The sequence below is a fragment of the Cornus florida genome, unplaced genomic scaffold (genome assembly GCF_030987335.1).
Source record: "Cornus florida cultivar Cherokee Brave unplaced genomic scaffold, ASM3098733v1 CherokeeBrave_3.0.0_Hap2_Chr10, whole genome shotgun sequence".
NCBI classification, from domain to species: Eukaryota; Viridiplantae; Streptophyta; class Magnoliopsida; order Cornales; family Cornaceae; genus Cornus; species Cornus florida.
The window spans coordinates 6,598,364-6,670,452 of record NW_026775580.1 but is presented as its reverse complement, the minus strand read 5'-3'; the positions used below and the strand labels follow the sequence as shown (position 1 = coordinate 6,670,452).

Here is a 72,089-nt window from a genome sequence, read left to right as displayed (position 1 = left end):
ATAATGACAAATTTATGAACTTCTGTTCATACTCAGCCACAGTCATATCTTCCTGTTGCAGATCCAGAAATTCGGTCTTCATCGCTGATCTTACTGACATAGGAAAATACTTGCCGTCAAAGCGAGTCTGAAATTCAGCATACGTCAATCTGGTCCTCTCATCGACAGTAGTAATAGACTCCCACCACTGCAATGCATTGCCTATCAGCATAAACGTAGCCAGCATCTGTTTCTGCACTTCGGTACAGATTACCATCCGAAGATGACGCTCGCTCTCCTGTTTCCACTGATATGCTAACAGGACATCTGTGGACCCCGCAAACGTTGGTGGATTTCCCCGGATGAACGAGTGACGAACTTTGTCCCATGACATTGGCTGTGCCACTGGTTCAGGAACAGGTACTATCGGAGGAGGTTGCTGGTTTCGTAGAGCAGATGCTACTCCTGCTGCCACCGCTCGTGCAATGATATCAGCAACTTGAGGAGAAAATTCCTGATTCTCATTTTGAGTTGGGGAATTACTGCGATGACGGTTCGCATTTCTTGTCCCACGCCGAGACATCCTTCTATTAAATTCAGAAAAATCTAACGTCAGTACATTATAATGGACCGACTAAAAGAATACAAAGAACCCTAATACTTAGGCTCTAATTATCAGAATACACAACGCGGAAGTATAGTAATCACAGATCCCTAAGACACTCGAACCTGGAATGCTCTGATACCAACTGTAACACCCCCACATTTTCCACGCATAAGTTGATCAGGCTTATACACGAAAAACGAGGGATATCAAAAAACAATTGGCAATATACAAGCATGGAATACAAAATGATGGAAATAAAAGAATTTAGACAGGAAAGAAACATTAAATAATACAACATCCATCCATCCTTTATTTAATACAGTACTTCATTACAACTTGGAAATCCTACGTCAGGGATCCCTAAATATAACCCTGAGAGTTCAACGTCAAAAGTAAATAAAAACTGAAACTGAAATACTACATAAAACTTCTACCCTGCACTGGATCGTAGGAGTAGATGAGTTCGGATGATGGTCCCACACTGCTAACCTCAGCCTTGAAACGGATACTGACCGTATCCTGAAATAACAACAATGGTGGGTCAACCCCACGAGCAAGTCCTCTCTACTATGACCCAAATCAGAGAATCCAATAAATTAATCATTATGAATCGGATGAGTACTATATCTGTATACATCCTATGGGAACTATCCGATGTATGACATGACCTCAACCAGAATAGACGGTGATCACTTAGACTCACACTAGGTGGTTAAGTGTCGCCTTTCCCTACCCGGGAAATCAGCTATTATACATGGTGCACGGTACTGACAACACAGACTATAACGAACTACACAGTGATAACACCTCGCAAAGTACTGATGAATATACTGAGCATATAAATTAGGCAACACATGCCAACAATATTAAGAAATATACCGAGTATGTCAATTAGGCAACACATGCCAATAATATTAATAAATATACCGAGTATGTCAATTAGGCAACACATGCCAATAATATTAAACCACATACCCCGACAGCCACACATCTGTCTATCGCAACGAATGCATAAGGTATAAATGAGTCTAAACTTATTAGTCAGCTCACATGGTTCTATATGGCAACACATCCATATAATATAAATGCGACATAATAAACAGTCCATTTATTCCCTGAAATGCACACAGCATAATAATCATGGTTTGTATACGATTAACAGTATAAATATTCCATAATATATAATGGGTTATTTATATGAAGAAAACCAAGCACTAATTAATTTAACATTAATGGTTATTACAGTTTAATAAAATAATACCATTAATAGTCGTTAAATCAATTACATATGTTTACTAGCGATTCGCACTTTAACTGATACAATTAATATTTAGAAATATTAATCGGACATTTATAATAATTAACGAGAAATAAAATAATAATATAATGTCCCGTTAATTCCAAAAATGCCAACCCGAGGCCCCAAAATGTATAGTGAAGGTCCTGGTAATGACAAAACAGTCCCTAGGGGTATTCTGGACTTTTCCAGCAGCCGTAGAGGCCCTTCACGCGCCCCCACGCGCCTCCCAGAGTTCCCCACACGCGCCGCCAAGCTTTCCCACTCTCCCACGCGCCTCCACGCGCGTCTGGCGTCAGCCACGCGCGCACACGCGCTCCCACGCGCGTTTGGAGAGTCCCACGCGCGCGCACGCGCTGCCACGCGCGCGTTGATGGCTTCCTGCTGACGTGGCGTTCTCCGGTTGGTTGGCTGCATCATCCTTCCTACATGCGCGCCACACCGGATCATCTCACCCTATCTTCCCTCCATCCAACGCCCACAGATCCGGGTGTACCGCGGTATCATGGACCGCGATGCACCGGATCAATCAGACTCCACTAATGGCTAGGATGCGCGCGTACACCCTCCTATGGTGCGCCGCGTTGCACCGGATCACTCCGGTCGTCTCCCCCACTGCCGGCGACCGGAAAACTCGCCGGAAGGTCGCCGGAAATTGCAGAAAATGCCCGGAAAAATCTAGAAAATTCTAGAAAAATCCCTAAAGTCTTATTTAATTATTTTAGCCATTATTAATTTCATAGGACATTAAATAAATATATACCATCCTATATAATTAAAATTCCATTAATTGAATAAAATAAAATTAATAATTTATTAACCTCTAAACCTTGGCTCTATGCATAAAACTAAGCTAAACAATTAATTTATTAATTCAAAGGGGAAAAGTAGATAATAACTTGCCTTTTTGGATTTAAAATAAATCCGCCGGTCTGCGCGTAGTCGGGTAAAATTGCCTACACCGGTCCAAGCTTCTTTCTCTTTCTCTTTTCCTTTCACTCTTATAAAATAGCTCTCTAGAATTTATACTTTGCTTCTAACTCCCTTTATTTTTTTCTAAGGCAAGCTAGTTAATTTATATACAAAATATATAATATAAATATTACAAATATCTTATTTTTTCATCAACTAACCATCCTCCCAACCATATGGCTTCAATTCCAACCATAACCATTGATGCAATCCTATCCTAATCTCTAATTTCATCATGACAATGGTTTAATACTATTATTATTATTTATAACTATTATTATTATTTATTACTAATATTATTATTAATAAACTTTTATAATTATTATTATTATATTATTATTATTATTATTATTATTAAACTAATATAATTATTATTATTGTTTTTACAAAATAATATATTATATTATCATAATACTTTATAACACAAATATAATATTCTAATTAACTAATATTGCTTAATTAAACATAATTAACAAATAAACAATTAAATGAATAAATTTACTATTTCAACATACACATTTAATTTACATGCACCATTAAATGAACTTAATGAAGCATGCACAATAATAGGTACAGGAATCCACACATAATCGAATTTAAATACACTGAACTATTTAATTAATTACGGGGTATTACAGAAAATACCTCAATCAAAGTACCTACTATGTCACTAGACATTTATAATGTATAAAGATTAAATCTTTAAAAGAAAATGAGAGTTTTGAGTTAAACTGATTCGAATTCCTTTTAAAGTCACGAAGAGTGTTCTAAGGAGTAAAGATTGAATCTTTGAATTCCCTTTGACGTCACGATGAGTGTTTTAATGAGTAAAATATTGCATCTTTGAATGAAAATACCTTAATAAAGATACCCATTTTGCACTAGAGCTTTTTTAATGTATAAAGATTAAATCTTTGGAAGAAAATTAGTGTTTTCTGTTGAACTTATTCGAGTTCCCTTTGACATCACGAAGAGTGTTTTATTGCGTAAAGATTGAATCTTGGAATGAAATTACCTAATTCACGGTAACGATTGTGTCACTAGACCTTTTTAATGTATAAAATTGAATATACGAAAGAAAATGAGAGTTTTGAGTTTAACTTATTCAAGTTCCCAATGAAATCCCGAAGAGTGTTTTAATGACTAAATATTGCATCTTTGAATGAAAATACCACAATAAAGATACCCTTTATGTCACTAGACCTTTTTTAATGTATAAATATTGAATCGTTGGAAGAAAATTAGTGTTTTGTGTGCAACTTATTCGAGTTAATTTCATAATGGGTATCTTGATTCAGGTAATTTCATTCAAAGTTTGAATCTTTACTCATTAAAGTACTCTTCGTGACGTCAAAGGGAACTCGAATAAGTTTAACTCAAAACTCTAACTTTCTTTCAAAGATACAATCTTTATACATTAAAAACGTCTACTGCTGTAATCTTTATCTTCGTGATTCAATCTTTATCCATTAAAACACGCTACGCGACTTCGTAGGGAACTCGAATAAGTTAAACTCAGAACTCTCATTTTCTTTAAAAGATTCAATCTTTATGCATTAAAAATGTCAAGTGACTTAATAGGTACCGGGATTGAGGTAATTTCATTCCAAAATTCAATCTTTACTCATTAAAACACTCTTCGTGACGTCAAAGGGAACTCGAAGAAGTTTAACTCAAAACTCTAATTTTCTTTCAATGTTTTAATCGTTATACATACTTTGATTGAGGTATTTTCGTTCAAAGATTCAATCTTTAGTCATTAAAACATTCTATGCGACTTCATAGGAAACTCAAAATGGTTAAACTCAAAACTATCATTTTCTTTCAAAGATTTAATCTTTATATATTAAAACCATCTAGTGAAATAGTAGGTACCTTGATTGAGATAATTTCATTCAAAGATTCAATTTTACTAATTGAAACACTCTTCGTGACGTCAGAGGGAACTCGAATAGGTTTCACTCAAAACTCTCAATTTCTACTAAAGATTCAATCTTTTTACATTAAAATATTAATTTAATTTCACTCAAATATTCAGTCCTTTGTCATTAAAACACTCAACGCGACTTCATAGGGAATTCGAATAGGTTAAACAGAAAACTATCATTTTCTTTCAAAGATTTAATCTTGATATATTAAAACGGTCTTGAGACATAGTGGGTACCTTGATTAAGATAATTTCATTCAAAGATTCAATTTTACGAATTGAAACACTCTTCGTGACGTCAGTGGGAACTTGAATAAGTTTAACTCAAAACTCTCAATTTCTATCAAAGATTTAATCTTTTTACATTAAAATGCTCTACTGACAAGATAGGTACCTTAATTGAGGCATTTTCATCCAATGATTCAATCTTTACTCATTAAAACACCCTTCGGGATGTCAAATGGAATTTGAATAAGTTTAAGTTAAAACTCTCATTTTATTTCAAAGATTCAATCTTTATACATTAAAAACGTATAGTGACATATTGGGTACCTTGATTGAAGTATTTTCATTCAAAGATTCAATCCCTAGTCATTAAAACACTCTTCGACACTTCATTGGGAACTCGAATAAGTTAAACTCAAAACCCTTATTTTCTTTCAAAGATTCAATCTTTATACATTAAATAGGTTTATTAACATAATAGGTACCTTAATTGAGGTAATTTCATTCAAAGATTCAATCTTTACTCATTAGAACACTCATCGTGATGTCTAAGAGAACTCGAATGAGTTTAACTCAAAACACTCATTTTCTTTCAACGATTTAATCGTTATACATTAAAATGGTCTAGTGACATAATAGGTACCTTTATTGAGTTAATTTCATTCAAAGATTCAATCTTACTCATTAACATACTCTTCAGGACGTCAAAGGGAACTCGAATAAGTTTAACTCAAAACTCTCATTTTCTTTCAAAGATTCAATCTTTATACATTAAAAAGGTCTAGTGACACAATCGATACCTTTATTGAGGAGATTTCATTCAAGGATTCTATCTTTACTCCTTAAAACACTCTTCGTGATGTGAAAGGTAACTCGAATAAGTTTAACTCAAAACTCTCATTGTATTTTAAAGATTGAATCTTTATACGTTTAAAAGGTCTAGTGACATAATAGATACCATGATTGAGGTATTTTCATTCAAAGATTCAATCTTTATCCATTAAAACACGGTACACAACTTCTTAGGGAACTCGAATAAGTTAAACTCAAAACTCACATTAAAGTATCTTTAGTCATTAAAAAACTCTTCGCGACTGCAGAGGGAACTCGAATAAGTTAAACTCAAAACTCACATTTTCTTTCAAAGATGCAATCTTTATAAATTAAAAAGGCCAAGTGACATAATGGGTATCTTGATTCAGGTAATTTCATTCAAAGTTTTAATCTTTACTCATTAAAGTACTCTTCGTGACGTCAAAGGGAGCTCGAATAAGTTTAACTCAAAACTCTAATTTTCTTTCAAAGATACAATCTTTATACATTAAAAACGTCTACTGCCGCAACGGGTACCTTGATAGAGGTATTTTTATTCAAAGATTCAATCTTTAGTCATTAAAACACTCTTCGGGACTTCATAGGGAACTCGAATAAGTTAAACTCAAAACTCTCATTTTCTCAATCTTTATACATTAAAAAGGTCTAGTGAGATAACAGGTATCGTGAATGAGGTAATTTCATTCAAAGATTCATCTTTACTCATTAGAACACTCTTCGTGATGTCAAAGGAAACTCGGATAAGTAGATACCGTGATTGAGGTATTTTCATTCAAAGATTCAATCTTTATCCATTAAAACACATTACGCGACTTCGTAGGGAACTCGAATACGTTAAACTCAAAACTCTCATTTTCTTTAAAAGATTCAATCTTTATGCATTAAAAAGGTCAAGTGACTTAATAGGTACCTGGATTAAGGTAATTTCATTCCAAAATTCAATCTTTACTCATTAAAACACTCTTCGTGACGTCAAAAGGAACTCGAAGAAGTTTAACCCAAAACTCTAATTCCCTTTCAAATATTTAATCTTTATACATACTTTGATTGAGGTATTTTCGTTCAAAGATTCATTCTTTAGTCATTAAAACACTCTACGCGACTTCATAGGAAACTCGAATAGGTTAAACTCAAAACTATCATTTTCTTTCAAAGATTTAATCTTTATATATTAAAACCGTCTAGTGACATAGTAGGTATCTTGATTGAGATAATTTTATTCAAAGATTCAATTTCACTAATTGAAGCACTCTTCGTGACGTCGGGGGGAACTCGAATAGGTTTAACTCAAAACTCTCAATTTCTATCAAAGATTCATTCTTTTTACATTAAAATATTAATTTAATTTCATTCAAATATTTAATCCTTAGTCATTAAAACACTCTACGTGACTCCATAGGGAATTCGAATAGGTTAAACTGAAAACTATCATTTTCTTTCAAAGATTTAATCTTTATATATTAAAACGGTCTAGAGACATAGTAAGTACCTTGATTAAGATAATTTCATTCAAAGATTCAATTTTACGAATTGAAACACTCTTCGTGAGGTCAGTGGGAACTCGAATAAGTTTAATTCAAAACTCTCAATTTCTATCAAAGATTTAATTTTTTACATTAAAATGCTCTACTGACAAGATAGGTACCTTAATTGAGCCATTTTCATCCAAGGATTCACCCTTCGGGATGTCAAATGGAACTTGAATAAGTTTAAGTTGAAACTCTCATTTTATTTCAAAGATTCAGTCTTTATACATTAAAAACATATAGTGACATAATGGGTACCTTGATTGAAGTATTTTCATTCGAAGATTCAATCCCTAGTCATTAAAACACTCTTCGACACTTCACTGGGAACTCGAATAAGTTAAACTCAAAACTCTTTTTCTTTCAAAGATTCAATCTTTATACATTAAATAGATTTATTAACATAATAGGTACCTTGATTGAGGTAATTTCATTCAAAGATTCAATCTTTACTCATTAGAACACTCATCGTGATGTCTAAGGGAACTCGAATGAGTTTAACTCAAAACACTCATTTTATTTCAAAGATTTAATCTTTATACATTAAAATGGTCTAGCGACATAATAGGTACCTTCATTGAGTTAATTTCATTCAAAGATTCAATCTTACTCATTAACATACTATTCGGGATGTCAAAGGGAACTCGAATAAGTTTAACTCAAAACTCTCATTTTCTTTCAAAGATTCAATCTTTATACATTAAAAAGGTCTTGTGACACAATCGATACCTTTATTGAGGAGATTTCATTCAAGGATTCTATCTTTACTCCTTAAAACACTCTTCGTGATGTGAAAGGTAACTCAAATAAGTTTAACTTAAAACTCTCATTTTATTTTAAAGATTAAATCTTTATACGTTTAAAAGGTCTAGTGACATAATAGATACCATGATTGAAGTATTTTCATTTAAAGATTCAACCTTTATCCATTAAAACACGGTACGCGACTTCGTAAGGAACTCGAATAAGTTAAACTCAAAACTCACATTAAAGTATCTTTAGTCATTAAAATACTCTTCGCGACTGCAGAGGGAACTCGAATAAGTTAAACTCAAAACTCACATTTTCTTTCAAAGATGCAATCTTTATAAATTAAAAAGGCCAAGTAACATAATGGGTATCTTGATTCAGGTAATTTCATTCAAAGTTTCAATCTTTACTCATTAAAGTACTCTTCGTGACGTCAAAGAGAGCTCGAATAAGTTTAACTCAAAACTCTAATTTTCTTTCAAAGATACAACCTTTATACATTAAAAACGTCTACTGCCGTAATGGGTACCTTGATAAAGGTATTTTTATTCAAAGATTCAATCTTTAGTCGTTAAAACACTCTTCGGGACTTCATAGGGAACTCGAATAAGTTAAACTCAAAACTCTCATTTTCTCAATCTTTATACATTAAAAAGGTCTAGCGACATAACAGGTACCGTGAATGAGGTAATTTCATTCAAAGTTTCATCTTTACTCATTAAAACACTCTTCGTGATGTCAAAGGAAACTCGGATAAGTAGATACCGTGATTGAGGTATTTTCATTCAAAGATTCAATCTTTATCCATTAAAACACGCTACGCGACTTCGTAGGGAACTCGAATAAGTTAAACTCAAAACTCTCATTTTCTTTAAAAGATTCAATCTTTATGCATTAAAAAGGTCAAGTGACTTAATAGGTACCTGGGTTGAGGTAATTTCATTCCAAAATTCAATCTTTACTCATTAAAACACTTTTCGTGACGTCGAAGGGAACTCGAATAGGTTTAACTCAAAACTCTCAATTTCTATCAAAAATTCATTCTTTTTACATTAAAATATTAATTTAATTTCATTCAAATATTCAATCCTTAGTCATTAAAACACTCTATGCGACTCCATAGGGAATTCGAATAGGTTAAACTGAAAACTATCATTTTCTTTCAAAGATTTAATCTTTATATATTAAAATGGTCTAGAGACATAGTAGGTACCTTGATTGAGATAATTTCATTCAAAGATTCAATTTTACGAATTGAAACATTCTTTGTGACTTCAGTGGGAACTCGAATAATTTTAACTCAAAACTCTAAATTTCTATCAAAGATTCAATCTTTTTACATTAAAATGCTCTACTGAAAAGATAGGTACCTTAATTGAGGCATTTTCATCCAATGATTCAATCTTTACTCATTGAAACACCCTTCGGGATGTCAAATGGAACTTGAATAAGTTTAAGTTGAAACTCTCATTTTATTTCAAAGATTCAATCTTTATACATTAAAAACATATAATGACATAATGGGTACCTTGATTGAAGTATTTTCATTCGAAGATTCAATCCCTAGTCATTAAAACACTCTTCGACACTTCACTGGGAACTCGAATAAGTTAAACTCAGAACTCTTATTTTCTTTCAAGGATTCAATCTTTATATATTAAATAGGTTTATTAACATAATAGGTATTTTGATTGAGGTAATTTCATTCAGAAATTCAATCTTTACTCATTAGAACACTCATCGTGATGTCTAAGGGAACTCGAATGAGTTTAACTCAAAACACTCATTTTCTTTCAAAGATTTAATCTTTATACATTAAAATGGTCTAGCGACATAATAGGTACCTTTATTGAGTTAATTTGATTCAAAGATTCAATCTTACTCATTAACATACTCTTCGGGACGTCAAAGGGAACTAGAATAAGTTTAAATCAAAACTCTCATTTTCTTTCAAAGATTCAATCTTTATACATTAAAAAGGTCTAGTGACACAATCGATACCTTTATTGAGGAGATTTCATTCAAGGATTCTGTCTTTACTCCTTAAAACACTCTTCGTGATGTGAAAGGTAACTCGAATAAGTTTAACTCAAAACTCTCATTTTATTTTAAAGATTGAATCTTTATACGTTTAAAAGGTCAAATGACATAATAGATACCATGATTGAGGTATTTTCATTCAAAGATTCAACCTTTATCCATTAAAACACGCTACGCGACTTCTTAGGGAACTCGAATAAGTTAAACTCAAAACTCATATTAAAGTATATTTAGTCATTAAAAAACTCTTCGTGACTGCAGAGGGAACTCGAATAAGTTAAACTCAAAACTCACATTTTCTTTCAAAGATGCAATCTTTATAAATTAAAAAGGCCAAGTGATATAATGGGTATCTTGATTCAGGTAATTTCATTCAAAGTTTCAATCTTTACTCATTAAAGTACTCTTCGTGACGTCAAAGGGAGCTCGAATAAGCTTAACTCAAAATTCTAATTTTCTTTCAAAAATACAATCTTTATACCTTAAAAAGGTCTACTGCCATAACGGGTACCTTGATAGAGGTATTTTTATTCAAAGATTCAATCTTTAGTCATTAAAACACTCTTCGGGACTTCATAGGGAACTCGAATAAGTTAAACTCAAAACTTTCATTTTTTCAATCTTTATACATTAAAAAGGTCTAGTGACAAAATAGGTATCGTGAATGAGGTAATTTCATTCAAAGATTCATCTTTACTCATTAAAACACTCTTCGTGATGTCAAAGGAAACTCGGATAAGTAGATACCGTGATTGAGGTATTTTCATTCAAAGATTCAATCTTTATCCATTAAAACACGCTACGCGACTTCGTAGGGAATTCGAATAAGTTAAACTCAAAACTCTCATATTCTTTAAAAGATTCAATCTTTATGCATTAAAAAGGTCAAGTGACTTAATAGGTACCTGGATTGAGGTAATTTCATTCCAAAATTCAATCTTTACTCATTAAAACACTCTTCGTGACGTCAAAGGGAACTCGAAGAAGTTTAACCCAAAACCCTAATTCTCTTTCAAAGATTTAATCTTTATACATACTTTGATTGAGGTATTTTCGTTTAAAGATTCAATCTTTAGTCATTAAAACACTCTACGCGACTTCATAGGAAACTCTAATAGGTTAAACTCAAAACTATCATTTTCTTTCAAAGATTTAATCTTTATATATTAAAACCGTCTAGTGACATAGTAGGTATCTTGATTGAGATAATTTCATTCAAAGATTCAATTTTACTAATTGAAACACTCTTCGTGACGTCAGAGGGAACTCGAATAAGTTTAACTCAAAACTCTCAATTTCTACCAAAGATTCATTCTTTTTACATTAAAATATTAATTTAATTTCATTCAAATATTCAATCCTTAGTCATTAAAACACTCTACGCGACTCCATAGGGAATTCGAATAGGTTAAACTGAAAACTATCATTTTCTTTCAAAGATTTAATCTTTATATATTAAAACGGTCTAGAGACATAGTAGGTACCTTGATTGAGATAATTTCATTCAAAGATTCAATTTTACGAATTGAAACACTCTTCGTGACGTCAGTGGGAACTCGAATAAGTTTAACTCAAAACTCTCAATTTCTATCAAAGATTTAATCTTTTTACATTAAAATGCTCTACTGACAAGATAGGTGCCTTAATTGAGGCATTTTCATCCAAGGATTCAATCTTTACTCATTAAAACACCCTTCAGGATGTCAAATGGAACTTGAATAAGTTTAAGTTGAAACTTTCATTTTATATCAAAGATTCAATCTTTATACATTAAAAACATATAGTGACATAATGGGTACCTTGATTGAAATATTTTCATTCGAAGATTCAATCCCTAGTCATTAAAACACTCTTCAACACTTCACTGGGAACTCGAATAAGTTAAACTCAAAACTCTTATTTTCTTTTAAAGATTCAATCTTTATACATTAAATAGGTTTATTAACATAATAGGTACCTTGATTGAGGTAATTTCATTCAAAGATTCAATCTTTACTCATTAGAACACTCATCGTGATGTCTAAGGGAACTCGAATGAGTTTAACTCAAAACACTCATTTTCTTTCAAAGATTTAATCTTTATACATTAAAATGGTCTAGTGACATAATAGGTACCTTTATTGAGTTAATTTCATTCAAAGATTCAATCTTAGTCATTAATATACTCTTCGGGACGTCAAAGGGAACTCGAATAAGTTTAACTCAAAACTCTCATTTTCTTTCAAAGATTCAATCTTTATACATTAAAAAGGTCTTGTGACACAATCGATACTTTATTGAGGAGATTTCATTCAAGGACTCTATCTTTACTCCTTAAAACACTCTTCGTGATGTGAAAGGTAACACGAATAAGTTTAACTCAAAACTCTCATTTTATTGTAAAGATTGAATCTTTATACGTTTAAAAGTCTGCTGACATAATAGATACCATGATTGAGGTATTTTCATTCAAAGATTCAACCTTTATCCATTAAAACACGCTACGCGACTTCGTATGGAACTCGAATAAGTTAAACTCAAAACTCACATTAAAGTATCTTTAGTCATTAAAAAACTCTTCGCGACTGCAGAGGGAACTCGAATAAGTTAAACTCAAAACTCACATTTTCTTTCAAAGATGCAATCTTTATAAATTAAAAAGGCCAAGTGACATAATGGGTATCTTGATTCAGGTAATTTCATTCAAAGTTTCAATCTTTACTCATTAAAGTACTCTTCGTGACGTCAAAGGGAGCTCGAATAAGTTTAACTCAAAAGTCTAATTTTCTTTCAAAGATACAATCTTTATACATTAAAAACGTCTACTGCCGTAATGGGTAAATTGATAGAGGTATTTTTATTCAAAGATTCAATCTTTAGTTATTAAAGCACTCTTCGGGACTTCATAGGGAACTCGAATAAGTTAAACTCAAAACTCTCATTTTCTCAATCTTTATACATTAAAAAGGTCTAGCGACATAGCAGGTATCGTGAATGAGGTAATTTCATTCAAAGATTCATCTTTACTCATTAAAACACTCTTTGTGATGTCAAAGGAAACTCGGATAAGTAGATACCGTGATTGAGGTATTTTCATTCAAAGATTCAATCTTTATCCATTAAAACACGCTACGCGACTTCGCAGGGAACTCGAATAAGTTAAACTCAAAACTCTCATTTTCTTTAAAAGATTCAATCTTTATGCATTAAAAAGGTCAAGTGACTTAATAGGTACCTGGATTGAGGTAATTTCATTCCAAAATTCAATCTGCACTCATGAAAACACTCTTCGTGACATCAAAGGGAACTCGAAGATGTTTAACCCAAAACTCTAATTCTCTTTCAAAGATTTAATCTTTATACATACTTTGATTAAGGTATTTTCGTTCAAAGATTCAATGTTTAGTCATTAAAACACTTAAAAACAACTACTGCTGTAATGGGTACCTTGATAGAGGTATTTTTATTCAAAGATCCAATCCTTAGTCATTAAATCACTCTTCGGGCATAGGGAACTCGAATAAGTTAAACTCAAAACTCTCATTTTCTCAGTCTTTATATATTAAAAAGGTCCTAGTGACATAACAGGTATCGTGAATGAGGTAATTTCATTCAAAGATTCATCTTTACTCATATTAAAACACTCTTCGTGATGTCAAAGGAAACTCGAATAAGTCGATACCATGATTGAGGTATTTTAAATCAAAGATTCAATCTTTATCCATTAAAACACGCTACGCGACTTCGTAGGGAACTCGAATAAGTTAAACTCAAAACTCTAATTTTCTTTAAAAGATTCAATCTTTATACGTTAAAAAGGTCAAGTGACTTAATAGGTACTTGGATTGAGGTAATTTCATTCCAAAATTCAATCTTTACTCAATAAAACACTCTTCATGGGTTCAAAGGAAACTCGAATAGTTGAACTCAAAACTCTCATCTTCTTTCAAAGATTCAATCTTTATGTATTAAAAAGGTCAAGTGACATAATTTGTACCTAGATTGAGGTATTTTGGTTCAAAGATTCATTCTTTAGTCATTAAGACACTCTTCACGACTTCACATTGAAACACCCTTAGGTACCATTATTGAGGCATTTTCATCCAAGGATTCAATCTTTACTCATTGAAACACCCTTCGGAACGTCAAAGGGAACTTGAATAAGTATAAGTCGAAACTCTCATCTTATTTCAAAGATTCAATCTTTATACATTAAAAACGTCTAGTGACATAATGGGTACCTTGATTGAAGTATTTTCGTTCAAAGATTCAATCTTTAGTTGTTAAAACACTCTTCGGCACTTCATTGGGAACTCGAATAAGTTAAACTCAAAAACTCTCATTTTGATTCAAAGATTCAATCTTTATAGATTAAAAAGGTCTATTAACATAATATGTATATTGATTAAGATAATTTCATTCAAAGATTCAATCTTTACTCATTAAAACACTCATCGTGATGTCCAAGGGAACTCGAATAAGTTTAACTCAAAACACTCATTTTCTTTCAAAGATTTAGTCTTTATACAATAAAATGGTCTACTGACATAATAGGTACCCTTATTAAGTTAATTTCAATCAAAGATTCAATCTTACTCATTAACTTACTCTTCGGGACGTCAAAGGGAACTCTAATAAGTTTACCTAAAAACTCTCATTTTCTTTCAAAGATTCAATCCTTAGTCAAAAAAACACTCTTCGACACTTCATTGGGAAGTCGGATAAGTTAAACTCAAAACTCACATTTTCTTTCAAAGATTCAATCTTTAAACTTTAAAAAGGTCTATTGACATATAATAGCTACCTTGATTGAGGTAATTTCATTCAAAGATTCAATCTTTACTCATTAAAACACTCGTCGTGATGTCCAATGGAACTCGAATAAGTTTAAATCAAAACACTCATTTTCTTTCAAACATTTAATCTTTATACATTAAAATGGTCAAGTGACATAGTAGGTACCTTTATTAAGTTAATTTCATTCAAATATTCAATCTTTAGTCATTAAAACACTCTACGCGACTTCATAGGGAATTCGAATAGGTTAAACTCAAAACGATCATTTTCTTTCAAAGATTTAATCTTTATATATTAAAACGGTCAAGTGACATAGTATGTACCTTGATTGAGATAATTTCATTCAAAGATTCAATTTTACTAACTGAAACACACTTCGTGACGTCAATGGGAACTCGAATAAGTTTAACTCAAAACTCTCAATTTCTATCAAAAATTTAATCTTTTTATAGTAAAATGCACTAGTGACAAAATAGGTACCTTAATTGAGACATTTTCATCCAATGATTCAATCTTTACTCATTAAAACACCTTTCGGGTTGTCAAATGGAACTTGAATAAGTTTAAGTCGAAACTCTCATTTTATTTCAAAGATTCAATCTTTATACATTAAAAACGTATAGTGACATAATGGGTACCTTGATTGAAGTATTTTCATTCAAAGATTCAATCCTGAGTCATTAAAACACTCTTCGACACTTCATTCGGAACTCGAATAAGTTAAACTCAAAACTCTTATTTTCTTCCAAAGATTCAATCTTTTTACATTCAAAATGTTTATTAACATAATAGGTACCTTGATTGAGGTAATTTCATTCAAAGATTCAATCTTTACTCATTAGAACACTCATCGTGATGTCTAAGGGAACTCGAATAAGTTTAACTCAAAACACTCATTTTATTTCAAAGATTTAATCTTTATACATTAAAATGGTCTAGTGACATAATAGGTACCTTTATTGAGTTAATTTCATTCAAAGATTCAATCTTACTCATTAACATACTCTTCGGGATGTCAAAGGGAACTTGAATAAGTTTAACTCAAAACTCTCATTTTCTTTCAAAGATTCAATCTTTATACATTAAAAAGGTCTAGTGACACAATCGATACCTTTATTGAGGAGATTTCATTCAAGGATTCTATCTTTAGTCCTTAAAACACTCTTCGTGATGTGAAAGGTAACTCGATAAGTTTAACTCAAAACTCTCATTTTATTTTAAAGTTTAAATCTTTATATGTATAAAAGGTCTAGTGACATAATAGATACCATGATTGAGATATTTTCATTCAAAGATTCAATCTTTATCCATTAAAACACGCTACGCGACTTCGCAGGGAACTCGAATAAGTTAAACTCAAAACTCACATTAAAGTATCTTTAGTCATTAAAAAACTCTTCGCGACTGCAGAGTGAACTCGAATAAATTAAACTCAAAACTCACATATTCTTTCAAAGATGTAAACTTTATAAATTAAAAAGGCCAAGTGACATAATGGGTATCTTGATTCAGGTAATTTCATTCAAAGTTTCAATCTTTACTCATTAAAGTACTCTTTGTGACGTCAACGGGAACTCGAATAAGTTTAACTCAAGACTCGACTTTTCTTTCAAAGATACAATCTTTATACATTAAAAACATCTACTGCTGTAATGGGTACCTTGATAGAGGTATTTTTATTCAAAGATTCAATCTTTAGTCATTAAAACACTCTTCGGGACTTCAAAGGGAACTCGAATAAGTTAAACTCAAAACTCTCATTTTCTCAATCTTTATACATTAAAAAGGTCTAGTGACATAACAGGTATCGTGAATGAGGTAATTTCATTCAAAGATTCATCTTTACTCATATTAAAACACTCTTCGTGATGTCCAAGGAAACTCGAATAAGTAGATACCATGATTGAGGTATTTTCGTTCAAAGATTCAATCTTTATCCATTAAAACACGCTACGCGACTTCGTAGGGAACTCGAATAGGTTAAACTCAAAACTCTAATTTTCTTTAAAAGATTCAAACTTTATACGTTAAAAAGGTCAAGTGACTTAATAGGTACCTGGATTGGGGTAATTTCATTCCAAAATTCAATCTTTACTTATTAAAACACTCTTCGTGTCGTCAAAGGGAACTCGAATAAGTTTAACTCAAAACTCTCATTTTCTTTCAGAGATTTGATATTTATACATTAAAATGGTCTTGTGACCTAATCGGTACTTTGATTGAGGTATTTTCGTTCAAAGATTCAATCTTTAGTCATTAAAATACTCTTCGCGACTGCATAGGGAACTCAAATAAGTTAAATACAAAACTTATATTTTCTTTCAAAGATGCAATCTTTATAAATTAAAAAAGGCCAAGTGGCATAATAGGTATCTTGATTCAGGTAATTTCATTCAAAGATTCAATCGTTACTCATTAAAGTATTCTTCGTGACGTCAAAGGAAACACGAATCAGTTTAACGCAAAACTCTTATTTTCTTTCAAAGATTCAATATTTATACATTAAAAACGTCTACTGATGTAATGGGTACCTTGATTGAGGTATTTTCATTTAAAGATTCAATCTTTAGTCATTAAAACACTCTTCGGGACTTCATAGGGAACTGGCATAAGTTAAACTCAAAACACTCATTTTCTTTCGTCGATTCAAACTTTAAACATTAAAAAGGTCTAGTGACATAATAGGTACCGTGAATGAGGTAATTTTATTCAAAGATTCATCTTTACTCATTAAAACACTCTTCGTGATGTCAAAGGGAACCCGAATAAGTTGAACCCAAAACACTAATTTTCCTCCAAAGATTCAATCTTTATACATTAAAAAAGGTCTAGTGACATAATGCGTACCTAGATTGAGGTATTTTCATTCAAAGATACAATATTTTACTCATTAAAACACGCATCGTGACGTCAAAGGGAACTCGAATAGGTTTAATTCAAAACTCTCATTTTCTTTCAAAAATTTAATCTTTATACGTTAAAATGGTCTTGTGACATAGGTACCTTTATTAAGTTAATTTCATTCAAAGATTCAATCTTACTCATTAGCATACTCTTCGGGACGTCAAAGGGAACTCGAATAAGTTGAACTCAAAACTCTTATTTTCTTTCAAAGATTTAATCTTTATACATTAAAAAGGCCAACTGACACAATCGGTACCTTTATTGAGGAGATTTCACTCAAAGATTGTATCTTTACTCCTTAAAACACTCTTCGTGATGTCAAAGATAACTCGAATTAGTTTAACTTAAAACTTTCATTTTATTTGAAAGATTTAATGTTTATACATTAAAAAGGTCTAGTGAAATAATACATACAATGATTGAGGTATTTTCATTCAGAGATTCAATCTTTATCCATTAAAACACGCTACGCGACTTCGTAGGGAACTCGAATAAGTTAAACTCAAAACTCTCATTTTCTTTAAAAGACTCAATCTTTATACATTAAAAAGGTCAAGTGACTTAATAGGTACCTGGATTGTGGTAATTTCATTCCAAAATTCAATCTTTACTTATTAAAACACTCTTCGTGACGTCAAAGGGAACTCGAATAAGTTTAACTCAAAACTCCCATTTTCTTTTAGAGATTTGATCTTTATACATTAAAATGGTCTTGTGACCTAATCGGTACTTTGATTGAGGTATTTTCGTTCAAAGATTCAATCTTTAGTCATTAAAATACTCTTCACGAATGCATAGGGAACTCAAATAAGTTAAATACAAAACTCATATTTTCTTTCGAAGATGCAATCTTTATATATTAAAAAAGGCCAAGTGACATAATAGGTATCTTGATTCAGGTAATTTCTTTCAAAGATTCAATCTTTACTCATTAAAGTATTCATCGTGATGTCAAAGGAAACACGAATCAGTTGAACGCAAAACTCTTATTTTCTTTTAAAGATTCAATACTTATACATTAAAAACGTCTACTGATGTAATGGGTACCTTGATTGAGGTATTTTCATTCAAAGATTCAATCTTTAGTCATTAAAACACTCTTCGGGACTTCATAGGGAACTGGCATAAGTTAAACTCAGAACACTCATTTTCTTTCGTAGATTCAGACTTTAAACATTAAAAAGGTCTAGTGTCATAATAGGTACCGTGAATGAGGTAATTTCATTCAAAGATTCATCTTTACTCATTAAAACACTCTTCGTGATGTCAAAGGGAACTCGAATAGTTGAACCCAAAACACTAATTTTCCTCTAAAGATTCAATCTTTATACATTAAAAAAGGTCTAGTGACATAATGCGTACTTAGATTGAGGTATTTTCATTCAAAGATGCAATATTTTACTCATTAAAACACTCATCGTGACGTCAAAGGGAACTTGAATAGGTTTAACTCAAAACTATCATTTTCTTTCAAAAATTTAATCTTTTTACATTAAAATGGTCTAGTGACATAATAGGTACCTTTATTAAGTTAATTTCATTCAAAGATTCAGTCTTACTCATTAGCATACTCTTCGGGACGTCAAAGGGAACTCGAATAAGTTGAACTCAAAACTCTAATTTTCTCTCAAAGATTTAATCTTTATACATTAAAAAGGCCAACTGACACAATCGGTACCTTTATTGAGGAGATTTCACTCAAAGATTGTATCTTTACTCCTTAAAACACTCTTCATAATGTCAAAGATAACTCGAATTAGTTTAACTTAAAACTCTTATTTTAATTGAAAGATTTAATCTTTATACGTTAAAAAGGTCTAGTGAAATAATACATACCATGATTGAGGTATTTTCATTCAAAGATTCAATCTTTATCCATTAAAACATGCTACGCGACTTCGTAGGGAACTCGAATAAGTTAAACTCAAAACTCTCATTTTCTTTAAAAGACTCAATCTTTATACATTAAAAAGGTCAAGTGACTTAATAGGTACCTGGATTGGGGTAATTTCATTCCAAAATTCAATCTTTACTTATTAAAACACTATTCGTGACGTCAAAGGGAACTCGAATAAGTTTAACTCAAAACTCTCATTTTCTTTCAGAGATTTAATCTTTATACATTAAAATGGTCTTGTGACATAATCGGTACTTTGATTGAGGTATTTTCGTTCAAAGATTCAATCTTTAGTCATTAAAATACTCTTCGCGACTGCATAGGGAACTCAAATAAGTTAAATACAAAACTCATATTTTCTTTCAAAGATGCAATCTTTATAAATTAAAAAAGGCCAAGTGACATAATAGGTATCTTGATTCAGGTAATTTCATTCAAAGATTCAATCTTTACTCATTAAAGTATTCTTCGTGACGTCAAAGGAAACACGAATCAGTTTAACGCAAAACTCTTATTTTCTTACAAAGATTCAATATTTATACATTAAAAACGTCTACTGATGTAATGGGTACCTTGATTGAGGTATTTTCATTCAAAGATTCAATCTTTAGTCATTAAAACACTCTTCGGGTCTTCATAGGGAACTCGAATAAGTTAAACTCAATACCATAAATTCTTTCATAGATTAAATCTTTATACATTAAAAAGTTCAAGGGAGATAATAGGTACATTGAATGAGGTAATCTCTTTCAAAGATTCATCTTTACTCTTTAAAACACAGTTCGTGATGTCAAAGGAAACTCGAATAAGTTGAACACAAAACACTAATGTTCTTCCAAACATTCAATCTTTATAACTTAAAAAAGGTCTAGTGACATAATGGGTACCTTGATTGAGGTATTTTCATTCAAATATGCAATATTTTACTCATTAAAACATTCATCGTGACGTCAAAGGGAACTCGAATAGGTTTAACTCAAAACTCGTATTTTCTTTTAAAGATTTAATCTTGATACATGAAAATGGTCTAGAGACATAATACGTACCTTGATTGATGTATTTTAATTCAAAGATTCAATAGTTTACTCATTAAAACACTCATCGTGACGTCAAAGGGAACTCGAATTGGTTTAACTCAAAACTCTCATTTTCTTTCAAAGATTTAATCTTTATGCGTTAAAATGGTCTGGTGACATAATAGGCACCTTTATTGAGGTATTTTTATTCAAATTTTCAATCGTTACTCATTAAAACACTCTTCGTAACGTCAAAGGGAACTCGAATAAGTTTAACTAAAAACTCTTAAAAAGATCTAGTGACATAATAGGCACCTTTATTGTGCTAATTTCATTCAAAGATTCAATCTTTACTCCTTAGAACACTCTTTGTGACTTTAAAGTGAATTCGAATAAGTTTAACTCAAAACTCTCATTATCTTTCAAAGATTTAATCTTTATACATTACCTTGATTGAGGTATTTTCATTCAAAGATTCAATCTTTAGTCATTAAAACACTCTACGCGACTTCATAGGGAACTCGAATAGGTTAAACTCAAAACTATCATTTTCTTTCAAAGATTTAATCTTTATATAATAAAACGGTCTAGTGACATAGTAGGTACCTTTATTGAGATAATTTCATTCAAAGATTCAATTTTACTCATTGAAACACTCCCCGTGACGTCAGGGCGAACTCGAATAAGTTTAACTAAAAACTCTCATTTTCTATCAAAGATTAAATCTTTATACATTAAAATGGTCTAATGACAAAATAGGTACCTTAATTGAGGCATTTTCATCCAAGGATTCAATCTTTACTCATTGAAACACCCTTCGGAACGTTAAAGGGAACTTGAATAAGTATAAGTCGAAACCCTCATTTTATTTCAAAGATTCAATCTTTATATATTAAAAATGTCTAGTGACATAATGGGTACCTTGATTGAAGTATTTTCGTTCAAAGATTCAATCTTCAGTTGTTAAAACACTCTTCGGCACTTCATTAGGAACTCGAATAAGTTAAACTCAAAAACTCTCATTTTGATTCAAAGATTCAATCTTTATAGATTAAAAAGGTCTATTAACATAATATGTACATTGATTGAGATAATTTTATTCAAATATTCAATCTTTACTCATTAAAACACTCATCGTGATGTCCAAGGGAACTCGAATAAGTTTAACTCAAAACACTCATTTTCTTTCAAAGATTTAATCTTTATACATTAAAATGGTCTAGTGACATAATAGGTACCCTTATTAAGTTAATTTCAATCAAAGATTCAATCTTACTCATTAACATACTCTTCGGGATGTCAAAGGGAACTCTAATAAGTTTACCTAAAAACTCTCATTTTCTTTCAAAGATTCAATTCTTAGTCATTAAAACACTCTTCGACACTTCATTGGGAAGTCGGATAAGTTAAACTCAAAACTCACATTTTCTTTCAAAGATTCAATCTTTAAACTTTAAAAAGGTCTATTGACATATAATAGGTACCTTGATTGAGGTAATTTCATTCAAAGATTCAATCTTTACTCATTAAAACACTCGTCGTGATGTCCAATAGAACTCGAATAAGTTTAACTCAAAACGCTCATTTTCTTTCAAAGATTTAATCTTTATACATTAAAATGGTCAAGTGACATAGTAGGTACCTTTATTAAGTTAATTTCATTCAAATATTCAATCTTTAGTCATTAAAACACTCTACGCGACTTCATAGGGAATTCGAATAGGTTAAACTCAGAACTATCATTTTCTTTCAAAGATTTAATCTTTATATATTAAAACGGTCTAGTGACATAGTAGGTACCTTGATTGAGATAATTTCATTCAAAGATTCAATTTTACTAACTGAAACACTCTTCGTGACGTCAATGGGAACTCGAATAAGTTTAACTCAAAACTCTCAATTTCTATCAAAGATTTAATCTTTTTACAGTAAAATGCTCTAGTGACAAAATAGGTACCTTAATTGAGACATTTTCATCCAATGATTCAATCTTTACTCATTAAAACACCCTTCGGGTTGTCAAATGGAACTTGAATAAGTTTAAGTCGAAACTCTCATTTTATTTCAAAGATTCAATCTTTATATATTAAAAACGTATAGTGACATAATGGGTACCTTGATTGAAGTATTTTCATTCAAAGATTCAATCCTTAGTCATTAAAACAATCTTCGACACTTCATTCGGAACTCGAATAAGTTAAACTCAAAACTCTTATTTTCTTCCAAAGATTCAATCTTTTTACATTAAAAAGGTTTATTAACATAATAGGTACCTTGATTGAGGTAATTTCATTCAAAGATTCAATCTTTACTCATTAGAACACTCATCGTGATGTCTAAGGGAACTCGAATAAGTTTAACTCAAAAAACTCATTTTATTTCAAAGATTTAATCTTTATACATTAAAATGGTCTAGTGACATAATAGGTACCTTTATTGAGTTAATTTCATTGAAAGATTCAATCTTACTCATTAACATACTCTTCGGGACGTCAAAGGGAACTCGAATAAGTTTAACTCAAAACTCTCATTTTCTTTCAAAGATTCAATCTTTATAAATTAAAAAGGTCTAGTGACACAATCGATACCTTTATTGAGGAGATTTCATTAAAGGATTCTATCTTTACTCCTTAAAACACTCTTTGTGATGTGAAAGGTAACTCGAATAAGTTTAACTCAAAACTCTCATTTTATTTTAAAGTTTAAATCTTTATATGTTTAAAAGGTCTAGTGACATAATAGATACCATGATTGCGGTATTTTCATTCAAAGATTCAATCTTTATCCATTAAAACACGCTACGCGACTTCGTAGGGAACTCGAATAAGTTAAACTCAAAACTCACATTAAAGTATCTTTAGTCATTAAAAAACTCTTCGCGACTACAGAGGGAACTCGAATAAATTAAACTCAAAACTCAAATTTTCTTTCAAAGATGCAATCTTTATAAATTAAAAAGGCCAAGTGACATAATGGGTATCTTGATTCAGGTAATTTCATTCAAAGTTTCAATCTTTACTCATTAAAGTACTCTTCGTGACGTCAACGTGAACTCGAATAAGTTTAACTCAAGACTCGAATTTTCTTTCAAAGATACAATCTTTATACATTAAAAACATCTACTGCTGTAATGGGTACCTTGATAGAGGTATTTTTATTCAAAGATTCAATCTTTAGTCATTAAAACACTCTTCGGGACTTCAAAGGGAACTCGAATAAGTTAAACTCAAAACTCTCATTTTCTCAATCTTTATACATTAAAAAGGTCTAGTGACATAACAGGTATCGTGAATGAGGTAATTTCATTCAAAGATTCATCTTTACTCATATTAAAACACTCTTCGTGATGTCAAAGGAAACTCGAATAAGTAGATACCATGATTGAGGTATTTTCATTCAAAGATTCAATCTTTATCCATTAAAACACGCTACGCGACTTCGTATGGAATTCGAATAAGTTAAACTCAAAACTCTAATTTTCTTTAAAAGATTCAAACTTTATACTTTAAAAAGGTCAAGTGACTTAATAGGTACCTGGATTGGGGTAATTTCATTCCAAAATTCAATCTTTACTTATTAAAACACTCTTCGTGACGTCAAAGGGAACTCAAATAAGTTTATCTCAAAACTCTCATTTTCTTTGAAAGATTTGATCTTTATACATTAAAATGGTCTTGTGACCTAATCGGCACTTTAATTCAGGTATTTTCGTTCAAAGATTCAATCTTTAGTCATTAAAATACTCTTCGCGACTGCATAGGGAACTCAAATAAGTTAAATACAAAACTTATATTTTCTTTCAACGATGCAATCTTTATAAATTAAAAAAGGCCAAGTGGCATAATAGGTATCTTCATTCAGGTAATTTCATTCAAAGATTCAACCTTTACTCGTTAAAATATTCTTCGTGACGTCAAAGGATACACGAATCAGTTTAACGTAAAACTCTTATTTTCTTTCAAAGATTCAATATTTATACATTAAAAACATCTACTGATGTAATGGGTACCTTGATTGAGGTATTTTCGTTTAAAGATTCAATCTTTAGTCATTAAAATACTCTTCGGGACTTCATAGGGAACTGGCATAAGTTAAACTCAAAACACTCATTTTCTTTCGTAGATTCAAACTTTAAACATTAAAAAGGTCTAGTGACATAATAGGTATCGTGAATGAGGTAATTTCATTCAAAGATTCATCTTTACTCATTAAACCGCTCTTCTTGATGTCAAAGGGAACTTGAATAAGTTGAATCCAAAACACTAATTTTCCTCCAAAGATTCAATCTTTATACATTAAAAAAGGTCTAGTGACATAATGCGTACCTAGATTGAGGTATTTTCATTCAAAGATACAATATTTTACTCATTAAAATACTGATCGTGACGTCAAAGGGAACTCGAATAGGTTTAATTCAAAACTCTCATTTTCTTTCAAAAATTTAATCTTTATACATTAAAATGGTCTAGTGATATAATAGGTACCTTTATTAAGTTAATTTCATTCAAAGATTCAATCTTACTCATTAGCATACTCTTCGGGACGTCAAAGGGAACTCGAATAAGTTGAACTCAAAACTCTTATTTTCTTTCAAAGATTTAATCTTTATACATTAAAAAGGCCAACTGACACAATCGGTACCTTTATTGAGGAGATTTCACTCAAAGATTGTATCTTTACTCCTTAAAACACTCTTCGTGATGTCAAAGATAACTCGAATTAGTTTAACTTAAAACTCTCATTTTATTTGAAAGATTTAATGTTTACACGTTAAAAAGGTCTAGTGAAATAATACATACCATGATTGAGGTATTTTCATTCTAAGATTCAATCTTTATCCATTAAAACACGCTACGCGACTTCGTAGGGAACTCGAATAAGTTAAACTCAAAACTCTCATTTTCTTTAAAAGACTCAATCTTTATACATTAAAAAGGTCAAGTGACTTAATAGGTACCTGGATTGTGGTAATTTCATTCCAAAATTCAATCTTTACTTATTAAAATACTCTTCGTGACGTCAAAGGGAACTCGAATAAGTTTAACTCAAAATTCCCATTTTGTTTCAGAGATTTGATCTTTATACATTAAAATGGTCTTGTGACCTAATCGGTACTTTGATTGAGGTATTTTCGTTCAAAGATTCAATCTTTAGTCATTAAAATACTCTTCGCGACTGCATAGGGAACTCAAATAAGTTAAATACAAAACTCATATTTTCTTTCAAAGATGCAATCTTTATAAATTAAAAAAGGCCAAGTGACATAATAGGTATTAATTCAGGTAATTTTTTTCAAAGATTCAATCTTTACTCATTAAAGTATTTATCGTGACGTCAAAGGAAACACGAATCAGTTTACCACAAAACTCTTATTTTCTTTCAAAGATTCAATATTTATACATTAAAAACACTTTGCTACAAATTCTGCAATTTCACGCTTCATATTGTTCCACCAATAGTATTCTTTCAAATCCCTGTACATTTTAGTACTCCCCGGATGCATAGCATATATAGAACTGTGGGCTTCATCTAAAATATCTTTCTTCAAGGAAACATCATTTGGAACACAAATTCGACTTTTAAAATACAAAATCCCATCATCCCTAACTATAAATTCAGTTTGCATACCCTCTTGAGCTTCTTTTCTTTTCTTATCCAGGAATACGTCATGTATTTGCAGCTCTTTAATTCTATCCAGCAACAAAGGTCTCACCGTAACATGTGCAAACAATGCTCCTTTGTTAGTAACTGTCAATTCAACTCCCATCAGTCTCAATTCCATAATATTTGCCACCCGTGCACACTGTACACAAGATAGTCTCCCTGAAGACTTCCTACTCAAGGCATCTGCTACTACATTGGCTTTTCCAGGATGATGGTGGATATTACAATCATAATCTTTGATTAACTCCATCCAACGCCTCTGTCTCAAATTTAAATCCTTCTGTGTAAACAAATACTTCAAACTCTGATGATCTGTAAATATTTCACAAAGTTCACCATACAGATAATGCCTCCACAATTTTAAAGCAAAAACAATAGCAGCTAACTCCAAGTCATGTGTAGGATAATTCAATTCATGATTCTTCAATTGTCTAGAAGCATATGCAATTACTTTACCATTTTGCATCAAAACACATCCCAGACCCTGATGTGAAGCATCAGTGTAAATCACAAAACCTTCACCACCACACGGAATAGTTAACACTGGGGCTGACGTTAACTTTTTCTTCAATTCTTCAAAACTTCTTTGGCATTCCTCACCCCACACAAACTTTACTTCTTTCCGGGTCAACTTTGTCAATGGCAATGCGATACTAGAAAACCCTTGGATGAACCTCCGGTAATAACCTGCTAATCCCAAAAAACTTCTAACTTCTGTCACATTGGTAGGCCTTTCCCATTTCACCACTGCTTCCACTTTTGATGGGTCAACATAAATACCATCCCCAGATACTACATGCCCCAAAAAGACAACTTTATCAAGCCAAAACTCACATTTGCTGAACTTACCAAAGAGTTGTTTCATCTGTACCACAATTCTTAAATGCTTTTCATGTTCATCCACACTCCGAGAATATATCAAAATATCATCGATGAAGACAATAACAAAAGAATCAACATACGGATGAAATACTCGATTCATTAAATCCATAAACACCGCTGGAGCATTGGTTAACCCAAAAGGCATTACCAAAAACTCATAATGACCATATCGAGTTCGAAAAGCAGTTTTCGAAATATCACTATCCTTTACCTTCAACTGGTGATATCCTGACCTCAAATCAATCTTAGAAAACACCTTTCCCCCTTACAACTGATCAAACAGATCATCAATTCGTGGCAATGGATACTTGTTTCTGATGGTCACTTTATTTAACTGTCTGTAGTCAATACACAACCGCATAGTACAATCCTTCTTCTTAACAAATAACACCGGTGCACCCCACGGTGAAATACTAGGTCGAATGAAGCCTTTATCTAGTAAATCTTACAACTGTATCTTCAACTCTTTCAATTCTGTCGGTGCCATTCGATACGGAGCAATAGAAATTGGAGTTGTTCCTGGTACCAACTCAATGGTAAAATCTACCTCCCTGTCTACTGGCAACCCTGGTAATTCTTCTGGAAACACATCTGTGAATTCCCTTACCACTGGTACATTTTCAAGTGTCATATCTTTATTTTCAGTATCAATCACATAAGCCAAGTAACCCTGACACCCTTTCTTCAACAACTTTCTGGTTTGTATAGCTAAAATGAGACAGTTTGGAATAACATTTCTTTCCCCAGTAAATCTAAATTCTGGCTCCCCTGGTATCTGAAATACAACTTCTTTCCGAAAACGGTCTATTGAAGCATGATACACAGACAGCCAATTCATACCCAAAATGATATCAAAATCTGGTATACCCAACGGTATCAAATTTACCTTTAACTGTCTATCTCCCAATTGTAACACACAATCCCGGTATTCATTTGCAACCACTACCACTTCTCCCATTGGTGTAGAAATAAACAATTTACTATCTAATGATGAAAGTGGTCTACCCAAATGCATAGCAATAGATGATGCAACAAATGAATGGGTTTCGCCAAGATCAATAAGCACAGTAACATTTCTATCCAAAATAGAAAGTGTACCTGTCACCACTTCTGGTGTTGCTTGAGCATCCTGAAGTGTCATAGCAAACACTCTTCCCTGGGCTTGCGAACCACTTGTAACACCCTTACCTCCTCTTGACGAGTTCCCCTGTGCAAAACCTCTACCAGAACCAGCAACACTGCCCACTGATGTCATTCCTGTCAACATAGGACAATCTCTCTTCCGATGACCCGGTTGATGGCAATGATAACACTCTTCTGCTTTCAAGATAGGACAATCCTTCTTCTGGTGACCTTCCCTTCCGCACTGAAAACACCCCCTGCCAGTACCACGTCCTCCAAAACTACCTTGTTGTACAGATTGTTGTTCGAAAAGCCCTTGACCTCTTCCAATACTTGATGTCTGGCCTTGAGATTCACCACCCCTTCCCCTTCCATACCGCGACCTTTGACTTTTCTGACTTGCAATTCCTTCACCTCCTCTTGACTGTGACGGCTCAGATCTATTTCTTTTGTATTGTTTCCTTCTTTCTTGCAATTCTTTCACATCCCTTTTGGCAATCATGGCTTTATTCACAAGTCTGTTATAATATGTTTCCTCAAACACTGAAACTCTAGACTTAATAGCCGCCTCTAAACCATCCTGGAATATTATACATTTATCTTCTTCATTCTGTATAAACTTGGGTGCAAACCTCGATAAAGCTGTAAACTTAACTTCATAATCAACCACAGACATTCTATCTTGTTTTAGGAGAATAAACTCCCGTTCCTTCTCTTTTCTGTAAATTGGAGGGAAATATTTCTCATAAAAAGCTTTAACAAATGGATTCCAGAATATCACCTCTTTCTCTCCTGGACTGAGCAACAAATGTTTTGTCGTGTCCCACCAATAACTAGTTTCATTTTTGAACATAAATGTAGCTAAGTTTACCTTCCGGTCTTCTGCTGCACCCATCACTGCAAATATCGATTCCATTCTTCTTACCCACCCCTCTGCTTCTTCTAGTTTGGTAGTACTTGAAAATTCTGGGGGTGTTAACTTGATAAACCTCTCATAATCAGAGCCTTTCTTCCATTTCTGTTGTCTTTCCAGCCTTTCTTGTATCATCATTTGACTCGCCACAAATAGTTTGTTTTGTTCTGCCAAGTCTATTATAGCCTTTTCCATTTTTTGCATACCAGTTAAGCACTCATGTTCTCTTCTCATACCACCCTGCATAGGTTGTTCTACTTCAGCCTCAACAGGAACATAAGTGGCTTCACCCTCAGTTCTATGATAACCACTTTCCCTTTCCATTTCTTTTTATCTGCAATGAATCTCAAATATAACAACATATATATGATACATAATCACCACTTATATTTGTTAGTATAAAATTAAGTCAAATAAATGACTCTACTACACACTTCTTACTGCCACTGCCAGTCTAGACTCTTATGACCTCCAGAACCTAGAAAACCTAGGCTCTGATACCAAAAGTTGTCACATCCCAACCCAATTTACATTTTTAAATAAATTGAACAACTTGGGATGCATCTAACCATCTGCATTAACCTCATTCAAACATAACATCATCCTACATCAATATACCTGTTTAATAGTTTACAATAAAAACATAAACTATAAATCCACCTTTTAAGTTCTAAAAACTAAACAAGTAACTACAAGTCACAGTATTAAGGTCTACTACAATATTTACATTTTACACAAAAGATGTTCCATTGTTCTTTTCCCCATTTACACATAAGATTCTAGACTTGGCAGTAGCAACCCAAACTGATACCTGAAAAATATAAATATGGAAGGAGTGAGCTTAAAGCCCAGTGAATGCAACACTACTACATCAGAGTAATATAAACAGATATTATCTGATTGCTTCAATTACACTTCATTAACATATTACATACTTTAAAATATAGTACTCTCCTTCTAGGCCAGAGTATGGACCTTATATAATATAGTACCCTCTTTCTAGGCCAGAGTATGGACCTTATTTAAATATAGTACTCTCCTTCGTGGCCAGAGTATGGACCTTATTTAATATAGTACTCTCCTTCCAGGCCAGAGTATGGACCTTATATAATATAATCAAGTTATATATATTCATCTTCATTTCACATAAACAGTTTCAATACTTCAATTAAATACATCCAAGTATAAACTTCCAGTAAGTACACTCACCTTGATTACTTTTCCAATTATTTATTTTTCCTTCGGCACCGTCGATGTGGTCCGTTCCGTCTCATTGCCTGAACAATATTATAACCATGTTATATTCATTTCTAAAGAGAAATAAATAATTATTGTCACCTTCCTATAAATCTCAACTTTTCTATACAATTGTAATGGAAATTTCCAATTTTAACCATTTGGATTAAATTCCCACACAATACTTACTACCCAGCATGGTATATATAACTTAAAAGAAATTTACAACTCAATTGAACTAGAACAATTGAACAATTAGAATTTCCTCAAGAACAGCTTATAATATCAACTATAGAAAATTCCGATAATAAACCTTTACTCACCAACTTCACAATTACACTAAAATAATCATGATAACAATTCACATAAGGCAGCCTTTCACAATTAAGAGATGGTGTCTACGCTGCCACAGTTAATTGAATTAAGTACTAAAAGATTAAATAACAAACTTTCAATATATAATTTAAACTCTACAACCCCTCACCTATCTTTGAGTTTACTAACACTTTAGAGAGGAAAATCCTTCTCTTTCTATACTCCTTTCTTCTTACACTTCCTTTTTCCTTTGTTCTTCTATGGCGAAAACTCTCCTTCTTGCTTCGGTTCAAAAGGCCCCTTAAAGGCTCTTTGCAACGTGTTAAGTGTATAGACACTGATGGTTTGTGCTGGCAACACCTAAAAATAAAATAATGGCTTCCTTTTTATTTTTATTTTAATCAACCCACATAGATAAGTAGGGTGTTCCAGCGGTCCACAACAAACCTCCACACGAAATATATGTACACCTGAACAATGACCATGTGTGTGTGATTAAGTGAGTAGTCTTGGATATAAATATACACTGGCAGCTAGTACACCTTTTTAATTAAGCTTTTATCTATGCACTACTTAAGGATATACATAGGCATGGTTTTCAATTGGGCCCACCAATTTACCTTACCAACTTTAAAGCTTGTAACTAATATAATTCAATGTATATGGGCTACTAGCAGAAACTTCTAGCACAAACACACCCACGACATAACACATTGACTTCAATATACACACCTTGTTCATTTAATATATATATATTTTTTTCTTTCCTTCCCACTACCTGCCACCACTTCAAAAATTTGTAATTGACACCATACACATAAATATATAACAAACATGTGCAAACACTTCTAGGTACCATATACCATGCATTGGTGAACAATTTTTATACTTGAAATTAATTGTTTATAAAAATGAAATTTCTTATCTTGTTTTCCAACGCAATTAAATATAAATATTTAAACTCAAACACATATTAACAAGCTCGGTAATTAAAGAGTTAATAAAATTCTGGATATGACAATCTACCCCTCTTAAAATAAATTTCGTCCTCGAAATTAAAATGCATGAAACATACCGAACAAGTGAGGATATTACATTCGCATAACTTCTTCACTTTCCCAAGTCGATTCTTCAATTGTATGACCCCTCCACAATACCTTTACCAGTGATATAGTTTTATTTTGTAGCACTTGCTCCCGGCCATCCAAAATCTGTACCGGTTCCTCTACATAAGTCAAATCTTCCTTCAACTTTATCGGTTCTGCAACTAAAACATGAGATGGATCCGATATATACTTCCGAAGCATAGACACATGGAAAACATCATGCAATCTTGATAATTCTTTTGGTAATTCCAACCGATACGCCACTACTCCTATTCGTTCCAGAAACTTGTAAGGTCCAATGCGTCTGGGACTTAACTTACCTTTCTTTCCAAACCTCATAATACCTTTCCAAGGAGAAATACGAAGAAAAACAAAATCACCAACTTCAAATTCCAAATCTCTTCTTTTTCGCACATCTACATAACTTTTCTGTCTATCCTGTGCCACTTTCATACGCTGCTGAATTATTTTCACTTTTTCTGTTGTAAGTTCAATCAATTCTGGACCCAATAACTTTCTTTCCCCCACCTCATCCCAACACAATGGAGTTCTACATTTTCTCCCATACAAAGCTTCATACGGTGCCATTCCAATAGTAGACTGATAACTATTATTATAGGCAAATTCAATCAACGGTAAATAATCATCCCAATTACCTTTGAAGTTCAACGCACAAGCTCTCAACATATCTTCCAAAATCTGAATTGTTCGTTCTGACTGCCCATCTGTCTGCGGGTGAAAAGCTATACTGAACTTCAGAGAAGTTTTCATGGCTTCATGCAAACTATACCAAAATCTCGAAGTGAACTTCGGATCCCTGTCACAAACAATAGAAACTGGAGCCCCATGCAAACATATGATCACATCAACATACAAACGAGCATATTCCTTTGTAGAATAAGTGTTTTCACTGCCAGAAAGTGAGCTGATTTCGTCAATCGATCAACTATCACCCAAATAGAGTCATGTCCTCGTTTTGATCTTGGAAGTCCCATCACAAAATCTATGGTTACATGCTCCCATTTCCACTGTGGAACTGGTAACGGGTGCAACAACCCTGCTGGTTTCTGATGTTCAGCTTTCACTCGTTGACATATCAAACACTTTGCTACAAATTCTGCAATTTCACGCTTCATATTGTTCCACCAATAGTATTCTTTCAAATCCCTGTACATTTTAGTACTCCCCGGATGCATAGCATATATAGAACTGTGGGCTTCATCTAAAATATCTTTCTTCAAGGAAACATCATTTGGAACACAAATTCGACTTTTAAAATACAAAATCCCATCATCCCTAACTATAAATTCAGTTTGCATACCCTCTTGAGCTTCTTTTCTTTTCTTATCCAGGAATACGTCATGTATTTGCAGCTCTTTAATTCTATCCAGCAACAAAGGTCTCACCGTAACATGTGCAAACAATGCTCCTTTGTTAGTAACTGTCAATTCAACTCCCATCAGTCTCAATTCCATAATATTTGCCACCCGTGCACACTGTACACAAGATAATTTCCCTGAAGACTTCCTACTCAAGGCATCTGCTACTACATTGGCTTTTCCAGGATGATGGTGGATATTACAATCATAATCTTTGATTAACTCCATCCAATGCCTCTGTCTCAAATTTAAATCCTTCTGTGTAAACAAATACTTCAAACTCTGATGATCTGTAAATATTTCACAAAGTTCACCATACAGATAATGCCTCCACAATTTTAAAGCAAAAACAATAGCAGCTAACTCCAAGTCATGTGTAGTATAATTCAATTCATGATTCTTCAATTGTCTAGAAGCATATGCAATTACTTTACCATTTTGCATCAAAACACATCCCAGACCCTGATGTGAAGCATCAGTGTAAATCACAAAACCTTCACCACCACACGGAATAGTTAACACTGGGGCTGACGTTAACTTTTTCTTCAATTCTTCAAAACTTCTTTGGCATTCCTCACCCCACACAAACTTTACTTCTTTCCGGGTCAACTTTGTCAATGGCAATGCGATACTAGAAAACCCTTGGATGAACCTCCGGTAATAACCTGCTAATCCCAAAAAACTTCTAACTTCTGTCATATTGGTAGGCATTTCCCATTTCGCCACTGCTTCAACTTTTGATGGGTCAACATAAATACCATCCCCAGATACTACATGCCCCAAAAAGACAACTTTATCAAGCCAAAACTCACATTTGCTGAACTTACCAAAGAGTTGTTTCATCTGTACCACAATTCTTAAATGCTTTTCATGTTCATCCACACTCCGAGAATATATCAAAATATCATCGATGAAGACAATAACAAAAGAATCAACATACGGATGAAATACTCGATTCATTAAATCCATAAACACCGCTGGAGCATTGGTTAACCCAAAAGGCATTACCAAAAACTCATAATGACCATATCGAGTTCGAAAAGCAGTTTTCGAAATATCACTATTCTTTACCTTCAACTGGTGATATCCTGACCTCAAATCAATCTTAGAAAACACCTTTCCCCCTTACAACTGATCAAACAGATCATCAATTCGTGGCAATGGATACTTGTTTCTGATGGTCACTTTATTTAACTGTCTGTAGTCAATACACAACCGCATAGTACAATCCTTCTTCTTAACAAATAACACCGGTGCACCCCACGGTGAAATACTAGGTCGAATGAAGCCTTTATCTAGTAAATCTTACAACTGTATCTTCAACTCTTTCAATTCTGTCGGTGCCATTCGATACGGAGCAATAGAAATTGGAGTTGTTCCTGGTACCAACTCAATGGTAAAATCTACCTCCCTGTCTACTGGCAACCCTGGTAATTCTTCTGGAAACACATCTGTGAATTCCCTTACCACTGGTACATTTTCAAGTGTCATATCTTTATTTTCAGTATCAATCACATAAGCCAAGTAACCCTGACACCCTTTCTTCAACAACTTTATGGTTTGTATAGCTGAAATGAGACAGTTTGGAATAACATTTCTTTCTCCGGTAAATCTAAATTCTGGCTCCCCTGGTATCTGAAATACAACTTCTTTCCGAAAACGGTCTATTGAAGCATGATACGCAGACAGCCAATTCATACCCAAAATGATATCAAAATCTGGTATACCCAACGGTATCAAATTTACCTTTAACTGTCTATCTCCCAATTGTAACACACAATCCCGGTATTCATTTGCAACCACTACCACTTCTCCCATTGGTGTAGAAATAAACAATTTACTATCTAATGATGAAAGTGGTCTACCCAAATGCATAGCAATAGATGATGCAACAAATGAATGGGTTTCGCCAAGATCAATAAGCACAGTAACATTTCTATCCAAAATAGAAAGTGTACCTGTCACCACTTCTGGTGTTGCTTGAGCATCCTGAAGTGTCTAGCAAACACTCTTCCCTGGGCTTGCGAACCACTTGTAACACCCTTACCTCCTCTTGACGAGTTCCCCTGTGCAAAACCTCTACCAGAACCAGCAACACTGCCCACTGATGTCATTCCTGTCAACATAGGACAATCTCTCTTCCGATGACCCGGCTGATGGCAATGATAGCACTCTTCTGCTTTCAAGATAGGACAATCCTTCTTCTGGTGACCTTCCCTTCCGCACTGAAAACACCCCCCGCCAGTACCACGTCCTCCAAAACTACCTTGTTGTACAGATTATTGTTCGGAAAGCCCTTGACCTCTTCCAATACTTGATGTCTGGCCTTGAGATTCACCACCCCTTCCCCTTCCATACCGCGACCTTTGACTTTTCTGACTTGCAATTCCTTCACCTCCTCTTGACTATGACGGCTCAGATCTATTTCTTTTGTATTGTTTCCTTCTTTCTTGCAATTCTTTCACATCCCTTTCGGCAATCATGGCTTTATTCACAAGTCTGTTATAATATGTTTCCTCAAACACTGAAACTCTAGACTTAATAGCCGCCTCTAAACCATCCTGGAATTTTGTACATTTATCTTCTTCATTCTGTACAAACTTGGGTGCGAACCTCGATAAAGCTGTAAACTTAACTTCATAATCAACCATAGACATTCTATCTTGTTTTAGGAGAATAAACTCCCGTTCCTTCTCTTTTCGGTAAATTGGAGGGAAATATTTCTCATAAAAAGCTTTAACAAATGGATTCCAGAATATCACCTCTTTCTCTCCTGGAGTGAGCAACAAATGTTTTGTCGTGTCCCACCAATAACTAGCTTCATTTTTGAACATAAATGTAGCTAAGTTTACCTTCCGGTCTTCTGCTGCACCCATCACTGCAAATATCGATTCCATTCTTCTTACCCACCCCTCTGCTTCTTCTGGTTTGGTAGTACCTGAAAATTCTGGGGGTGTTAACTTGATAAACCTCTCATAATCAGAACCTTTATTCTATTTCTGTTGTCTTTCCAGCCTTTCTTGTATCATCATTTGACTCGCCATAAATAGTTTGTTTTGTTCTGCCAAGTCTATTATAGCCTTTTCCATTTTTTGCATACCAGTTAAGCACTCCTGTTCTCTTCTCATACCACCCTGCATAGGTTGTTCTACTTCAGCCTCAACAGGAACATAAGTGGCTTCACCCTCAGTTCTATGATAACCATTTTCCCTTTCCATTTCTTTTTATCTGCAATGAATCTCAAATATAACAACATATATATGATACATAATCACCACTTATATTTGTTAGTATAAAATTAAGTCAAATAAATGACTCTACTACACACTTCTTACTGCCACTGCCAGTCTAGACTCTTATGACCTCCAGAACCTAGAAAACCTAGGCTCTGATACCAAAAGTTGTCACATCCCAACCCAATTTACATTTTTAAATAAATTGAACAACTTGGGATGCATCTAACCATCTGCATTAACCTCTTTCAAACATAACATCATCCTACATCAATATACCTGTTTAATAGTTTACAATAAAAACATAAACTATAAATCCACCTTTTAAGTTCTAAAAACTAAACAAGTAACTACAAGTCACAGTATTAAGGTCTACTACAATATTTACATTTTACACAAAAGACATTCCATTGTTCTTTTCCCCATTTACATATAAGATTCTAGACTTGGCAGTAGCAACCCAAACTGATACCTGAAAAATATAAATATGGAAGGAGTGAGCTTAAAGCCCAGTGAATGCAACACTACTACATCAGAGTAATATAAACAGATATTATCTGATTGCTTCAATTACACTTCATTAACATATTACATACTTTAAAATATAGTACTCTCCTTCTAGGCCAGAGTATGGACCTTATATAATATAGTACCCTCTTTCTAGGCCAGAGTATGGACCTTATTTAAATATAGTACTCTCCTTCGTGGCCAGAGTATGGACCTTATTTAATATAGTACTCTCCTTCCAGGCCAGAGTATGGACCTTATATAATATAATCAAGTTATATATATTCATCTTCATTTCACATAAACAGTTTCAATACTTCAATTAAATACATCCAAGTATAAACTTCCAGTAAGTACACTCACCTTGATTACTTTTCCAATTATTTATTTTTCCTTCGGCATCGTCGATGTGGTCCGTTCCGTCTCGTTGCCTGAACAATATTATAACCATGTTATATTCATTTCTAAAGAGAAATAAATAATTATTGTCACCTTCCTATAAATCTCAACTTTTCTATACAATTGTAATGGAAATTTCCAATTTTAACCATTTGGATTAAATTCCCACACAATACTTACTACCCAGCATGGTATATATAACTTAAAAGAAATTTACAACTCAATTGAACTAGAACAATTGAACAATTAGAATTTCCTCAAGAACAGCTTATAATATCAACTATAGAAAATTCCGATAATAAACCTTTACTCACCAACTTCACAATTACACTAAAATAATCATGATAACAATTCACATAAGGCAGCCTTTCACAATTAAGAGATGGTGTCTACGCTGCCACAGTTAATTGAATTAAGTACTAAAAGATTAAATAACAAACTTTCAATATATAATTTAAACTCTACAACCCCTCACCTATCTTTGAGTTTACTAACACTTTAGAGAGGAAAATCCTTCTCTTTCTATACTCCTTTCTTCTTACACTTCCTTTTTCCTTTGTTCTTCTATGGCGAAAACTCTCCTTCTTGCTTCGGTTCAAAAGGCCCCTTAAAGGCTCTTTGCAACGTGTTAAGTGTATAGACACTGATGGTTTGTGCTGGCAACACCTAAAAATAAAATAATGGCTTCCTTTTTATTTTTATTTTAATCAACCCACATAGATAAGTAGGGTGTTCCAGCGGTCCACAACAAACCTCCACACGAAATATATGTACACCTGAACAATGACCATGTGTGTGTGATTAAGTGAGTAGTCTTGGATATAAATATACACTGGCAGCTAGTACACCTTTTTAATTAAGCTTTTATCTATGCACTACTTAAGGATATACATAGGCATGGTTTTCAATTGGGCCCACCAATTTACCTTACCAACTTTAAAGCTTGTAACTAATATAATTCAATGTATATGGGCTACTAGCAGAAACTTCTAGCACAAACACACCCACGACATAACACATTGACTTCAATATACACACCTTGTTCATTTAATATATATATATTTTTTTCTTTCCTTCCCACTACCTGCCACCACTTCAAAAATTTGTAATTGACACCATACACATAAATATATAACAAACATGTGCAAACACTTCTAGGTACCATATACCATGCATTGGTGAACAATTTTTATACTTGAAATTAATTGTTTATAAAAATGAAATTTCTTATCTTGTTTTCCAACGCAATTAAATATAAATATTTAAACTCAAACACATATTAACAAGCTCGGTAATTAAAGAGTTAATAAAATTCTGGATATGACAATCTACCCCTCTTAAAATAAATTTCGTCCTCGAAATTAAAATGCATGAAACATACCGAACAAGTGAGGATATTACATTCGCATAACTTCTTCACTTTCCCAAGTCGATTCTTCAATTGTATGACCCCTCCACAATACCTTTACCAGTGATATAGTTTTATTCTGTAGCACTTGCTCCCGGCCATCCAAAATCTGTACCGGTTCCTCTACATAAGTCAAATCTTCCTTCAACTTTATCGGTTCTGCAACTAAAACATGAGATGGATCCGATATATACTTCCGAAGCATAGACACATGGAAAACATCATGCAATCTTGATAATTCTTTTGGTAATTCCAACCGATACGCCACTGCTCCTATTCGTTCCAGAAACTTGTAAGGTCCAATGCGTCTGGGACTTAACTTACCTTTCTTTCCAAACCTCATAATACCTTTCCAAGGAGAAATACGAAGAAAAACAAAATCACCAACTTCAAATTCCAAATCTCTTCTTTTTCGCACATCTACATAACTTTTCTGTCTATCCTGTGCCACTTTCATACGCTGCTGAATTATTTTCACTTTTTCTGTTGTAAGTTCAATCAATTCTGGACCCAATAACTTTCTTTCCCCCACCTCATCCCAACACAATGGAGTTCTACATTTTCTCCCATACAAAGCTTCATACGGTGCCATTCCAATAGTAGACTGATAACTATTATTATAGGCAAATTCAATCAACGGTAAATAATCATCCCAATTACCTTTGAAGTCCAACGCACAAGCTCTCAACATATCTTCCAAAATCTGAATTGTTCGTTCTGACTGCCCATCTGTCTGCGGGTGAAAAGCTATACTGAACTTCAGAGAAGTTTTCATGGCTTCATGCAAACTATACCAAAATCTCGAAGTGAACTTCGGATCCCTGTCACAAACAATAGAAACTGGAGCCCCATGCAAACATATGATCACATCAACATACAAACGAGCATATTCCTTTGTAGAATAAGTGTTTTCACTGCCAGAAAGTGAGCTGATTTCGTCAATCGATCAACTATCACCCAAATAGAGTCATGTCCTCGTTTTGATCTTGGAAGTCCCGTCACAAAATCCATGGTTACATGCTCCCATTTCCACTGTGGAACTGGTAACGGGTGCAACAACCCTGCTGGTTTCTGATGTTCAGCTTTCACTCGTTGACATATCAAACACTTTGCTACAAATTCTGCAATTTCACGCTTCATATTGTTCCACTAATAGTATTCTTTCAAATCCCTGTACATTTTAGTACTCCCCGGATGCATAGCATATATAGAACTGTGGGCTTCATCTAAAATATCTTTCTTTAAGGAAACATCATTTGGAACACAAATTCGACTTTTAAAATACCAAATCCCATCATCCCTAACTATAAATTCAGTTTGCATACCCTCTTGAGCTTCTTTTCTTTTCTTATCCAGGAATACGTCATGTATTTGCAGCTCTTTAATTCTATCCAGCAACAAAGGTCTCACCGTAACATGTGCAAACAATGCTCCTTTGTTAGTAACTGTCAATTCAACTCCCATCAGTCTCAATTCCATAATATTTGCCACCCGTGCACACTGTACACAAGATAGTCTCCCTGAAGACTTCCTACTCAAGGCATCTGCTACTACATTGGCTTTTCCAGGATGATGGTGGATATTACAATCATAATCTTTGATTAACTCCATCCAACGCCTCTGTCTCAAATTTAAATCCTTCTGTGTAAACAAATACTTCAAACTCTGATGATCTGTAAATATTTCACAAAGTTCACCATACAGATAATGCCTCCACAATTTTAAAGCAAAAACAATAGCAGCTAACTCCAAGTCATGTGTAGGATAATTCAATTCATGATTCTTCAATTGTCTAGAAGCATATGCAATTACTTTACCATTTTGCATCAAAACACATCCCAGACCCTGATGTGAAGCATCAGTGTAAATCACAAAACCTTCACCACCACACGGAATAGTTAACACTGGGGCTGACGTTAACTTTTTCTTCAATTCTTCAAAACTTCTTTGGCATTCCTCACCCCACACAAACTTTACTTCTTTCCGGGTCAACTTTGTCAATGGCAATGCGATACTAGAAAACCCTTGGATGAACCTCCGGTAATAACTTGCTAATCCCAAAAAACTTCTAACTTCTGTCACATTGGTAGGCCTTTCCCATTTCACCACTGCTTCCACTTTTGATGGGTCAACATAAATACCATCCCCAGATACGACATGCCCCAAAAAGACAACTTTATCAAGCCAAAACTCACATTTGCTGAACTTACCAAAGAGTTGTTTCATCTGTACCACAATTCTTAAATGTTTTTCATGTTCATCCACACTCCGAGAATATATCAAAATATCATCGATGAAGACAATAACAAAAGAATCAACATACGGATGAAATACTCGATTCATTAAATCCATAAACACCGCTGGAGCATTGGTTAACCCAAAAGGCATTACCAAAAACTCATAATGACCATATCGAGTTCGAAAAGCAGTTTTCGAAATATCACTATCCTTTACCTTCAACTGGTGATATCCTGACCTCAAATCAATCTTAGAAAACACCTTTCCCCCTTACAACTGATCAAACAGATCATCAATTCGTGGCAATGGATACTTGTTTCTGATGGTCACTTTATTTAACTGTCTGTAGTCAATACACAACCGCATAGTACAATCCTTCTTCTTAACAAATAACACCGGTGCACCCCACGGTGAAATACTAGGTCGAATGAAGCCTTTATCTAGTAAATCTTACAACTGTATCTTCAACTCTTTCAATTCTGTCGGTGCCATTCGATACGGAGCAATAGAAATTGGAGTTGTTCCTGGTACCAACTCAATGGTAAAATCTACCTCCCTGTCTACTGGCAACCCTGGTAATTCTTCTGGAAACACATCTGTGAATTCCCTTACCACTGGTACATTTTCAAGTGTCATATCTTTATTTTCAGTATCAATCACATAAGCCAAGTAACCCTGACACCCTTTCTTCAACAACTTTCTGGTTTGTATAGCTGAAATGAGACAGTTTGGAATAACATTTCTTTCTCCGGTAAATCTAAATTCTGGCTCCCCTGGTATCTGAAATACAACTTCTTTCCGAAAACGGTCTATTGAAGCATGATACGCAGACAGCCAATTCATACCCAAAATGATATCAAAATCTGGTATACCCAACGGTATCAAATTTACCTTTAACTGTCTATCTCCCAATTGTAACACACAATCCCGGTATTCATTTGCAACCACTACCACTTCTCCCATTGGTGTAGAAATAAACAATTTACTATCTAATGATGAAAGTGGTCTACCCAAATGCATAGCAATAGATTATGCAACAAATGAATGGGTTTCGCCAAGATCAATAAGCACAGTAACATTTCTATCCAAAATAGAAAGTGTACCTGTCACCACTTCTGGTGTTGCTTGAGCATCCTGAAGTGTCATAGCAAACACTCTTCCCTGGGCTTGCGAACCACTTGTAACACCCTTACCTCCTCTTGACGAGTTCCCCTGTGCAAAACCTCTACCAGAACCAGCAACACTGCCCACTGATGTCATTCCTGTCAACATAGGACAATCTCTCTTCCGATGACCCGGCTGATGGCAATGATAGCACTCTTCTGCTTTCAAGATAGGACAATCCTTCTTCTGGTGACCTTCCCTTCCGCACTGAAAACACCCCCTGCCAGTACCACGTCCTCCAAAACTACCTTGTTGTACAGATTGTTGTTCGGAAAGCCCTTGACCTCTTCCAATACTTGATGTCTGGCCTTGAGATTCACCACCCCTTCCCCTTCCATACCGCGACCTTTGACTTTTATGACTTGCAATTCCTTCACCTCCTCTTGACTGTGACGGCTCAGATCTATTTCTTTTGTATTGTTTCCTTCTTTCTTGCAATTCTTTCACATCCCTTTCGGCAATCATGGCTTTATTCACAAGTCTGTTATAATATGTTTCCTCAAACACTGAAACTCTAGACTTAATAGCCGCCTCTAAACCATCCTGGAATTTTGTACATTTATCTTCTTCATTCTGTACAAACTTGGGTGCGAACCTCGATAAAGCTGTAAACTTAACTTCATAATCAACCATAGACATTCTATCTTGTTTTAGGAGAATAAACTACCGTTCCTTCTCTTTTCGGTAAATTGGAGGGAAATATTTCTCATAAAAAGCTTTAACAAATGGATTCCAGAATATCACCTCTTTCTCTCCTGGAGTGAGCAACAAATGTTTTGTCGTGTCCCACCAATAACTAGCTTCATTTTTGAACATAAATGTAGCTAAGTTTACCTTCCGGTCTTCTGCTACACCCATCACTGCAAATATCGATTCCATTCTTCTTACCCACCCCTCTGCTTCTTCTGGTTTGGTAGTACCTGAAAATTTTGGGGGTGTTAACTTGATAAACCTCTCATAATCAGAACCTTTATTCTATTTCTGTTGTCTTTCCAGCCTTTCTTGTACCATCATTTGACTCGCCATAAATAGTTTGTTTTGTTCTGCCAAGTCTATTATAGCCTTTTCCATTTTTTGCATACCAGTTAAGCACTCCTGTTCTCTTCTCATACCACCCTGCATAGGTTGTTCTACTTCAGCCTCAACAGGAACATAAGTGGCTTCACCCTCAGTTCTATGATAACCATTTTCCCTTTCCATTTCTTTTTATCTGCAATGAATCTCAAATATAACAACATATATATGATACATAATCACCACTTATATTTGTTAGTATAAAATTAAGTCAAATAAATGACTCTACTACACACTTCTTACTGCCACTGCCAGTCTAGACTCTTATGACCTCCCGAACCTAGAAAACCTAGGCTCTGATACCAAAAGTTGTCACATCCCAACCCAATTTACATTTTTAAATAAATTGAACAACTTGGGATGCATCTAACCATCTGCATTAACCTCATTCAAACATAACATCATCCTACATCAATATACCTGTTTAATAGTTTACAATAAAAACATAAACTATAAATCCACCTTTTAAGTTCTAAAAACTAAACAAGTAACTACAAGTCACAGTATTAAGGTCTACTACAATATTTACATTTTACACAAAAGTCGTTCCATTGTTCTTTTCCCCATTTACATATAAGATTCTAGACTTGGCAGTAGCAACCCAAACTGATACCTGAAAAATATAAATATGGAAGGAGTGAGCTTAAAGCCCAGTGAATGCAACACTACTACATCAGAGTAATATAAACAGATATTATCTGATTGCTTCAATTACACTTCATTAACATATTACATACTTTAAAATATAGTACTCTCCTTCTAGGCCAGAGTATGGACCTTATATAATATAGTACCCTCTTTCTAGGCCAGAGTATGGACCTTATTTAAATATAGTACTCTCCTTCGTGGCCAGAGTATGGACCTTATTTACTATAGTACTCTCCTTCCAGGCCAGAGTATGGACCTTATATAATATAATCAAGTTATATATATTCATCTTCATTTCACATAAACAGTTTCAATACTTCAATTAAATACATCCAAGTATAAACTTCCAGTAAGTACACTCACCTTGATTACTTTTCCAATTATTTATTTTTCCTTCGGCACCGTCGATGTGGTCCGTTCCGTCTCTTTGCCTGAATAATATTATAACCATATTATATTCATTTCTAAAGAGAAATAAATAATTATTGTCACCTTCCTATAAATCTCAACTTTTCTATACAATTGTAATGGAAATTTCCAATTTTAACCATTTGGATTAAATTCCCACACAATACTTACTACCCAGCATGGTATATATAACTTAAAAGAAATTTACAACTCAATTGAACTAGAACAATTGAACAATTAGAATTTCCTCAAGAACAGCTTATAATATCAACTATAGAAAATTCCGATAATAAACCTTTACTCACCAACTTCACAATTACACTAAAATAATCATGATAACAATTCACATAAGGCAGCCTTTCACAATTAAGAGATGGTGTCTATGCTGCCACAGTTAATTGAATTAAGTAGTAAAAGATTAAATAACAAACTTTCCATATATAATTTAAACTCTACAACCCCTCACCTATCTTTGAGTTTACTAACACTTTAGAGAGGAAAATCCTTCTCTTTCTATAATCCTTTCTTCTTACACTTCCTTTTTCCTTTGTTCTTCTATGGCGAAAACTCTCCTTCTTGCTTCGGTTCAAAAGGCCCCTTAAAGGCTCTTTGCAACGTGTTAAGTGTATAGACACTGATGGTTTGTGCTGGCAACACCTAAAAATAAAATAATGGCTTCCTTTTTATTTTTATTTTAATCAACCCACATAGATAAGTAGGGTGTTCCAGCGGTCCACAACAAACCTCCACACGAAATATATGTACACCTGAACAATGACCATGTGTGTGTGATTAAGTGAGTAGTCTTGGATATAAATATACACTGGCAGCTAGTACACCTTTTTAATTAAGCTTTTATCTATGCACTACTTAAGGATATACATAGGCATGGTTTTCAATTGGGCCCACCAATTTACCTTACCAACTTTAAAGCTTGTAACTAATATAATTCAATGTATATGGGCTACTAGCAGAAACTTCTAGCACAAACACACCCATGACATAACACATTGACTTCAATATACACACCTTGTTCATTTAATATATATATATTTTTTTCTTTCCTTCCCACTACCTGCCACCACTTCAAAAATTTGTAATTGACACCATACACATAAATATATAACAAACATGTGCAAACACTTCTAGGTACCATATACCATGCATTGGTGAACAATTTTTATACTTGAAATTAATTGTTTATAAAAATGAAATTTCTTATCTTGTTTTCCAACGCAATTAAATATAAATATTTAAACTCAAACACATATTAACAAGCTCAGTAATTAAAGAGTTAATAAAATTCTGGATATGACAATCTACCCCTCTTAAAATAAATTTCGTCCTCGAAATTAAAATGCATGAAACATACCGAACAAGTGAGGATATTACATTCGCATAACTTCTTCACTTTCCCAAGTCGATTCTTCAATTGTATGACCCCTCCACAATACCTTTACCAGTGATATAGTTTTATTCTGTAGCACTTGCTCCCGGCCATCCAAAATCTGTACCGGTTCCTCTACATAAGTCAAATCTTCCTTCAACTTTATCGGTTCTGCAACTAAAACATGAGATGGATCCGATATATACTTCCGAAGCATAGACACATGGAAAACATCATGCAATCTTGATAATTCTTTTGGTAATTCCAACCGATACGCCACTGCTCCTATTCGTTCCAGAATCTTGTAAGGTCCAATGTGTCTGGGACTTAACTTACCTTTCTTTCCAAACCTCATAATACCTTTCCAAGGAGAAATACGAAGAAAACCAAAATCACCAACTTCAAATTCCAAATCTCTTCTTTTTCGCACATCTACATAACTTTTCTGTCTATCCTGTGCCACTTTTATACGCTGCTGAATTATTTTCACTTTTTCTGTTGTAAGTTCAATCAATTCTGGACCCAATAACTTTCTTTCCCCCACCTCATCCCAACACAATGGAGTTCTACATTTTCTCCCATACAAAGCTTCATACGGTGCCATTCCAATAGTAGACTGATAACTATTATTATAGGCAAATTCAATCAACGGTAAATAATCATCCCAATTACCTTTGAAGTCCAACGCACAAGCTCTCAACATATCTTCCAAAATCTGAATTGTTCGTTCTGACTGCCCATCTGTCTGCGGGTGAAAAGCTATACTGAACTTCAGAGAAGTTTTCATGGCTTCATGCAAACTATACCAAAATCTCGAAGTGAACTTCGGATCCCTGTCACAAACAATAGAAACTGGAGCCCCATGCAAACATATGATCACATCAACATACAAACGAGCATATTCCTTTATAGGATAAGTGTTTTCACTGCCAGAAAGTGAGCTGATTTCGTCAATCGATCAACTATCACCCAAATAGAGTCATGTCCTCGTTTTGATCTTGGAAGTCCCGTCACAAAATCCATGGTTACATGCTCCCATTTCCACTGTGGAACTGGTAACGGGTGCAACAACCCCTGCTGGTTTCTGATGTTCAGCTTTCACTCGTTGACATATCAAACACTTTGCTACAAATTCTGCAATTTCACGCTTCATATTGTTCCACCAATAGTATTCTTTCAAATCCCTGTACATTTTAGTACTCCCCGGATGCATAGCATATATAGAACTGTGGGCTTCATCTAAAATATCTTTCTTTAAGGAAACATCATTTGGAACACAAATTCGACTTTTAAAATACCAAATCCCATCATCCCTAACTATAAATTCAGTTTGCATACCCTCTTGAGCTTCTTTTCTTTTCTTATCCAGGAATACGTCATGTATTTGCAGCTCTTTAATTCTATCCAGCAACAAAGGTCTCACCGTAACATGTGCAAACAATGCTCCTTTGTTAGTAACTGTCAATTCAACTCCCATCAGTCTCAATTCCATAATATTTGCCACCCGTGCACACTGTACACAAGATAGTCTCCCTGAAGACTTCCTACTCAAGGCATCTGCTACTACATTGGCTTTTCCAGGATGATGGTGGATATTACAATCATAATCTTTGATTAACTCCATCCAACGCCTCTGTCTCAAATTTAAATCCTTCTGTGTAAACAAATACTTCAAACTCTGATGATCTGTAAATATTTCACAAAGTTCACCATACAGATAATGCCTCCACAATTTTAAAGCAAAAACAATAGCAGCTAACTCCAAGTCATGTGTAGGATAATTCAATTCATGATTCTTCAATTGTCTAGAAGCATATGCAATTACTTTACCATTTTGCATCAAAACACATCCCAGACCCTGATGTGAAGCATCAGTGAAAATCACAAAACCTTCAATACCACACGGAATAGTTAACACTGGGGCTGACGTTAACTTTTTCTTCAATTCTTCAAAACTTCTTTGGCATTCCTCACCCCACACAAACTTTACTTCTTTCCGGGTCAACTTTGTCAATGGCAATGCGATACTAGAAAACCCTTGGATGAACCTCCGGTAATAACCTGCTAATCCCAAAAAACTTCTAACTTCTGTCACATTGGTAGGCCTTTCCCATTTCACCACTGCTTCCACTTTTGATGGGTCAACATAAATACCATCCCCAGATACTACATGCCCCAAAAAGACAACTTTATCAAGCCAAAACTCACATTTGCTGAACTTACCAAAGAGTTGTTTCATCTGTACCACAATTCTTAAATGCTTTTCATGTTCATCCACACTCCGAGAATATATCAAAATATCATCGATGAAGACAATAACAAAAGAATCAACATACGGATGAAATACTCGATTCATTAAATCCATAAACACCGCTGGAGCATTGGTTAACCCAAAAGGCATTACCAAAAACTCATAATGACCATATCGAGTTCGAAAAGCAGTTTTCGAAATATCACTATCCTTTACCTTCAACTGGTGATATCCTGACCTCAAATCAATCTTAGAAAACACTTTTCCCCCTTACAACTGATCAAACAGATCATCAATTCGTGGCAATGGATACTTGTTTCTGATGGTCACTTTATTTAACTGTCTGTAGTCAATACACAACCGCATAGTACAATCCTTCTTCTTAACAAATAACACCGGTGCACCCCACGGTGAAATACTAGGTCGAATGAAGCCTTTATCTAGTAAATCTTACAACTGTATCTTTAACTCTTTCAATTCTGTCGGTGCCATTCGATACGGAGCAATAGAAATTGGAGTTGTTCCTGGTACCAACTCAATGGTAAAATCTACCTCCCTGTCTACTGGCAACCCTGGTAATTCTTCTGGAAACACATCTGTGAATTCCATTACCACTGGTACATTTTCAAGTGTCATATCTTTATTTTCAGTATCAATCACATAAGCCAAGTAACCCTGACACCCTTTCTTCAACAACTTTCTGGTTTGTATAGCTGAAATGAGACAGTTTGGAATAACATTTCTTTCTCCGGTAAATCTAAATTCTGGCTCCCCTGGTATCTGAAATACAACTTCTTTCCGAAAACGGTCTATTGAAGCATGATACGCAGACAGCCAATTCATACCCAAAATGATATCAAAATCTGGTATACCCAACGGTATCAAATTTACCTTTAACTGTCTATCTCCCAATTGTAACACACAATCCCGGTATTCATTTGCAACCACTACCACTTCTCCCATTGGTGTAGAAATAAACAATTTACTATCTAATAATGAAAGTGGTCTACCCAAATGCATAGCAATAGATTATGCAACAAATGAATGGGTTTCGCCAAGATCAATAAGCACAGTAACATTTCTATCCAAAATAGAAAGTGTACCTGTCACCACTTCTGGTGTTGCTTGAGCATCCTGAAGTGTCATAGCAAACACTCTTCCCTGGGCTTGCGAACCACTTGTAACACCCTTACCTCCTCTTGACGAGTTCCCCTATGCAAAACCTCTACCAGAACCAGCAACACTGCCCACTGATGTCATTCCTGTCAACATAGGACAATCTCTCTTCCGATGACCCGGCTGATGGCAATGATAGCACTCTTCTGCTTTCAAGATAGGACAATCCTTCTTCTGGTGACCTTCCCTTCCGCACTGAAAACACCCCCTGCCAGTACCACGTCCTCCAAAACTACCTTGTTGTACAGATTGTTGTTCGGAAAGCCCTTGACCTCTTCCAATACTTGATGTCTGGCCTTGAGATTCACCACCCCTTCCCCTTCCATACCGCGACCTTTGACTTTTATAACCTGCAATTCCTTCACCTCCTCTTGACTGTGACGGCTCAGATCTATTTCTTTTGTATTGTTTCCTTCTTTCTTGCAATTCTTTCACATCCCTTTCGGCAATCATGGCTTTATTCACAAGTCTGTTATAATATGTTTCCTCAAACACTGAAACTCTAGACTTAATAGCCGCCTCTAAACCATCCTGGAATTTTGTACATTTATCTTCTTCATTCTGTACAAACTTGGGTGCGAACCTCGATAAAGCTGTAAACTTAACTTCATAATCAACCATAGACATTCTATCTTGTTTTCGGAGAATAAACTCCCGTTCCTTCTCTTTTCGGTAAATTGGAGGGAAATATTTCTCATAAAAAGCTTTAACAAATGGATTCCAGAATATCACCTCTTTCTCTCCTGGAGTGAGCAACAAATGTTTTGTCGTGTCCCACCAATAACTAGCTTCATTTTTGAACATAAATGTAGCTAAGTTCACCTTCCGGTCTTCTGCTGCACCCATCACTGCAAATATCGATTCCATTCTTCTTACCCACCCCTCTGCTTCTTCTGGTTTGGTAGTACCTGAAAATTCTGGGGGTGTTAACTTGATAAACCTCTCATAATCAGAGCCTTTCTTCCATTTCTGTTGTCTTTCTAGCCTTTCTTGTATCATCATTTGACTCGCCATAAATAGTTTGTTTTGTTCTGCAAAGTCTATTATAGCCTTTTCCATTTTTTGCATACCAGTTAAGCACTCCTATTCTCTTCTCATACCACCCTGCATAGGTTGTTCTACTTCAGCCTCAACAGGAACATAAGTGGCTTCACCCTCAGTTCTATGATAACCACTTTCCCTTTCCATTTCTTTTTATCTGCAATGAATCTCAAATATAACAACATATATATGATACATAATCACCACTTATATTTGTTAGTATAAAATTAAGTCAAATCAATGACTCTACTACACACTTCTTACTGCCACTGCCAGTCTAGACTCTTATGACCTCCAGAACCTAGAAAACCTAGGCTCTGATAACAAAAGTTGTCACATCCCAACCCAATTTACATTTTTAAATAAATTGAACAACTTGGGATGCATCTAACCATCTACATTAACCTCATTCAAACATAACATCATCCTACATCAATATACCTGTTTAATAGTTTACAATAAAAACATAAACTATAAATCCACCTTTTAAGTTCTAAAAACTAAACAAGTAACTACAAGTCACAGTATTAAGGTCTACTACAATATTTACATTTTACACAAAAGACGTTCCATTGTTCTTTTCCCCATTACACATAAGATTCTAGACTTGGCAGTAGCAACCCAAACTGATACCTGAAAAATATAAATATGGAAGGAGTGAGCTTAAAGCCCAGTGAATGCAACACTACTACATCAGAGTAATATAAACAGATATTATCTGATTGCTTCAATTACACTTCATTAACATATTACATACTTTAAAATATAGTACACTCCTTCTAGGCCAGAGTATGGACCTTATATAATATAGTACTCTCTTTCTAGGCCAGAGTATGGACCTTATTTAAATATAGTACTCTCCTTCGTGGCCAGAGTATGGACCTTATTTAATATAGTACTCTCCTTCCAGGCCAGAGTATGGACCTTATATAATATAATCAAGTTATATATATTCATCTTCATTTCACATAAACAGTTTCAATACTTCAATTAAATACATCCAAGTATAAACTTCCAGTAAGTACACTCACCTTGATTACTTTTCCAATTATTTATTTTTCCTTCGGCACCGTCGATGTGGTCCGTTCCGTCTCTTTGTCTGAACAATATTATAACCATGTTATATTCATTTGTAAAGAGAAATAAATAATTATTGTCACCTTCCTATAAATCTCAACTTTTCTATACAATTGTAATGGAAATTTCCAATTTTAACCATTTGGATTAAATTCCCACACAATACTTACTACCCAGCATGGTATATATAACTTAAAAGAAATTTACAACTCAATTGAACTAGAACAATTGAACAATTAGAATTTCCTCAAGAACAGCTTATAATATCAACTATAGAAAATTCCGATAATAAACCTTTACTCACCAACTTCACAATTACACTAAAATAATCATGATAACAATTCACATAAGGCAGCCTTTCACAATTAAGAGATGGTGTCTATGCTGCCACAGTTAATTGAATTAAGTACTAAAAGATTAAATAACAAACTTTCAATATATAATTTAAACTCTACAACCCCTCACCTATCTTTGAGTTTACTAACACTTTAGAGAGGAAAATCCTTCTCTTTCTATACTCCTTTCTTCTTACACTTCCTTTTTCCTTTGTTCTCCTATGGCGAAAACTCTCCTTCTTGCTTCGGTTCAAAAGGCCCCTTAAAGGCTCTTTGCAACGTGTTAAGTGTATAGACACTGATGGTTTGTGCTGGCAACACCTAAAAATAAAATAATGGCTTCCTTTTTATTTTTATTTTAATCAACCCACATAGATAAGTAGGGTGTTCCAGCGGTCCACAACAAACCTCCACACGAAATATATGTACACCTGAACAATGACCATGTGTGTGTGATTAAGTGAGTAGTCTTGGATATAAATATACACTGGCAGCTAGTACACCTTTTTAATTAAGCTTTTATCTATGCACTACTTAAGGATATACATAGGCATGGTTTTCAATTGGGCCCACCAATTTACCTTACCAACTTTAAAGCTTGTAACTAATATAATTCAATGTATATGGGCTACTAGCAGAAACTTCTAGCACAAACACACCCACGACATAACACATTGTCTTCAATATACACACCTTGTTCATTTAATATATATATATTTTTTTCTTTCCTTCCCACTACCTGCCACCACTTCAAAAATTTGTAATTGACACCATACACATAAATATATAACAAACATGTGCAAACACTTCTAGGTACCATATACCATGCATTGGTGAACAATTTTTATACTTGAAATTAATTGTTTATAAAAATGAAATTTCTTATCTTGTTTTCCAACGCAATTAAATATAAATATTTAAACTCAAACACATATTAACAAGCTCGGTAATTAAAGAGTTAATAAAATTCTGGATATGACAATCTACCCCTCTTAAAATAAATTTCGTCCTCGAAATTAAAATGCATGAAACATACCGAACAAGTGAGGATATTACATTCGCATAACTTCTTCACTTTCCCAAGTCGATTCTTCAATTGTATGACCCCTCCACAATACCTTTACCAGTGATATAGTTTTATTCTGTAGCACTTGCTCCCGGCCATCCAAAATCTGTACCGGTTCCTCTACATAAGTCAAATCTTCCTTCAACTTTATCGGTTCTGCAACTAAAACATGAGATGGATCCGATATATACTTCCGAAGCATAGACACATGGAAAACATCATGCAATCTTGATAATTCTTTTGGTAATTCCAACCGATACGCCACTGCTCCTATTCGTTCCAGAATCTTGTAAGGTCCAATGTGTCTGGCACTTAACTTACCTTTCTTTCCAAACCTTATAATACCTTTCCAAGGAGAAATACGAAGAAAAACAAAATCACCAACTTCAAATTCCAAATCTCTTCTTTTTCGCACATCTACATAACTTTTCTGTCTATCCTGTGCCACTTTCATACGCTGCTGAATTATTTTCACTTTTTCTGTTGTAAGTTCAATCAATTCTAGACCCAATAACTTTCTTTCCCCCACCTCATCCCAACACAATGGAGTTCTACATTTTCTCCCATACAAAGCTTCATACGGTGCCATTCCAATAGTAGACTGATAACTATTATTATAGGCAAATTCAATCAACGGTAAATAATCATCCCAATTACCTTTGAAGTCCAACGCACAAGCTCTCAACATATCTTCCAAAATCTGAATTGTTCGTTCTGACTGCCCATCTGTCTGCGGGTGAAAAGCTATACTGAACTTCAGAGAAGTTTTCATGGCTTCATGCAAACTATACCAAAATCTCGAAGTGAACTTCGGATCCCTGTCACAAAACAATAGAAACTGGAGCCCCATGCAAACATATGATCACATCAACATACAAACGAGCATATTCCTTTGTAGAATAAGTGTTTTCACTGCCAGAAAGTGAGCTGATTTCGTCAATCGATCAACTATCACCCAAATAGAGTCATGTCCTCGTTTTGATCTTGGAAGTCCCGTCACAAAATCCATGGTTACATGCTCCCATTTCCACTGTGGAACTGGTAACGGGTGCAACAACCCTGCTGGTTTCTGATGTTCAGCTTTAACTCGTTGACATATCAAACACTTTGCTACAAATTCTGCAATTTCACGCTTCATATTGTTCCACCAATAGTATTCTTTCAAATCCCTGTACATTTTAGTACTCCCCGGATGCATAGCATATATAGAACTGTGGGCTTCATCTAAAATATCTTTCTTCAAGGAAACATCATTTGGAACACAAATTCGACTTTTAAAATACAAAATCCCATCATCCCTAACTATAAATTCAGTTTGCATACCCTCTTGAGCTTCTTTTCTTTTCTTATCCAGGAATACGTCATGTATTTGCAGCTCTTTAATTCTATCCAGCAACAAAGGTCTCACCGTAACATGTGCAAACAATGCTCCTTTGTTAGTAACTGTCAATTCAACTCCCATCAGTCTCAATTCCATAATATTTGCCACCCGTGCACACTGTACACAAGATAGTCTCCCTGAAGACTTCCTATTCAAGGCATCTGCTACTACATTGGCTTTTCCAGGATGATGGTGGATATTACAATCATAATCTTTGATTAACTCCATCCAACGCCTCTGTCTCAAATTTAAATCCTTCTATGTAAACAAATACTTCAAACTCTGATGATCTGTAAATATTTCACAAAGTTCACCATACAGATAATGCCTCCACAATTTTAAAGCAAAAACAATAGCAGCTAACTCCAAGTCATGTGTAGGATAATTCAATTCATGATTCTTCAATTGTCTAAAAGCATATGCAATTACTTTACCATTTTGCATCAAAACACATCCCAGACCCTGATGTGAAGCATCAGTGTAAATCACAAAACCTTCACCACCACACGGAATAGTTAACACTGGGGCTGACGTTAACTTTTTCTTCAATTCTTCAAAACTTCTTTGGCATTCCTCACCCCACACAAACTTTACTTCTTTCCGGGTCAACTTTGTCAATGGCAATGCGATACTAGAAAACCCTTGGATGAACCTCCGGTAATAACTTGCTAATCCCAAAAAACTTCTAACTTCTGTCACATTGGTAGGCCTTTCCCATTTCACCACTGCTTCCACTTTTGATGGGTCAACATAAATACGATCCCCAGATACTACATGCCCCAAAAAGACAACTTTATCAAGCCAAAACTCACATTTGCTGAACTTACCAAAGAGTTGTTTCATCTGTACCACAATTCTTAAATGCTTTTCATGTTCATCCACACTCCGAGAATATATCAAAATATCATCGATGAAGACAATAACAAAAGAATCAACATACGGATGAAATACTCGATTCATTAAATCCATAAACACCGCTGGAGCATTGGTTAACCCAAAAGGCATTACCAAAAACTCATAATGACCATATCGAGTTCGAAAAGCAGTTTTCGAAATATCACTATCCTTTACCTTCAACTGGTGATATCCTGACCTCAAATCAATCTTAGAAAACACCTTTCCCCCTTACAACTGATCAAACAGATCATCAATTCGTGGCAATGGATACTTGTTTCTGATGGTCACTTTATTTAACTGTCTGTAGTCAATACACAACCGCATAGTACAATCCTTCTTCTTAACAAATAACACCGGTGCACCCCACGGTGAAATACTAGGTCGAATGAAGCCTTTATCTAGTAAATCTTACAACTGTATCTTCAACTCTTTCAATTCTGTCGGTGCCATTCGATACGGAGCAATAGAAATTGGAGTTGTTCCTGGTACCAACTCAATGGTAAAATCTACCTCCCTGTCTACTGGCAACCCTGGTAATTCTTCTGGAAACACATCTGTGAATTCCCTTACCACTGGTACATTTTCAAGTGTCATATCTTTATTTTCAGTATCAATCACATAAGCCAAGTAACCCTGACACCCTTTCTTCAACAACTTTCTGGTTTGTATAGCTGAAATGAGACAGTTTGGAATAACATTTCTTTCTCCGGTAAATCTAAATTCTGGCTCCCCTGGTATCTGAAATACAACTTCTTTCCGAAAACGGTCTATTGAAGCATGATACGCAGACAGCCAATTCATACCCAAAATGATATCAAAATCTGGTATACCCAACGGTATCAAATTTACCTTTAACTGTCTATCTCCCAATTGTAACACACAATCCCGGTATTCATTTGCAACCACTACCACTTCTCCCATTGGTGTAGAAATAAACAATTTACTATCTAATGATGAAAGTGGTCTACCCAAATGCATAGCAATAGATTATGCAACAAATGAATGGGTTTCGCCAAGATCAATAAGCACAGTAACATTTCTATCCAAAATAGAAAGTGTACCTGTCACCACTTCTGGTGTTGCTTGAGCATCCTGAAGTGTCATAGCAAACACTCTTCCCTGGGCTTGCGAACCACTTGTAATACCCTTACCTCCTCTTGACGAGTTCCCCTGTGCAAAACCTCTACCAGAACCAGCAACACTGCCCACTGATGTCATTCCTGTCAACATAGGACAATCTCTCTTCCGATGACCCGGCTGATGGCAATGATAGCACTCTTCTGCTTTCAAGATAGGACAATCCTTCTTCTGGTGACCTTCCCTTCCGCACTGAAAACACCCCCTGCCAGTACCACGTCCTCCAAAACTACCTTGTTGTACAGATTATTGTTCGGAAAGCCCTTGACCTCTTCCAATACTTGATGTCTGGCCTTGAGATTCACCACCCCTTCCCCTTCCATACCGCGACCTTTGACTTTTCTGACTTGCAATTCCTTCACCTCCTCTTGACTGTGACGGCTCAGATCTATTTCTTTTGTATTGTTTCCTTCTTTCTTGCAATTCTTTCACATCCCTTTCGGCAATCATGGCTTTATTCACAAGTCTGTTATAATATGTTTCCTCAAACACTGAAACTCTAGACTTAATAGCCGCCTCTAAACCATCCTGGAATTTTGTACATTTATCTTCTTCATTCTGTACAAACTTGGGTGCGAACCTCGATAAAGCTGTAAACTTAACTTCATAATCAACCATAGACATTCTATCTTGTTTTAGGAGAATAAACTCCCGTTCCTTCTCTTTTCGGTAAATTGGAGGGAAATATTTCTCATAAAAAGCTTTAACAAATGGATTCCAGAATATCACCTCTTTCTCTACTGGAGTGAGCAACAAATGTTTTGTCGTGTCCCACCAATAACTAGCTTCATTTTTGAACATAAATGTAGCTAAGTTTACCTTCCGGTCTTCTGCTGCACCCATCACTGCAAATATCGATTCCATTCTTCTTACCCACCCCTCTGCTTCTTCTGGTTTGGTAGTACCTGAAAATTCTGGGGGTGTTAACTTGATAAACCTCTCATAATCAGAGCCTTTCTTCCATTTCTGTTGTCTTTCCAGCCTTTCTTGTATCATCATTTGACTCGCCATAAATAGTTTGTTTTGTTCTGCCAAGTCTATTATAGCCTTTTCCATTTTTTGCATACCAGTTAAGCACTCCTGTTCTCTTCTTATACCACCCTGCATAGGTTGTTCTACTTCAGCCTCAACAGGAACATAAGTGGCTTCACCCTCAGTTCCATGATAACCACTTTCCCTTTCCATTGCTTTTTATCTGCAATGAATCTCAAATATAACAACATATATATGATACATAATCACCACTTATATTTGTTAGTATAAAATTAAGTCAAATAAATGACTCTACTACACACTTCTTACTGCCACTGCCAGTCTATACTCTTATGACCTCCAGAACCTAGAAAACCTAGGCTCTGATACCAAAAGTTGTCACATCCCAACCCAATTTACATTTTTAAATAAATTGAACAACTTGGGATGCATCTAACCATCTGCATTAACCTCATTCAAACATAACATCATCCTACATCAATATACCTGTTTAATAGTTTACAATAAAAACATAAACTATAAATCCACCTTTTAAGTTCTAAAAACTAAACAAGTAACTACAAGTCATAGTATTAAGGTCTACTACAATATTTACATTTTACACAAAAGACGTTCCATTGTTCTTTTCCCCATTTACACATAAGATTCTAGACTTGGCAGTAGCAACCCAAACTGATACCTGAAAAATATAAATATGGAAGGAGTGAGCTTAAAGCCCAGTGAATGCAACACTACTACATCAGAGTAATATAAACAGATATTATCTGATTGCTTCAATTACACTTCATTAACATATTACATACTTTAAAATATAGTACTCTCCTTCTAGGCCAGAGTATGGACCTTATATAATATAGTACTCTCTTTCTAGGCCAGAGTATGGACCTTATTTAAATATAGTACTCTCCTTCGTGGCCAGAGTATGGACCTTATTTAATATAGTACTCTCCTTCCAGGCCAGAGTATGGACCTTATATAATATAATCAAGTTATATATATTCATCTTCATTTCACATAAACAGTTTCAATACTTCAATTAAATACATCCAAGTATAAACTTCCAGTGAGTACACTCACCTTGATTACTTTTCCAATTATTTATTTTTCCTTCGGCACCGTCGATGTGGTCCGTTCCGTCTCTTTGCCTGAACAATATTATAACCATGTTATATTCATTTCTAAAGAGAAATAAATAATTATTGTCACCTTCCTATAAATCTCAACTTTTCTATACAATTGTAATGGAAATTTCCAATTTTAACCATTTGGATTAAATTCCCACACAATACTTACTACCCAGCATGGTATATATAACTTAAAAGAAATTTACAACTCAATTGAACTAGAACAATTGAACAATTAGAATTTCCTCAAGAACAGCTTCTAATATCAACTATGGAAAATTCCGATAATAAACCTTTACTCACCAACTTCACAATTACACTAAAATAATCATGATAACAATTCACATAAGGCAGCCTTTCACAATAAAGAGATGGTGTCTATGCTGCCACAGTTAATTGAATTAAGTACTAAAAGATTAAATAACAAACTTTCAATATATAATTTAAACTCTACAACCCCTCACCTATCTTTGAGTTTACTTAAACTTTAGAGAGGAAAATCCTTCTCTTTCTATACTCCTTTCTTCTTACACTTCCTTTTTCCTTTGTTCTTCTATGGCGAAAACTCTCCTTCTTGCTTCTGTTCAAAAGGCCCCTTAAAGGCTCTTTGCAACTTGTTAAGTGTATAGACACTGATGGTTTGTGCTGGCAACACCTAAAAATAAAATAATGGCTTCTTTTTATTTTTATTTTAATCAACCCACATAGATAAGTAGGGTGTTCCAGCGGTCCACAACAAACCTCCACACGAAATATATATACACCTGAACAATGACCATGTGTGTGTGATTAAGTGAGTAGTCTTGGATATAAATATACACTGGCAGCTAGTACACCTTTTTAATTAAGCTTTTATCTATGCACTACTTAAGGATATACATAGGCATGGTTTTCAATTGGGCCCACCAATTTACCTTACCAACTTTAAAGCTTGTAAGTAATATAATTCTATGTATATGGGCTACCAGCAGAAACTTCTAGCACAAACACACCCACGACATAACACATTGACTTCAATATACACACCTTGTTCATTTAATATATATATATTTTTTTCTTTCCTTCCCACTACCTGCCACCACTTCAAAAATTTGTAATTGAGACCATACACATAAATATATAACAAACATGTGCAAACACTTCTAGGTACCATATACCATGCATTGGTGAACAATTTTTATACTTGAAATTAATTGTTTATAAAAATAAAATTTCTTATCTTGTTTTCCAACGCAATTAAATATAAATATTTAAACTCAAACACTTATTAACAAGCTCAGTAATTAAAGAGTTAATAAAATTCTGGATATGACATAATGGGTACCTTGATTGAAGTATTTTCGTTCAATGGTTCAATCTTTAGTTGTTAAAACACTCTTCGGCACTTCAATGGGAACTCAAATAAGTTAAACTCAAAAACTCTCATTTTGATTCAAAGATTCAATCTTTATAGATTAAAAAGGTCTATTAACATAATATGTACATTGATTGAGATAATTTCATTCAAAGATTCAATCTTTACTCATTAAAACACTCATCGTGATGTCCAAGGGAACTCGAATAAGTTTAACTCAAAACACTCATTTTCTTTCAAAGATTTAATCTTTATACTTTAAAATGGTCTAGTGACATAATAGGTACCCTTATTAAGTTAATTTCAATCAAAGATTCAATTTTACTCATTAACATACTCTTCGGGACGTCAAAGGGAACTCTAATAAGTTTACCTAAAAACTCTCATTTTCTTTCAAAGATTCAATCCTTAGTCATTAAAACACTCTTCGACACTTCATTGGGAAGTCGGATAAGTTAAACTCAAAACTCACATTTTCTTTCAAAGATTCAATCTTTAAACTTTAAAAAGGTCTATTGACATATAATAGGTACCTTGATTGAGGTAATTTCATTCAAAGATTCAATCTTTACTCATTAAAACACTCATCGTGATGTCCAATGGAACTCGAATAAGTTTAACTCAAAACACTCATTTTCTTTCAAAGATTTAATCTTTATACATTAAAATGGTCAAGTGACCTAGTAGGTACCTTTATTAAGTTATTTTCATTCAAATATTCAATCTTTAGTCATTAAAACACTCTACGCGACTTCATAGGGAATTCGAATAGGTTAAACTCAAAACTATCATTTTCTTTCAAAGATTTAATCTTTATATATTAAAACGGTCTAGTGACATAATAGGTACCTTGATTGAGATAATTTCATTCAAAGATTCAATTTTACTAACTGAAACACTCTTCGTGACGTCAATGGGAACTCGAATAAGGTTAACTCAAAACTCTCAATTTCTATCAAAGATTTAATCTTTTCACAGTAAAATGCTCTAGTGACAAAATAGGTACCTTAATTGAGACATTTTCATCTAATGATTCAATCTTTACTCATTAAAACACCCTTCAGGTTGTCAAATGGAACTTGAATAAGTTTATGTCGAAACTCTCATTTTATTTCAAAGATTCAATCTTTATACATTAAAAACGTATAGTGACATAATGGGTACCTTGATTGAAGTATTTTCATTCAAAGATTCAATCCTTAGTCATTAAAACACTCTTCGACACTTCATTCGGAACTCGAATAAGTTAAACTCAAAACTCTTATTTTCTTCCAAAGATTCAATCTTTTTACATTAAAAAGGTTTATTAACATAATAGGTACCTTGATTGAGGTAATTTCATTCAAAGATTCAATTTTTACTAATTAGAACACTCATCGTGATGTCTAAGGGAACTCGAATAAGTTTAACTCAAAATACTCATTTTATTTCAAAGATTTAATCTTTATACATTAAAATGGTCTAGTGACATAATAGGTACCTTTATTGAGTTAATTTCATTCAAAGATTCAATCTTACTCATTAACATACTCTTCGGGACGTCAAAGGGAATTCGAATAAGTTTAACTCAAAACTCTCATTTTCTTTCAAAGATTTAATCTTTATACATTAAAAAGGTCTAGTGACACAATCGATACCTTTATTGAGGAGATTTCATTCAAGGATTCTATCTTTACTCCTTAAAACACTCTTCGTGATATGAAAGGTAACTCGAATAAGTTTAACTCAAAACTCTCATTTTGTTTTAAAGTTTAAATCTTTATATGTTGAAAAGGTGTAGTGACATAATAGATACTGTGATTGAGGTATTTTCATTCAAATATTCAATCTTTATCCATTAAAATAAGCTACGTGACTTCGTAGGGACTCGAATAAGTTAAACTCAAAACTCACATTAAAGTATCTTTAGTCATTAAAAAACTCTTCGCGAATGCAGAGGGAACTCGAATAAATTAGACTCAAAACTCACATTTTCTTTCAAAGATGCAATCTTTATAAATTAAAAAGGCCAAGTGACATAATGGGTATCTTGATTCAGGTAATTTCATTCAAAGTTTCAATCTTTACTCATTAAAGTACTCTTCGTGACGTCAACGGGAACTCGAATAAGTTTAACTCAAGACTCTAATTTTCTTTCAAAGATACAATCTTTATACATTAAAAACATCTACTGCTGTGATGGGTACCTTGATAGAGGTATTTTTATTCAAAGATTCAATCTTTAGTCATTAAAACACTCTTCGGGACTTCAAAGGGAACTCGAATAAATTAAACTCAAAACTCTCATTTTCTCAATCTTTATACATTAAAAAGGTCTAGTGACATAACAGGTATGGTGAATGAGGTAATTTCATTCAAAGATTCATCTTTACTCATATTAAAACACTCTTCGTGATGTCAAAGGAAACTCGAATAAGTAGATACCATGATTGAGGTATTTTCATTCAAGATTCAATCTTTATCCATTAAAATACGCTACGCGACTTCGTAGGGAATTCGAATAAGTTAAACTCAAAACTCTAATTTTCTTTAAAAGATTCAAACTTTATACGTCAAAAAGGTCAAGTGACTTAATAGGTACCTGGATTGGGGTAATTTCATTCCAAATTTCAATCTTTACTTATTAAAACACTCTTCGTGACGTCAAAGGGAACTCGAACAAATTTATCTCAAAACTCTCATTTTCTTTCAAAGATTTGATATTTATACATTAAAAGGGTCTTATGACCTAATCGGTACTTTGATTGAGGTATTTTCGTTCAAAGATTCAATCTTTAGTCATTAAAATAGTCTTCGCGACTGCATAGGGAATTCAAATAAGTTAAATACAAAACTTATATTTTCTTTCAAAGATGCAATCTTTATAAATTAAAAAAGGCCAAGTGACATAATAGGTGTCTTGATTCAGGTAATTTCATTCAAAGATTCAACCTTTACTCATTAAAGTATTGTTCGTGACGTTAAAGGAAACACGAATCAGTTTAACGCAAAACTCTTATGTTCTTTCAAAGATTCAATATTTATACAGTAAAAATGTCTACTGATGTAATGGGTACCTTGATTGAGGTATTTTCATTTAAAGATTCAATCTTTAGTCATTAAAATACTATTCGGGACTTCATAGAGAACTGGCATAAGTTAAACTCAAAACACTCATTTTATTTCTTAGATTCAAACTTTAAACATTAAAAAGGTCTAGTGACATAATAGGTACCGTGAATGAGGTAATTTCATTCAAAGATTCATCTTTACTCATTAAAACACTCTTCGTGATGTCAAAGGGAACTCGAATAAGTTGAACCCAAAAAACTAATTTTCCTCTAAAGATTCAATCTTTATACATTAAAAAAGGTTTAGTGACATAATGCGTACCTAGATTAAGGTATTTTTATTCAAAGATGCAATATTTTACTCATTAAAACACGCATCGTGACGTCAAAGGGAACTCGAATAGGTTTAATTCAAAACTCTCATTTTCTTTCAAAAATTTAATCTTTATACATTAAAATGGTCTAGTGATATAATAGGTACCTTTATTAAGTTAATTTCATTCAAAGATTCAATCTTACTCATTAGCATACTCTTCGGGACATCAAAGGGAACTCGAATAAGTTGAACTCAAAACTCTTATTTTCTTTCAAAGATTTAATCTTTATACATTAAAAAGGCCAACTGACACAATCAGTACCTTTATTGAGGATATTTCACTCAAAGATTGTATCTTTACTCCTTAAAACACTCTTCGTGATGTCAAAGATAACTCGAATTAGTTTAACTTAAAACTCTCATTTTATTTGAAAGATTTAATGTGTATACGTTAAAAAGGTCTAGTGAAATAATACATACCATGATTGAGGTATTTTCGTTCAAAGATTCAATCTTTATCCATTAAAACACGCTACGCGACTTCGTAGGGAACTCGAATAAGTTAAACTCAAAACTCTCATTTTCTTTAAAAGACTCAATCTTTATACATTAAAAAGGTCAAGTGACTTAATAGGTACCTGGATTGTAGTAATTTCATTCCAAAATTCAATCTTTACTTATTAAAACACTCTTCGTGACGTCAAAGGGAACTCGAATAAGTTTAACTCAAAACTCCCATTTTCTTTCAGAGATTTGATCTTTATACATTAAAATGGTCTTGTGACCTAATCGGTACTTTAATTGAGGTAGTTTCGTTCAAAGATTCAATCTTTAGTCATTAAAATACTCTTCGCGACTGCATGGGGAACTCAAATAAGTTAAATACAAAACTCATATTTTCTTTCAAAGATGCAATCTTTATAAATTAAAAAAGGCCAAGTGACATAATAGGTATCTTGATTCAGGTAATTTCTTTCAAAGATTCAATCTTTACTCATTAAAGTATTCATCGTGACGTCAAAGGAAACACGAATCAGTTTAACGCAAAACTCTTATTTTCTTTTAAAGATTCAATATTTATACATTAAAAAGGTCTACTGATGTAATGGGTACCTTGATTGAGATATTTTCATTCAAAGATTCAATCTTTAGTCATTAAAACACTCTTCGGGACTTCATAGGGAACTGGCATAAGTTAAACTCAAAACACTCATCTTCTTTCGTAGATTCAGACTTTAAACATTAAAAAGGTCTAGTGTCATAATAGGTACCGTGAATGAGGTAATTTCATTCAAAGATTCATCTTTACTCATTAAAACACTCTTCGTGATATCAAAGGGAACTCGAATAAGTTAAACCCAAAACACTAATTTTCCTCTAAAGATTCAATCTTTATACATTAAAAAAGGTCTAGTGACATAATGCGTACTTAGATTGAGGTATTTTCATTCAAAGATGCAATATTTTACCCATTAAAATACTCATCGTGACGTCAAAGGGAACTCGAATAGGTTTAACTCAAAACTCTCATTTTCTTTCAAAAATTTAATCTTTATACATTAAAATGGTCTAGTGACATAATAGGTACATTTATTAAGTTAATTTCATTCAAAGATTCAATCTTACTCATTAGCATACTCTTCGGAACGTCAAAGGGAACTCGAATAAGTTGAACTCAAAACTCTTATTTTCTTTCAAAGATTTAATCTTTATACATTAAAAAGGCCAATTGACACAATCGGTACCTTTATTGAGCAGATTTCGCTCAAAGATTGTATCTTTACTCCTTAAAACACTCTTCGTGATGCCAAAGATAACTCGAATTAGTTTAACTTAAAACTCTCATTTTATTTGAAAGATTTAATCTTTATACATTAAAAAGGTCTAGTGAAATAATACATACCATGATTGAGGTATTTTCATTCAAAGATTTAATCTTTATCCATTAAAACACGCTACGCGACTTCGTAGGGAACTCGAATAAGTTAAACTCAAAACTCTCATTTTCTTTAAAAGACTCAATCTTTATACATGAAAAAGGTCAAGTGACTTAATAGGTACCTGGATTGGGGTAATTTCATTCCAAAATTCAATCTTTAGTTATTAAAACACTCTTCGTGACGTCAAAGGGAACTCGATTAAGTTTAACTCAAAACTCTCATTTTCTTTCAGATATTTAATCTTTATACATTAAAATGGTCTTGTGACATAATCGGTACTTTGATTGAGGTATTTTCGTTCAAAGATTCAATCTTTAGTCATTAAAATACTCTTTGCGACTGCATAGGGAACTCAAATTAGTTAAATACAAAACTCATATTTTCTTTCAAAGATGCAATCTTTATAAATTAAAAAAGGCCAAGTGACATAATTGGTATCTTGATTCAGGTAATTTCATTCAAAGATTCATTCTTTACTTATTAAAGTATTCTTCGTGACGTCAAAGGAAACACAAATCAGTTTAACGCAAAACTCTTATTTTCTTTCAAAGATTCAATATTTATACATTAAAAATGTCTACTGATGTAATGGGTACCTTGATTGAGGTATTTTCATTCAAAGATTCAATCTTTAGTCATTAAAACACTCTTCGGGTCTTCATAGGGAACTCGAATAAGTTAAACTCAATACCATAAATTCTTTTGTAAATTAAATCTTTATACATTAAAAATTCAAGGGAGATAATAGGTACATTGCATGAGGTAATCTCTTTAAAAGATTCATCTTTACTCTTTAAAACACAGTTCGTGATGCCAAAGGAAACTCGAATAAGTTGAACACAAAACACTAATGTTCTTCCAAAGATTCAATCTTTATAACTTAAAAAAGGTCTAGTGACATAATGGGTACCTTAATTGAGGTATTTTCTTTCAAATATGCATTATTTTACTCATTAAAACATTCATCATGACGTCAAAGGGAACTCGAATAGGTTTCACTCAAAACTCGTATTTTCTTTCAAAGATTTAATCTTTATACATGAAAATGGTCTAGTGACATAATAGGTACCTTGATTGATGTATTTTAATTCTAAGATTCAATTTTTTACTCATTAAAACACTCATCGTGACGTCAAAGGGAACTCGAATTGGTTTAACTCAAAACTCTCATTTTCTTTCAGAGATTTAATCCTTATGCGTTAAAATGGTCTAGTGACATAATAGGCACCTTTATTGAGGTATTTTTATTCAAATTTTCTATCGTTACTCATTAAAACACTCTTCGTAACGTCAAAGGGAACTCGAATAAGTTTAACTAAAAACTCTTAAAAAGATCTAGTGACATAATAGGTACCATTATTGTGCTAATGTCATTCAAAGATTCAATCTTTACTCCTTAGAACACTCTTTGTGACTTTAAAGTGAATTCGAATAAGTTTAACTGAAGGCTTTCATTATCTTTCAAAGATTTAATCTTTATACATTACCTTGATTGAGGTATTTTCATTCAAAGATTCAATCTTTAGTCATTAAAACACTCTACGCGACTTCATAGGGAACTCGAATAGGTTAAACTCAAAACTATCATTTTCTTTCAAAGATTTAATCTTTATATATTAAAACGGTCTAGTGACATAGTAGGTACCTTTATTGAGATAATTTCATTCAAAGATTCAATTTTACTCATTGAAACACTCCCCGTGACGCCAAGGCGAACTCGAATAAGTTTAACTAAAAACTCCCATTTTCTATCAAAGATTTAATCTTTATACATTAAAATGGTCCAGTGACAAAATAGGTACCTTAATTGAGGCATTTTCATCCAATGATTCAATCTTTACTCATTAAAACACCCTTCAGAACGTCAAAGGGAACTTGAATAAGTATAAGTCGAAACTCTCATTTTATTTCAAAGATTCAATCTTTATACATTAAAAACGTCTAGTGACATAATGGATACCTTGATTGAAGTATTTTCGTTCAAAGATTCAATCTTTAATTGTTAAAACACTCTTCGGCACTTCATTGGGAACTCGAATAAGTTAAACTCAAAAACTCTCATTTTGATTCAAAGATTCAATCTTTATAGATTTAAAAGGTCTATTAACATAATATGTACATTGATTGAGATAATTTCATTCAAAGATTCAATCTTTACTCATTAAAACACTCATCGTGATGTCCAAGGGAACTCGAATAAGTTTAACTCAAAACACTTATTTTCTTTCAAAGATTTAATCTTTATACATTAAAATGGTCTAGTGACATAATAGGTACCCTTATTAAGTTAATTTCAATCAAAGATTCAATCTTACTCATTAACATACTCTTCGGGACGTCAAAGGGAACTCTAATAAGTTTACCTAAAAACTCTCATTTTCTTTCAAAGATTCAATCCTTAGTTATTAAAACACTCTTCGACACTTCATTGGGAAGTCGGATAAGTTAAAATCAAAACTCACATTTTCTTTCAAAGATTCAATCTTTAAACTTTAAAAAGGTCTATTGACATATAATAGGTACCTTAATTGAGGTAATTTCATTCAAAGATTCAATCTTTACTCATTAAAACACTCGTCGTGATGTCCAATGGAAATCGAATAAGTTTAACTCAAAACGCTCATTTTCTTTCAAAGATTTAATCTTTATACATTAAAATGGTCAAGCGACCTAGTAGGTACCTTTATTAAGTTAATTTCATTCAAATATTCAATCTTTAGTCATTAAAGCACTCTACGCGACTTCATAGGGAATTCGAATAGGTTAAACTCAAAACTATCATTTTCTTTCAAAGATTTAATCTTTATATATTAAAACGGTCTAGTGACATAGTAGGTACCTTGATTGAGATAATTTCATTCAAAGATTCAATTTTACTAACTGAAACACTCTTCGTGACGTCAATGTGAACTCGAATAAGTTTAACTCAAAACTCTCAATTTCTATCAAAGATTTAATGTTTTTACAGTAAAATGCTCTAGTGACAAAATAGGTACCTTAATTGAGACATTTTCATCCAATGATTCAATCTTTACTCATTAAAACACCCTTCGGGTTGTCAAATGGAACTTGAATAAGTTTAAGTCGAAACTCTCATTTTATTTCAAAGATTCAATCTTTATACATTAAAAATGTATAGTGACATAATGGGTACCTTGATTGAAGTATTTTCATTCAAAGATTCAATCCTTAGTCATTAAAACACTCTTCGACAATTCATTCGGAACTCAAATAAGTTAAACTCAAAACTCTTATTTTCTTCCAAAGATTCAATCTTTTTACATTAAAAAGGTTTATTAACATAATAGGTACCTTGATTGAGGTAATTTCATTCAAAGATTCAATCTTTACTCATTAGAACACTCATCGTGATGTCTAAGGGAACACGAATAAGTTTAACTCAAAACACTCATTTTATTTCAAAGATTTAATCTTTATACATTAAAATGGTCTAGTGACATAATAGGTACCTTTATTGAGTTAATTTCATTCAAAGATTCAATCTTACTCATTAACATACTCTTCGGGACGTCAAAGGGAACTCGAATAAGTTTAACTCAAAACTCTCATTTTCTTTCAAAGATTCAATCTTTATACATTAAAAAGGTCTAGTGACACAATCGATACCTTTATTGAGGAGATTTCATTCAAGGATTCTATCTTTACTCCTCCTTAAAACACTCTTCGTGATGTGAAAGGTAACTCGAATAAGTTTAACTCAAAACTCTCATTTTATTTTAAAGTTTAAATCTTTATATGTTTAAAAGGTCTAGTGACATAATAGATACCATGATTGAGGTGTTTTCATTCAAAGATTCAATCTTTATCCATTAAAACACGCTACGCGACTTCGTAGGGAACTCGAATAAGTTAAACTCAAAACTCACATTAAAGTATCTTTAGTCATTAAAAAACTCTTCGCGACTGCAGAGGGAACTCGAATAAATTAAACTCAAAACTCACATTTTCTTTCAAAGATGCAATCTTTATAAATTAAAAAGGCCAAGTAACATAATGGGTATCATGATTCAGGTAATTTCATTCAAAATTTCAATCTTTACTCATTAAAGTACTCTTCGTGACGTCAACGGGAACTCGAATAAGTTTAACTTAAGACTCTAATTTTCTTTCAAAGATACAATCTTTATACATTAAAAACAACTACTGTTGTAATGGGCACCTTGATAGAGGTATTTTTATTCAAAGATTCAATTTTTAGTCATTAAAACACTCTTCGGGACTTCAAAAGGAACTCGAATAAGTTAAACTCAAAACTCTCATTTTCTCAACCTTTATACATTAAAAAGGTCTAGTGACATAACAGGTATCGTGAATGAGGTAATTTCATTCAAAGATTCATCTTTACTCATATTAAAGATTCAATCTTTATCCATTAAAACACGCTACGCGACTTCGTAGTAAACTCGAATAAGTTAAACTCAAAACTCTAATTTTCTTTAAAAGATTCAAACTTTATACGTTAAAGAGGTCAAGTGACTTAATAGGTACCTGGATTGGGGTAATTTCATTCCAAAATTCAATCTTTACTTATTAAAACACTCTTCGTGACGTCAAAGGGAACTCGAATAAGTTTAACTCAAAACTCCCATTTTCTTTCAGAGATTTGATCTTTATACATTAAAATGGTCTTGTGACCTAATCAGTACTTTGATTGAGGTATTTTCGTTCAAAGATTCAATCTTTAATCATTAAAATACTCTTCGTGACTGCATAGGGAACTCAAATAAGTTAAATACAAAACTTATATTTTCTTTCAAAGATGCAATCTTTATAAATTAAAAAAGGCCAAGTGACATAATAGGTATCTTGATTCAAGTAATCTCATTCAAAGATTCAACCTTTACTCATTAAAGTATTCATCGTGACGTCAAAGGAAACACGAATCAGTTTAACACAAAACTCTTACTTTATTTTAAAGATTCAATATTTATACATTAAAAACGTCTACTGATGTAATGGGTACCTTGATTGAGGTATTTTCATTCAAAGATTCAATCTTTAGTCATTAAAACACTCTTCGGGACTTCATAGGGAACTGGCATAAGTTAAACTCAAAGCACTCATTTTCTTTCGTAGATACAGACTTTAAACATTAAAAAGGTCTAGTGTCATAATAGGTACCATGCATGAGGTAATTTCATTCAAAGATTCATCTTTACTCATTAAAACACTCTTCGTGATGTTAAAGGGAACTCGAATAAGTTGAACCCAAAACACTAATTTTCCTCTAAAGATTCAATCTTTATACATTAAAAAAGGTCTAGTGACATAATGCGTACTTAGATTGAGGTATTTTCATTCAAAGATGCAATATTTTACTCATTAAAACACTCATCGTGACGTCAAAGGGAACTCGAATAGGTTTAACTCAAAACTCTCATTTTCTTTCAAAAATTTAATCCTTATATATTAAAATGGTCTAGTGACATAATAGGTACCTTTATTAAGTTAATTTCATTCAAAGATTCAATCTTACTCATTAGCATACTCTTCGGGACATCAAAGGGAACTCGAATAAGTTTAACTCAAAACTCTTATTTTCTTTCAAAGATTTAATCTTTATACATTCAAAAGGCCAACTGGCACAATCGGTACCTTTATTGAGAAGATTTCACTCAAAGATTGTATCTTTACTCCTTAAAACACTCTTCGTGATGTCAAAGATAACTCGAATTAGTTTAACTTAAAACGCTCATTTTATTTGAAAGATTTAATGTTTATACGTTAAAAAGGTCTAATGAAATAATACATACCATGATTGAGGTATTTTCATTCAAAGATTCAATCTTTATCCATTAAAACACGCTACGCGACTTCGTAGGGAACTCGAATAAGTTAAACTCAAAACTCTCATCTTCTTTAAAAGACTCAATCTTTATACATTAAAAAGGTCAAATGACTTAATAGGTACCTGGATTGTGGTAATTTCATTCCAAAATTCAATCTTTACTTATTAAAACACTCTTCGTGACGTCAAAGGGAACTCGAATAAGTTTAACTCAAAACTCCTATTTTCTTTCAGAGATTTGATCTTTATACATTAAAATGGTCTTGTGACCTAATCGGCACTTTGATTGAGGTATTTTCGATCAAAGATTTAATTTTTAGTCATTAAAATACTCTTCGCGACTGCATAGGGAACTCAAATACGTTAAATTCACAACTCATATTTTCTTTCAAAGATGCAATCTTTATAAATTAAAAAAGGCCAAGTGACATAATAGGTATCTTGATTCAGGTAATTTCTTTCAAAGATTCAATCTTTACTCACTAAAGTATTCATCGTGACGTCAAAGGAAACAGGAATCAGTTTAACGGCAAACTCTTATTTTCTTTTAAAGATTCAATATTATTACATTAAAAACGTCCACTGATGTAATGGGTACCTTGATTGAGGTATTTTCAATCAAAAATTCAATCTTTAGTCATTAAAACACTCTTCGGGACTTCATAGGGAACTGGCATAAGTTAAACTCAAAACACTCATTTTCTTTCGTAGATTCAGACTTTAAACATTAAAAAGGTCTACTGTCATAATAGGTACCATGAATGAGGTAATTTCATTCAAAGATTCATTTTTACTCATTAAAAAACTCTTCGTGATATCAAAGGGAACTCGAATAAGTTGAACCCAAAACACTAATTTTCTTTCAAAAATTTAATCTTTATACATTAAAATGGTCTAGTGACATAATAGGTACCTTTATTAAATTAATTTCATTCAAAGATTCAATCTTACTCATTAGCATACTCTTCGGGACGTCAAAGGGAACTCGAATAAGTTGAACTCAAAACTCTTATTTTCTTTCAAAAATTTAATCTTTATACATTAAAAAGGCCAACTGACACAATCGGTACCTTTATTGAGGAAATTTCACTCAAAGATTGTATCTTTACTCCTTAAAACACTCTTCGTGTTGTCAAAGATAATTTGAATTAGTTTAACTTAAAGCTCTCATTTTATTTGAAAGATTTAATCTTTATACGTTAAAAAGGTCTAGTGAAATAATACATACCATGATTGAGGTATTTTCATTCAAAGATTCAATCTTTATCTATTACAACACGCTACGCGACTTCATAGGGAACTCGAATAA

At 33.4% G+C, this 72,089-nt stretch overlaps 4 protein-coding genes across 4 annotated transcripts; all 4 read right to left on the bottom strand.

Moving 5' to 3' along the window:
- Positions 1 to 27,741: 27,741 nt before the first annotated feature.
- On the bottom strand, positions 27,742 to 29,655 carry LOC132276110 (uncharacterized). The gene has a single exon (XM_059777381.1). The coding sequence runs from the start codon at positions 29,653 to 29,655 to the stop codon at positions 27,742 to 27,744; it is 1,914 nt and encodes a 637-aa protein (XP_059633364.1).
- A 6,117-nt stretch (positions 29,656 to 35,772) lies between these two features.
- Positions 35,773 to 36,585, bottom strand: LOC132276099 (uncharacterized). Its single transcript, XM_059777364.1, has 2 exons — positions 36,468 to 36,585; positions 35,773 to 36,305 (listed from the first exon to the last, which is right to left on the bottom strand). Exons 1-2 carry the CDS (start codon positions 36,583 to 36,585, stop codon positions 35,773 to 35,775), a joined length of 651 nt encoding a protein of 216 aa, XP_059633347.1.
- A 5,596-nt stretch (positions 36,586 to 42,181) lies between these two features.
- Positions 42,182 to 42,955, bottom strand: LOC132276088 (uncharacterized). Its single transcript, XM_059777346.1, has one exon. It carries the CDS (start codon positions 42,953 to 42,955, stop codon positions 42,182 to 42,184), a length of 774 nt encoding a protein of 257 aa, XP_059633329.1.
- Positions 42,956 to 49,296: 6,341 nt separating this feature from the next.
- LOC132276082 (uncharacterized) lies at positions 49,297 to 50,319 on the bottom strand. Its single transcript, XM_059777337.1, has one exon. It carries the CDS (start codon positions 50,317 to 50,319, stop codon positions 49,297 to 49,299), a length of 1,023 nt encoding a protein of 340 aa, XP_059633320.1.
- Between the last annotated feature and the right edge of the window lie 21,770 nt (positions 50,320 to 72,089).

What these genes read in the sequence shown, in the direction of transcription:
- LOC132276110 (XM_059777381.1), bottom strand. Translation starts at nt 29,655, where the DNA reads ATGGAAAGGGAAAGTGGTTATCATAGAACTGAGGGTGAAGCCACTTAT.
- LOC132276099 (XM_059777364.1), bottom strand. Translation starts at nt 36,585, where the DNA reads ATGGAAAGGGAAAATGGTTATCATAGAACTGAGGGTGAAGCCACTTAT. An exon ending in AGAACAGGAGTGCTTAACTG is followed by an intron (nt 36,306 to 36,467) that starts GTATGCAAAAAA and finishes CAGAATTTTCAG; the next exon opens with GTACTACCAAACCAGAAGAA.
- LOC132276088 (XM_059777346.1), bottom strand. Translation starts at nt 42,955, where the DNA reads ATGTCTATGGTTGATTATGAAGTTAAGTTTACAGCTTTATCGAGGTTC.
- LOC132276082 (XM_059777337.1), bottom strand. Translation starts at nt 50,319, where the DNA reads ATGGAAAAGGCTATAATAGACTTTGCAGAACAAAACAAACTATTTATG.